We start from the raw sequence: 69,829 nt of genomic DNA, 5'->3' as shown, positions 1-69,829 counted from the left end.
TGAGCACAGATGGGACAAGACGGGCCCTAACTGTGATGGATGGGCCTGGTCCTTGGTCACAAAACCTGACGATTCAGGGTCAGGTGGAGGGTCAGTTTGGCAGGTCACAGAAAAGAAAGAGACTTGGAATCAGGCTACAAAGCCCCTGATGAGTCCCTGATGTGGCTGGACACTGCTCAGATACCAGCACTGGCCATATTAACAGAGGCTGGAGCCTGGAGGGAAAGAGGGGACAGGTCTGTAGGGTGGGAAGGAGCCTGAAGCTGTGGCAGAAGCAAGTATCAGGTGGTCAGTACCAAAGCTGGATTGTGGGCCGGGGGGCTGCCTGGGATACAGGACGGTGGTTGAGGAAGGTCATGTTTCTGGGGTGACACAGGCCTGGGACAGCTGCTGGTGTACTTGACCTGCAGGGGTGTGAGACAGAGAGTCAGAACCAGGGGCCGATGGGGGAAGACCCTGAAGCCCCAGCCTGGCTCTGGGTGTCCCTCACCCACCCAGCCTCTCTGTGCAGCAGCCTTGCGGTTACAACAGAAATGCAACCCCATTAGCTCCGGGACAGGGCAGGAGCCACATCCAGAGGATTAATGGTCAGAGGGGAGGGACTGCTCCACTTCCTAGCCTTGTCGAGGTAATTATCAATCTCGATTAGCACTTGACCTGTGGCCTGCACTGGGCGCCTGTCAACTCGTTACTGCTAATTGTGGGGACCGGTGGCACCTCCAGCCTCATTACCTGGGTCTCAGCTCCTGCCCCATGGAGGCCAGTGGGAGCAGGGAGTGGAGAGGGGAATGCCCACCAGGAACTGGAGCTCCAGTTGGGCCGTGCCTCCTGGCAGGACCTCCAGCTGCCGAGTCCCCGCAGCTGGGCCAGGCCCTTCTGCTCAGCATGCATATTAGTCCACTGGCCTGGAATCGCCAGGATTCTTGGAGCTCTGTCTCACCATGCACCCAAGGGATCTAAGAGTAGACCCCCGGGTAGGTCTACCATGTGGTAGGGTCCACAGGGTGAGCATGAATCTGACAAGGGTGGGATCCACTCCCAAAGCCCTGCCCTCATCCCCACTCCACACCTCCATGCCCCCCTTGTCTTGCTGCCTTGTGACTGTTCCCCTTTGCCCACACTCCACTTCCTGCAGGGGCCATCCCGAGTCCTGCAGAGATGGGGGCTCATGGACTCACTTCGTCAACAAACTCTCTCCTAGCTATGCGGAGAGGGGCCTGACCTGGATCTTCCGTGACATCCTGTCCATCTGTTCTCACTGGGACCAGTGCCTTGCTGGGGGTGCAGGGCTGCGAGTGCTTCTCCAGGGCAGGAGCTGGTCCTCTCTGGGTGGCCCCCCAGGCTCTGGAGCTCACCATGGTGGCGGACGGCTCTGCTCTTGAAAGGTGTGTCTGGGACTGCCTCTTCCACTGGGGGTGACCAGGGTCATCTCCATGGTCATCCTGGGTATGGCTGGGAGTGTGCAGACTGTGTGCCCCCGTTGTCCTCACCCCTTGCTGGCCTCTGCAGGTCCTGTGCCTGTGCTCCTTGGCTGCCTGGCCTCCCCTGTGAGCAGTCGGGCTCCGTGATTCGCCCGGGACAGTGCCCAGGAATCTTCCGCTGGGCACAGATTTAAACACAGCTCCTGAGACCTGACAGGTCCCTCTGAAGTGGCCCCGGTCTCGGCTGGAGTGTCACTCTGCCTGTGGCCTGGCGCAGTTATGACTGGTGGGCGGACCTTGCCTCGGCACAGGAACCGAGACTCCGTGCGCCCAGCTTCATTTCCGCTGAGTTATGGGTTTAATAGCAGAGGAGCTGAGCAGGCCGCCAGGGTTGCTCCTCACTGGCTCGGGGCCCCGGGGGCCGGGGCCGGGCCCTCACCGCCCAGGCGCCTGCCTGCTCCCTGTCAGCTGGCGGAAGCCAGGCGAGAGGAGATTTATCTTCCCTGACTTTACGAGGTACTAACAGAGAGAAGGCTGAGAGGCAGCGGCTAAATAATTGATGGCCCTCCCTCACTCGGGGATCAGCCAGGGCTAGGGTGTAAGGGGAGGGGGTGGCCGGGTGCTGGCCACAGAGAGCTGGGAAGCCAGCCGGAGGACTGGGGGACCCTAACCTGGGGCCCCAGGGATCACAGACACCTTGGGGCCAGTGTTCCCAGGAGCAGAGCTCAGAGATCCCAGGGCCAGCTCACCTCCAACTCCCCACTCACACCCCGTCCACCAACCTGGCAACCTCACAGCTCTGTCTGCTCCATCTGCTGCCCCCGCCCCTTTGGGCTGGATGTGGTCCCCATTGGGCCTCTGGGCTCTGCTCTCAGCCAATGAGCCATGGGAGATGAGTGGACATAGGGGATTGGGGGTGGGCTGTGGCACTCTGAGCACCCCTTTCCCTGGCAGCCTCAGCTCCCTCTGAGGAGCACCCCTCATCTGCCAGATGCATCTGTCCTCACCCCCTACGTGCTCTCTCTTCTCTGCTTCTTCTTACCCCTCATCCCATCTCCAGCAGCCGGGGGATCGCTCCCCTGCCCAATGACACAGGTGGGCCAGGACCAGGGTGGAGCCCTCCCAGAGCCATCAAGGTGGGAATGGGGCACTGTGCTTGGATCCGGAGGCGGGAGAGACACTTGCCAGGCCAAATGGGCTGCCAGGTCAGAGCCTAGACCACCGTGAGGCCTGGACATGCCCCCTCCCTGAGTGCTTCTTTATTGGTAATGGGGGTGTCCATGACCACATGTTTGGCCACCCCAAGGTGGCATTCCTCCAGGAAGGGAGGTGCTCACAACCCCCCCCCCATCTCCTGCTCATTTTACTCTCCCCAAACCAGCCAGGATCTTTACAGTGGAGGGATTTTATTTGCATTTTTATCAAATAAATGTTTGCTCTCCTCCCTTGTGGCTGGCCCAGGGTTGGAGGGTCACAAGTGGGTTATTTCCTATGGCACCGAGGGCAGGGGCTGGGGGAGGGGAGGTAGAGAGCCCCCCCCCCCGGAACTATTGCCAGGAATAGCCATGTGGCTCCACACCCTGCCCAACAGGACCTGCCTCAGTGTCCCCGCAGGCTCAGGCCTGTGCTCAGGGCCCTTGGACCCTGGCTGGCCTCTGGGACCTTGGCCCCTCTGAGGCTTTCCCAGTTGCTGGCATGGGTGTGATGGGGGGGGCAACCGAGTCACAAGCACGTGAAGTGACCGCCACCCTGTCAGCCACCACACTCCTCTCCTGTGGGCAGCCTTGGGGCCCAGTGGCAGAGACCTGGCTGTGTTGGCTCCTCGCAGAGCCCGGAGCGCGCAGTCGAGAAGGGCTTTACAGGGTGGGCGGAGCCTGAGCTGAGGCAGGTCATCCCCTGGAGTTTGTTTTCAATGAACACATGCTTGTGCGGTTTTTCCTCTGTCAAACCCCTTCCTGCAGCCAGGCACCCTCTTGGTCCAGAGTAATCTGCTGAGCCCTTGCTCAAATATAAGCAGCTTTGCCTCTTTCTAAACACAACTAATCCAATTTGGGTTTTGGGGGTTGGAGGTGGGTAACACCAGCCTGTGGACGATCCTCGGGGATCCGTGGCTGGGGCTGAGGCCGGGAACTGGGGCTGCGAGGGTAGGCTCTGGGCAAGGGCCATGGGTCCCCTCCCCATGGCACCGTGTGCCTGGCCTGGCCTGAGGCCACCGCCACCTTGTGCCGCTACCTGTCTGTCTATCCAGCCTGGATGAGAACCAGCGCGGTACACGGTGCAGCCCTGCAGTCTGGCCACCAGGACATCAGACCCAACGCACCCCGTTTCCTGAAGAACCGGTGAGAGCCAAGAGTGGGGTGGGACCTGTGCTGTGGGATCTCAGCCTCACTGGGGGGCCAGGGCAGATTCCCCTCAAACCTGAGACCCCCGGCAGAACCCTCCCCGCACCGCGCCGGCACTCCCAGAATCTTCCGGTCCCTAATTGCCCGGTCTGGCCTCAGCCCCCTGCCCACCCAGCCCAGCCTGCTGTGCCTGGAGGACACAGGGGTTCCCCTGGGCCCCTTGCTCCTGGACTGTGGTCCGACTGGGCCTTTGAGGGGCCCTTGCACTGCGTTTTGCTCGCCCGTGGCAGAAACCACAAAACTAACCAGAACACGCACAGCTCCCAGATGACGGATTCAGTTCAATTCCACAAATATTGACCGCTGTCTAATCCACTCGTCCTCCCCCACTGGCTTGTTCCTCTGAGGTCCCCAGGGCGGCAGCCGCAGCAACTTGTTTAATCCGGGCCCCCACAATGTCACTGGGTCACAGTGAGGGAGCTCAGGCTCTGCCAGGCCCCCAGCAGGTGCGGCCAGGGCTGGGGTCTGACCTCTGCGCCCAGGAAGGCCACAGATAGCCACGGACTGTGCCTGAGGGGTAAAGTGGGGGCTTAGGCCGGCTGAGGGTCTACCATGCCTGGTGGGGAGGGCAAGAGACTCGGCCTGGACCCCAGGGTGGGGAGCTGGGTGAGCCCAAGCCTGCCCTGAGTCAGGGCTTGTGTGAGGCACTTTAGCAGGGCCTGGTGGCCAGATGGGGGAGGGCGGTGGTGGGACAAAGCCACTCCTTACGAAAGTCCTTTCCCCAGCAGCATGACAGGCTCGGATGCCCTGGGCACACAGTGTGCACTCCAACCTCTTCCTGCCCTCCTTGGCCCAGCACCTGTCTGACCTGGGGTTTCCCTTTACTTTATCCAGTAACTTGACTCTGCCCCCTCACATGCTTTGCCCGAGACCTCTGTACCTTCCGTGTGGTTTTAAGGCCTAGGGAGGCTGGGAGGGGGTCAAGGAGGGGCCGAGAAGAAGAGGGGTCAGGGGCACTGTGCCTCTGTCATGCCTTGTGCTTGTGGGCCATCGCACAAGTTTTGAATTGGGAGTTTGAATTGGGTCCTTGGAGGGCCTGGAGTCTGGTTCCTGGTCAGCTAGACTGAGCAGGGACAGCCATGTCCTGTCTCAATGGCCCTCTGGCTCAGTGCTCTGCTAGCCTCCCTGAGTGGTAGCCTTGAAACCCCAAGCAGAGGAAAGCACGTCCACTCGCTTCTCGGTCTCCTGTTCTCTAGGCCCACCTGGCGATGCCTCCTACCTTCCCAACAGCGTCAGAGGCCGTCACTTAGGCCTCAGAGACAGTGAGCTGCTGGAGTGGCCCCTGACACGCAGGGCTTGGGCTTTGGGGTGGTCTTGCAGTGGGCCTTGGCTGTACTCCTGTGGGGAGGAGCCAAGGCCCCAGGACAGCCCCTGACGCCTCAGCAGTCCCGACCTGGCAGCTCAACTCTGCCGGCCGCTACAGCTCCACGGTGACCCTGAGCACCAGGAAATGGGTCAGAAACGGAACTGATGGATTCAAGGAGAACCAGGAGAATTGATTTTTCTCCCTGGGCACTTGAATGCTACTCTCAATCAGGTGATCAACTGCTGGGGAGGGGTGACCCTCTGGACAGAGGTGGGGAGTGAGGGGGTGGCCCTGGGGACAGAGGTGGGGTCATGCTCCAGCCCAGTCTCTGGGAGGAATCTTGTGTGAGGTCCCTTCTCTGATTGGGCAGGGACCAGAGGCTGACGCCCTCCCCTACCTGCTGTGCGAACAGGCCAATCCTGTCCCCTCTGCGTCTTGGTGGCCTTAGTGTGAGCCCAGGGGAGCCAGTGACTCATCTCACTCAACTGTTCATGCATTTGACAAGCCCTGTGGTGAACCCCCCGCAGGACGCACGGTGTAACGGAGACAGGCAGGACCACTGTGCCGAGCCTCCCCGGCACACACTCTGTCGGCGTGCTGGCCTTCACCCGTGGCCTCTGCTCGCAGTCCCCGCCCGGCCCTTCTGTCTGTCTTCTGTTGTGGAGTCCGGCGTGGGTTGAGTCAGGATAAGCAGGATGGGCACGTCCTTGTTCCAGTGCTGGAGCCTGAAATATGGCTAGGGACCCCGGGCACTTCAGGTGGCCCTGGGCCGTGGACGGACTCCTGAGCAGCTGGACTGTGGTCTCCGTGTGCCCTGCATTGGGCCTGGCAGCCGTGGCAGGCGGCGAGGGCAGGCACTGGCTGAGGAGCAGCAGGTAAGCCAGTGTCTAGCCTGGTCCCAGTGTCGCAGGCCTGCCCCAGCCTGACCCTGGGAGACTGTGAGGGGCCCAGGGGGCCCAAGGCAGTGGGTCAGCCCTTTCCAGGGGGGCCTAGAAGGGGCTGCCTCTCTTGGAGCCTGGGAGAGAGGCACTCCAGGCCCTGTGATTTGGGGGCTGCAGGATAGTGTTAAATTCCTCACTGGACATCTCCCAACACACAGTGCCCCTTCCTAAAAAAGGGCACAAATAAAACCATGGGGGTAGTGACGAAGCCGGGCTGGGTAATGGCTGGGATTTCCAGGCCCAGACTGGTCTCCCCTAGGAAGTTCTGTGTTGTCCCCCCTCTTTGAGGATCTGGTGGGGGATCCTGGCACTTGTCAGAATGTGTGTCTGAGCCTCAATTTCCCCCTGCATTTGGCAACCTGCCCAGCAGGATTGGTGTTAAGGGTGTGACGAGGCAGCAAAGCAGCACCCCAACCCCTGATTAAACACCCAGGCTGCGGACCTTGGCCCAGGGTGAGACAGGGCCCTGTGCACCCCCTGTCCGGTGGTCTCTCATGGTCCCTCCCAATCCGACTGTCCCTGCCCTTTCCTAGTGGCCACACGGACCACAGGAGAAATGCTGAGTTGGGAGACCAAAGGGCATGGTGAGGGCCAGCCTCCCTGGGAGACCTCAGGAGCTGCAAGGGATGGGGAACTGGGCAAAGCATCCCACTGCCCACTTGGGCCAGTGTCCAGGACGGGTGGGAGACCGAGTGCCCATGATGCTAACCAGGCTCGAGCTGAGGTCCCGCCATGCTGGCCACATCTTCACACCGGAGACCTCCATCCCTAGAGGCTCTGGCCTCTGAGCTCTGCATGTCCGAGCCACAGCAGGCAACGGGGAGGGAAGGGGTACATCCAGCCCCAGCCCTGACCACACCGCCCACTGGTGTGTTGGCCTCTGCCCAGGCTCTCCTCAAAGCCAGATAGGCCTGGGAGTCACGTGACAGTCAGAAAGTGAGAGCAAGCGGAGACCCCCAGGCTGTGGGGGCGGCAGCTGGCTGAGTCACACCGTCCAGCTTGGCTTCCTTCTATTCCTGAAGCACCGCACATCTCTGAGTGCTGTGGCAAGCACTGAGTCCCCCTACTCGCTTCCTCAGTCTACTCTTCGGGGGTCTGGGCTCCCCCAGATGATAAAGGCAGCTTGCCACGACAGCCAGAAACTCCACCTGTCCCAACCAGCCCTCAAGAGCTGGGTGGGCTTCTCCTCCCTTGCTGCTCTGTGAATATAGGCATGGGTGGTCCGGGGTGCTGTCCTAGAACCCCAAATCCTCCTTCTCAAAAGCTGGAACTTCCTGGTGGTGGCTGGTCCTGCCCGGAGCCCACTGTGTGAATGAGCCTGGCCTTCTGCCTAGGGGTGGGGGCAGCCCCCAAGGATGGCCACTTTGGAACTGGGACCCACAGCCGGGAGTGTGGAATCTGGGCCATGCCGGGTGGGGCCCAGGGCACTGGGAAGGGCCTGAAGTTGTAGGTAGTCATTGGTGGGAGGCCCGGAACACTGAGCAAACCTAGTGTAAACTTGGTTAACAAGCCTGTTTGCTCAGCATCAAATGCTCAGGGGCTGCTCAGGTGTGGACAGGAGGATGGTCTGGGGGCTCAGGCCTGGGCATGGGGTGCCCTCAGGGCAGCTTGCCGTGTCTGACTGATGTGGAGTACAAAAACTGACCTCTGCCCCCAGGCCACATGATGCTGGCTGCCGCTCATGACCAATGCTTCCATGAGATCAGGCCGGCCTCGGTCTCGCTGAATGCTCATCTCCGCTCGGCTTCCCTCCCCTGTGCAACCTCCCTCACTCTCCCCACGGAGCCTCCGTGAATGGCTGCACTAAGACAGGCAACCACCAGTAAGACCCCGGCTTCCCTTCCCATCTTGGTCCTGCCCCACCTTACCAACGCTTCTGGCATGGCTGCCCCACGCTCCCACCTAGTGCTTGGAGGGCAGGGCTACCCTTGGTGGAGGAGGAGACCCTTCTGGCTGGGCCTTGGCTTCTGGGGAGCTGGCTTCTTTGACAGCGTCTGGCTCCAAATGCCTCACAGCTGCTCTCACCTTCAAAGTCACATCAGGCTGGCAGCCGGAGGCACAGTGGGCCATGCGGACAGTGGCTGCAGCTCTCACATTGCCGCCGTGAGGGTACAGCCTGAAGCCCACTCTTGTTCCCCCCCCAACAAGCCTTTCTCCAGTCTCAGATCCTGACTCCTTGGGGAAGCCACTCTCGGCATCCCCAGAACTGCCGGTGAGACTGGGAGGGTGGGCTGTGGCCTTTCCTGCTGGCTGGGCAGCCCCAGCGCCACATGGAGACCTGCGGTGCTGCCCCAGGCAGTGCGGTCTGCATGCAGCTTGGACCCCATGCTGTGCACCTGACTGTGCCCATGGGTCTGGCTCCCAGCACCTGGGCCCCAGGGATCCACCTTGACCCCTGCCCTGTCTTGGCCCAGGGTCCTGACCCAGAGTCATCTTGGCCTGTGCTGCCAGAGACCAGGAAAGCCACTCATCGGGAGGTCCCCTCCAGATCACATGACTTCCAGGCCTTTGGTAATCTCAGGGATGAGTTTTAGGTGGGGAGGGGCCTTGCTCTCATCCTTGCTGCCTTCCTTCTGTCCTCCCAGTGCCATGGGGCAGAACCCAAGTCCTTGCCGGCCCCACACCCCACTGCGTGCCCTCCTGGGGGCTCACTCCAGGGAGGGTTCCAGAGCCCCCAGCCCCAGGGTGCCCCGTCTCCACAGCCACTGAGCAGGTGGGTAACTGCGCGGATACACTGGCCAGCTGCCAGCCCTCTGAAGTCACTCCCCACTCACCTGCTCACCGCTCAGCCCAGGGCCTGTCTGGGTGATGAGGGCAGACCTGGAGTCGCTGGGGTGCCGAGGAAGGTCTGGAGTAGCTGGCAGGCCCTCGGCCGCTTGCCTGACACGTGGGAGAGGGCACTTGGTAGCCGCTGCAGGTGGGACGCCCGCCTCTCCAGGTCAGTGAGGGGCCTGCACAAAGGGCCTGAGTGAGACGAAAAGCCAGAGCACGCTCGTGTGCGTGCATGTGAATTGCGAGCGTGAGCGTGTGCCCGTGCAAGGCTTCGTGTGTGCGAGAGCACGTCAGCATCCACAAGTGTGAGTGTGCATGTCCGGGAACATGAGAATGTGAGTGCACAAGCATACGAGTGTGCCTTGTGACGCATGTGTGCGTGCGTGCGGGTGTGCAAGTGTGTGACAAGTGTGCACGCATGTCCGTGCAAAGGCACAGCAAACGTGCCCTGGTGTGAATGCGCATGTTTCTGACGAGCACGTGAGTGTGCGTGGGTGAGTCAGTATGTATTAGCGAATGTCCGTGAGTGAGCACGCGTGTGTGAGTATGCGGGTGGTCCAGGTTTTACACTGACTTTGGCTTCCAGGGAATTAATTTTGACAGCTGGGGGGCCCAAAACAGTGGCCAAGCTCTGGGGCAGTCCTAAGGCGGGTGGGCCTGGTCCCATGCTCGGGAGACCAGGGCCTCAGAGTGGAGCCCTTGGCCAGATGGTGTTGACGGGGAGGTCATTACCAGCCTGGGAGCTGGGCCTGGTCCCTAGGGCTAGAGGACCCGGCCCTGGCCCTCCTCTTTTCCTCAGGACAACCAACAACTCCCAGGGAAATTGCCCACAGCGCAGGCCTGCCAGGGGCACCCTGACCACACCCTGCAGAGGTGGCTGCTTCATTCCCTTGTCCCCAGTGCGCAAATGCAGGCTTCGCCCCACACTGGGCCACTTGGGGTTCACTGCCCAGGGCCTGCACTGGCCAATGGCCCCCGTCAATAGAACAAACGGGCACCGTGCAGTGTTCTCTGTGAATCTGGGGTGAGAACAGCCCTGCCAGGTGGGGGGGGTTCACATGCGCAACGCAGGCTCTTGGCACGAGTGGGTGTTTGCAGGAGCTCGTTTAGTTAGCACGAAGAACATCTCAGACCCGAGCTGCCAAGCCTGCGGCTGAGCAGTGCCCAGGGGTGCCGGGAAGAAGGGTTCTGGCCAGGAAAGTGCTGCCGGGTGCCCCATGCCAGCCTGTGTCTGGGAGACATGGGTCAGGGTCCTGTGTGGGCTTGGCTTGGGCTAATTCCGAAGCCCCAGCTAGGACAGTGGACCTGGCTCAGGGCCGCTCCTTGTGGCCCAGACACACCATCGCTGACCCCATACCCCTCCTGGCAGCAGAGCTATAGACTCGGGGTCATCCCTGCCTCTCTGGGCCCCAGGGAAGCCACTCTCTCTGTCATTCGGATGTCCCCCCTGCCCATGCCCGCTCGCCCACCTTGCTCACGGCTCTTCCAGCTCGGGGCGGGGGCTGGAAGCCTGGTGCGGCTGGCTCCGTTGGCGTTTTTGGAAAACGGCCACTCTAGGCAGCGAGGGCCTAGCCCATGTTCCCGGCAGGGTTGTCTGGCTGGGGGGTCTGCGCCTCGCCCCTGCGCCCCCCCAGTTCTCGGCTCCCCCCGCGCAGCCTTTCTTGCCTGGCGGGCCCCTGGCCACCGCCGCCCGCCTCGGGGTGCGAGATTTCACAGTGGCGTTCTCCTTGCCAGCTTGTGTCTCACGTAGGGGATGTTTCCATTTTTACAGCAGAAAGCAGCGATTCCAAGCGCCTCAGCCACAGCCGGAGTGCGGCAGCCCCCAGGGAGCTGCTGCCACGTCAGGTGACTGGGGGGAGCTGCTCTGCCAGCCACGGCCCTAATTGCTGTCACTCAGGGAGCCAGTTCTAGCCTGGGGAGGCGCAGAGAGACGGGGACCACATGGGCGGGTAGGAGCCAGAGGAAGGGTCTCTGGGGTAGGCACAGCTGCTGGGGGACTCAGGCCCCGCGTCTTCGCCTGCTGGCAGCACCACTCTTGGAGACTCAGCGGTGGTGTGGGGTAGGAGCTTTGTCTGCGGGACACACGTCCTATGGGGTGTGCGACAGCCCCGGGTTGAGCAGGCGTCAGCCCAGGTGGCTTGGAATCCTGGCGTTGCTCCCGCCAGTCTCGTAGCCCCGGCTCAGATCCTGACCCTCGTAGCCGGTCCGGGGGCTGCCCTGAAGAGGGCCCGAGGTGGCTGGCTGCGGCTGGAGGTGGCTCTGTGTCATTGCCGTTACTTGACTCTGTTCTGTTGCTAAATGTTACCTACGCACTCTGGCAGCATCCCCAGGGGTGGGAGGGACACACTGTCCTCCGTCACCTCCCGCCCTTGCTTGGGGCTAGTCTCCCAGGAACCGTTGGAGCACAAGGACAGTTAGGAAGATCTTCTCAGAAATCTTTGCTGCCCAGGGCACAGCAGGTCCGTGGGCTTGAGGTCCAAAGGTCTCATGGTCGGTGTCAACTCCACTCTGCCCCTGAGGCTTTGAAGGGAAGGGGCAGAAAGGGGACAAACTGCAGGCTCTGCAATTTACACACAAAATGATAAGCATTCTTAGGAAACAGCAGGAGGATTTGGCTTTACGTCATCAAAGCTGTGCACCTTAAAAGAATAGGGTGCTGTTTGGCCCATCCCACTAGTGGCTGGGGCAGCAGGCCACAGCAGTCCTGAAGGAGCATTGCTGACGCTGAACCTCTGGGGGCAACCCAGCACTGCAGTCCTGCAGGGAATGGGGCAGGAGGCTAGGGCAAGGCCGCCAGTGGGTCCCGGCCCAGGGAGCGGCTGGGCGGGTTGCTGGGCTCTGCGTCCACCTGCTCCCTGGCCGACCACTGGGTGCCTCCTCAGGCTCCCAGCAAGGAGGAGAGGGTAAACTGAGCCATGGAGGGCCCAGGGTGGGCACGGGCTGTGGGCTGGCATGAGGAGGAGTGTCCATCTGGGCCTGCACCTTCTATCTGCAGGGCATGATGGAGATCAGCACTGACCGGCTTTGGCAGGTTCCAGGGGCCCAGATCCTAGGTGCATGGCTAGGAGGGGGGGTGCTGCCAGGGCGTTACCTGTGCTGTTGATTTGTAAGGCAAAAGGAATGTCTCAGTGCTCACAGCAGCACCTGTGAGTTCTTATGCATGGCAAGGTGGGTGCAGAGGGGTCCACAGACGTGGGACTGGGGCCCGAGGGGGTGGTGCTGGCCCCGGGTTCCCCAGTAGTCCGCAATGGCCGTGGAACCAAGCCTAGGGGTAGCTGGGTACAAATCCCACCTCCTATCTGGGGCCACACTGCCCTCCCAGTCCTGGTTTCCTCCTGGCATCTGCTCCTCTGGGGCCCAGCTCTGATACCCCACTGAGGTCATGTGTTTGCAATCTCTGGATTTCCTGTCATTAAACCCACCTGACAGCCACCCTTGTCTTCACACGGAAGGGATCCTGCCATGGATCGTGAACCTCACCACGGTTTCTGGCCTTTGTTGGGGGTTCTGAGAGTTAGGGGTCCTTCTGAGGCCCCCCTAGAAACTTCTGGCTCCTTGGTCAAGGCCTGCAACCCCCCAGCCTCGATTTCCACTAATAAAATGGCATCTGATCTCCATGCCGGGGAGAAGACTGTGCTCTTCCACCCTCTCCAGGCTTCTGGCTTCTGCCCGTTCTATGTCTCTGTCCCCAGCAGGTGAGTGGCTCGTCAGGGGCTCCGGGACCTGCTTCACTGGTGGGCAGGGCTTCTGTCCTCCAAGGTGGGTGCCCTGTCTTGGGAGTGCCCTCCTCCAGATCCAGCAAGTGCCTGTCCTTTCCTAAGTAATAGAATCCATAAATTGAGCGCTTCCCAGGGCCCGCCTACCTCTGCTTGACCCAGACATCCTGAGCTTGGACTTGGGTGTTGGTTGAGGAGGGCCCTGCCCAGCCTTCATCTCCCTGCAGCCTGGCAGTGGGCATGAGTGCCTTGCCAGTATGGGGGCTACTTTGGCCTCAGCCCCTTTAGGAATCTGTTCGCATGATGTTCCACAAATCTAATGACATGAGGACATGGGGCAGAACTCCTCCAGAGACTGGTCGTTGGGGCAGGTGCCAGTGTGGATGTCTACATACATGTGCACATGTGCTCACATGCGTGCATATGCACACACACACACATGTCCACGCATATACCAGCACACACTAGTGCACGGGTTTGTGCCCCCCCACACACACACAGGTGGGGCTCATGGCAGAGAGGCCCAATAAGGAACCAGAAGAGCTGGCCAGTGAGGGCCTAGGGAAGTCAGGCCTGCTGGTGGGCTGGAGCTGGCCCTTGGACCCTCCAGGACCCTGAGGGGGCTCTCTTTGGAGGCAGGGAGCCAATGGGGCCAGGATCTGGATCTGAGTTGGGGATTCAAATCCCAGCTCAGGGCCAGGGGTGCCAGATACGTCCTTCCACCTGGCACACGGGGCCCCACTACCCAGGGTGCAGGAGACACGGAGGAGGTGGGTCCGACCCGCGGGATGTTGTGGCCAGTGCTGTGGGCCACTGCCTTGAACCACGGTCACGGGTTGGCCAAGGACCCGTGAGCCTGGGAGCAGCAGTGTCTGTGGATGAGCCTTGCCTGTGTCTGGGGGTGCACCCAGGCCCAGACACAGGTCTGAGGCCCCTGAGAGCTGCTGACCACAGCAAGCCCTGGGCTGCAGACTCAAGGACTGCTCTGAGTCAGTCCCCAAAGCCCTTCAGATGCCGCACTGTGATTCCAGGCTCCTCTGCTTGTCTACCAAGCCACCCTGTGGGTAAGGAGGCCAGTCAGTGGGGCTTCACCTGTGCCCACCAGGCCCATAGACACGCCCCAGGTCCCAGAGGGCCACCCGACAGCCAGAGGAGCTCACTCTCCTGGTTGGCCTTCCTCATGTGCTGACTGTGGGGCAGGAGCCTCTTCCACTGCCCCTGAGACCCCTCTCTAGGACTGACCACCAAGAGGACAGCTCTGAGAGGTTCCTGGGGAGCAAGTGGGGTGCCACATGCAGGGAATAGCAACTTGGCGCTAACTGTCCCCTGGCCTGTGCCAGCCACTCACACCCCAAACCCGTGGCTCACACCCAGCTCTGGCCCAGAGACACCCTATCCCTGAACCGGGGTCCTGAGAGCCTCCCACATGCTTGGTCTCAGCCCACTGGGGCTTCGAGCCCCCCAGCCCAGTGCAGGATTTTCTGGCAAACCCGAGCTCCCATCCAACAGCCTGGGGCGAGGGCAGAGGTGGGCTGGGGCAGGGGGCGCACACCCACATCTGTTCCTGCCCTCTTCGCATGAAGACACGTGAAACCTTCACTACCCTCCCACCCTGCTCTGCAACCACCCCGAACCCCACCCTCGGCCGCTCCTGGCCCTGGCGCCCCTGAGCACCCTGGAGCCATGCGTCCCAAACCTCCCTCCAGTTGGCCCGCTGCTTCTCTGATGACATGACTTCCTGGTTGGTACCCGCCAGCTGTTCCTCGGCCATGCTTGCACCATCCTGCTTGTCACCGTCCCAGAGACGGATTTTCCTGCCTGTCAAGCCCAGGATGGGGAGACCCCCAGGGAAATTGAGGCTGTGTAGCTTCCCTGGTAACCACTCTACTCAGCCTCCCATGTCCTTGGCCTCAAAGATGCCTTCCAAGCTAGACAGATGTGCCAGGGCTCAGGGCTGTTGGGTCCTCCCAGTGTGAAGAGCAGTCCAGCTCAGGGTGAGGCCACAGTCACAGGGACCCTGGGCTCAGGGTCCCACCCACCACAGCGTCCCACCCCCTCGCAAGGACGCCTCTGCCTGGCAGAGCTCTCAGCACCCCTCCCCATACACCCCCACGTGCCCACTGCTATCTGTGCCATTCTGGGGAGCTGGTGGTCCCTGAGAGGCCCCAGCAGCGCAAGGCGGAGGGCTGCTCTCCCACCCTTTACATTCAGCACCCCCCCGGGTGAGGGAGGAGCTGGCCCAGAAGGATGGGGCCCGCTGTGCCCCTGCGCACCCCCGCCGCTGGCAGCCCACAGCTTATGACACCTCCTTCCACTGTCCCTGTTGTCATGAGCTGCCTGTTTTAAATCTAGATTTTATGATTATTCAGCTATGGTAAAGCCAACTGACCGGGAGACGATTGTCATTGAGAAGATAGTGGGTTACTCGCAGATCCTAAGAGGACGGGGCATGCCGCGCTCCTGGGAGCCACCGGGGACGGTGGGTCAGCAGGCAGATTGAGAGAGGGAAACTGTGGGCAGGAGCCTTTGTTGTGGTTTCTGAGGGAAGGCTGCAGAGGAAGCAGCCTAAGGACTGGCTAGTTTGAATGATTTCAGCGCTCTGGGGCATAGGGGCTGTCCCTGGTTGTCTGGTACGTGGCCCTGGGTGATTGGGACAGGTAGGCAGTGGCCCAGAGTGTGGGAGCCACGGAGGAGGTGGTTGGGAGTGGACTCTGGATGGGTTGGTTTGTCTGTGAAATGTGTGCTCATGGATGAGTTGTTTGCTCTCTAGGGATTGGCTAGTCCTGGCAGGGGCAGTCCCTCCAGGGGCAGCCAGGACCTGAAATGTCAAAGCACCAGAATGCAGATAACAAAAGGCGTGGTTAACAGTGTATGTACTGGGAAGACCCAGGGCGAGAGGGATGGCACCTAGCAAGCCCCCTTGCCTGCAGAGGAACCCCAGGGCCCACCCTCCATGCCTGCCCCACTGAGCCATCGAGGCCTGTCATCCACTAGAGTCCCTGGGACCCAGAGGCCTGCCCGGGTGGAGGTGGGCAGAGCCCCACGACGGCTGGCCCAGGTTGGGTTGCTCCTGGGAGCCCATCTTCACATGGTTCTTGTGGCCATCCATTACACTTTTTGTTTGGGGAAGATTTTAGAGTATGAGAAAGAGGAGCCGTCCCTTTCGTAGGGACCTCTCGACATGGGGCATTTTGTTTCCCGTTCTCTGTCCGTGTCCCCGGGAATGCCCTTTCTGCCCCATGAGCCTCTGTGGCCTCGAGCCCCTCAGGAGCTAAGTCCTGGCTTGTCCTGCTGCTTCCCTCTCGACACTACCTGCTTGGCACCCCTTTGCCAATTCTGCTGAGGCTGTGTGGACGGCACTCCGTCGCTTTTCCCCGTCCGAGGACGTCTGCCTTCCAGAAGGACGATGTGAAACACCGACATCATTCATGACTGGTCCGGGTCTTGCTTCAGTCGTCCAGTTTTATGTGCCCCGTTTTATCCTCTTTTCTTCTCCTTTTTTTTTTTTAACTAAAATGATCCATTTATTGAGTTAAAGATTGCATATTCAGGACATTCACTCGGTAGGTGATTCTGCATAGTAAATCGAGAATGAACCAGAGACCTATTTTTACATATTAAAAAAAAATTCGGTGGCATATAGACTTATAATGTTGGGGAGGGAAGATTTGGAGGGGAAATATTCTTTTTTTCCTTTAACGTGGTGAAATATATGTAGCATAAAATTTACCATTTTAATCATTTTTACGTGTTCAGTTCAATGGCATTAAGCACATTCATGCTGTTGTGCACCCATCCCCACCACCCACCTCTGGAACTCTTCATCTCCCTAAACAGAAGCTCTGTCCCCATTAAACACAACTCCCCAGTCCCCGCCCCAGCTCCTGGCAACCCACATTGGCTTTCTGTCTCTCTGAATCTGATGGCTTCAGGGACCTCACGGAAGTGGAATCCTACAGTATTTGTCCTTTTGTGACTGGCCTGCTTCACCCCTCTGCTTTATACCCTTTTGCTGCCTGGCATTCTGGCTTTCTGTGTTCCACAGCAATGGGTGGTAAGCTGGATAGATGTCCTGCTCTTGATTCTCAGGGCTTCAGTCCCGGTTTTCAAAAATACACTTGACCCTCTGGCTCTGCACTTCTCAGGTCTCGTGTTGAAACAATACTTGTCATTTCCTACCATGCGGACCTCTGGGCTCTGCGCCCCTCCAGCCCATCCCCTGAGCTATGAGAACATCAGCACTGTCTCCGTGAGTGGGTGCTCTTGCGGGCCCAAGAGCACCCAGGCTCTGATGGGACCCCCTAGGGCCCAGGGAAGTGTCAGGACAGCATGAGTGAGGACTTCATGACTCCCAGGGTGGCCTCAGGACCACAGGGATGAGCTGGAGCTCAGGACACAGAGGGCCTGGGAGGCCCCTCCTAGCCCCTGTTGCCAATTCCCTCCATGGCCAGCCTTCCTGACTGGCTGATCCCCAAGCTGGACCTGTGGTCCTTGTAGTGACAGGCTTGCTGCCCCGCCCCCCCACCTCCTTCCAGGGAGGAATGAGATCCGCCTCCTTCTTCCGTTCGAAAAATTCCAAGAAGGCATCCTGACTAGCCTGGCTTGAGTCATGTAACTCTCCCTCCAACCAGTCACTGTGATGTGGCTAGGAGGAGGAGGTCCTGGGATTGTCCCGGCACGGACCTTGGGCCCACCCTGATGCCTGGGGTATCAGCCATCCCAATAGCAGTGTACCCTGCAGAGCCGTCAGCCTCACGCTGAGTTGGGCTCTGAGATGAAAGTGGACAGCCTGCACCTGCAGCCTTACGGGGACTTGAACCTGGGCTTTGTGATTCCAGGTGGAGAAACTGAGGTCCAGGTCAGGAGCAGACTCACTGGGGTCACACAGAAATCTGTGTCAAGTCACAGTGTGACTGGGTGCCCCTCTACTATACCACACCATCTCTTCCAGGAAGCCTTCCTGGCTTGGCCTAGCTGGCAGCTGTCTCCAGTGTCCAGAATAGGACAAGTGCTTGCTACACAATTCCTGGGATCAGTCAGCATACCCCATGCCCAGGATGTCTGTGGAGTTTGTGATTATGGCATAATAGTGGTGGCTGGGCTCTCTCTGCCTTTTGCCCAGCCACATGCCAGCTCTCCTGGGTCCCTGCTGGTTTCCTGGCACATTGACCCTTTTCTGCCTCCCTCCCCTAGTCTCCAGGACAAGCATGATTTTTCATGCCTGGGACCTGCTCATGTGTGGGATGGGCCTGGCCTCAACTTTGTAATCAGCGACCAGGCCCGGCACCCTGAACCGCATGGACCCCGAGCCTGCAGGACGGGGCCAGGCCCTGTGCCTCCTGCTGCTGAGGGGCCCAGAGTCTCCTCATGATGGGCAACGCAGCCTCTCTTTTGTAAATTATGAACATTCATAAGTGTTGATGGAGGTCTGGCGAGATTTTGACTTGTGCAGTTGACAATTTGGGGATGGAGGGGGCATGTGGAAACGACAAGTCTTATAAATGGGAACCCACCGAAATACCCCATTAGGGAGATTTACTCCAATCCTTAAATATTGGAGATTAATTTTTTGAAAACATCTATAAAATAAGAGATTTATAACTAAAACAATACTGTACATTGTGACAGGATGGGATTAGAGTCAATTTATTTGTATATTAGTCAAAAATTCAATTTCATATATTGTGCAGAAAAATTAAAACCCTTTCTGCATTTGATTACAAATTATGCATTCTCCATATATGGAGATAAATAATTGATAGCATTACAAATACTTAATCTAGAAAATATTTATTAGGAACAGACAACTCATTTTTCACATGTTTCGTTGAGGACAATATTGCACACTTTAAAATATTAATGACGACTTCTTGCGAGAAAAAAATGTCTACATCCTAATTCTTTTGTTTAGCATCATGGTTTAGCCAAGGAAACGAAGCTGGGCAGTGGGACAAGAGTGTGAGGTCAGGCTGCCACTCCATGACCTTGGCCGTGGATGGGTGGGAGAGTCTCTGGCGTCCTGGCACCCAGAGCCTCGAGCCTGGGAAGGTGCATTTGGCGAGTGTTAACATATGGTTTTTCCGCTGCTGCCCACACTCTCCTTGCCTTGTAATTTAAAAATAAGTGTTTCTGACTTGCTCTCTGAGAAAGCACCATTTGAGGATGGACTTGGAGAGCCAAGGAATCAAGGCTTTGCGGACTCGTGGCCCAGAGAATCACAGCGTTGAATTATTCAGGCCCCCAGCTTGGGTCCCAGGCTCTGTTCCGGAAGGAAGGCCTCATAGATGGTGGGAAGCAGGTGGTTGCCTGGGGCCAGTGGCCTCACCCAGGACAGGTGACCTGCCCCCATCACACGCTTTCCCTGCCAGGGGAGCTCCCAGCCTGTACCTGAACTCTGCCTGGGGCCCATCTTACCCCGGGCTCCGCCCCATCTCATCTCAGAGCTGGCAGCACCCACCCATCACCCCATCCCAGGCCTGTGATGGAGGAGATGAGAAGAACCAGGAGGGGCATTCGGGATCTGTGCCCTTGCCCATGACCTCTGTCCTCTGCCCTCTGTCCTCACTGTGAGGTTTGGAGGCTGTGCCGGTGCAAGGTGGGAGCTGATGGTGGTGCCCCGCAGATCCTTGATGCCCCTGGGCCCCTGGGAGCACCAGGGATTGAAAAAATAAAGCCGTGTTTATTAAAAAATAAATTTGGTGCCTAACGGAAGTGCTGTTTCTATACATAGAAAAAAAAGGTTTAAAATAAAACCAAAACAGTTTCAAAAGCGCGGTGGCATTAATTATTCATCTCTTGCTAATGAAAACATGCCTTTCCATGCAGCACAGGAACGCCCCCCCCTGCCATGGGGGTCTCAGGGCTCCTTGATGAGCCTGGCCTGAGGGTAGGAAGTCGCGTGCCTCAGGCAGTGGGCCTCTGTGTGGCAGATCCCGTGGGGTCGGGGCGCTGGCTCTGAGCTTCAGTGTCCCCTTGTGTAAAATGGGGTGACCATGGTACCCCCTCGAGGCTGTTCAGTGCGTGTCAGACAAAGGCTGCACTAGGACGTGGGACCCAACAAGGGACAAAGGACACAGACTGGCCTGGAGGAGTGAACAGTGGATGCTGGTCACTACTGGGGGCCAGTCCACACGCATCCCTGGCTTCTGTGGTCAGGTCAGGGGACCCTGTAGTCAGGGTCTGATGTGGGGGAAGGAGGAAAGAGAGGGAGGGGGGGTTGGCTGGGTGGCAGAGGCCCCGCCTGGAGGAGGGAAACAGGGATGAAGGCAGGTAGGTTGTTCTGATGAGATGATTCAGCCCAGGGGCCAGCTGGGTGGACGTGCCAGCTAGTCAGCCTGGCTGGGCCAGTAGGCCGCAGCTCCTGAGGGAGAGACCAACCACACCAGGGACGCAGCTCAAAGCTCTTCCCAGTCTCACAGAGTGCTCACCACCCACCCTGGTAAGGCCCAGGGGACAGTGGCTGCATACCTGGCCCGCTGGCCTGCCCCAGTCAAGTCCCCTCTCTTGGGCTCACTTTCACGGGGCTCAAGTCTGCAGAGATTGGCTGGCCCACCATCTGGGACATCCGCCTGGGAGGGTGGTTCCGCCCTTGACTCCTTGCGGCAGCCTCAGACCCTGCTTGTCCCCCTGTTTCTGTGTCTGGTGAGGAGCCCATGTGGAGGCTGGGCAAGTCACGCTGGCGAAACAAATAATCCCGAATCTTAAAGCAACAGAGCAGGATTTCCTGTTTTCACTGAATGCCACAGCACGTGGCGGAGGGACCCAGTTCTAAGTCACTTGCTAACCCAGGCTGATGAGCGGCTACCAAACGGGGATGTCGCTGGTTTCTGGACAGAGGGAGAGGTAGAGTCCGTAGGCCTAACCAGCCTGGATGTGCCCTAGCCCCCTCCTGCCCACAGTCCATCGGCCAGAACCAGCCCCGTGCCACCAGGTGTGAATGGGTGGGCTTCTGCAGCCAAAGGTGCCGATGGGAAACACCTGGGGAGCAGTGACAGAAGCTTCCACCCCCCAGCCCACACTGCCCCGTGGGCCACACAGTGTACCCTGCCCACCATGTGCAGTGGGGGATTGGTGCCAGGAGGCCCTGGCCGTCCTGCGGTGGCCAACGAGCAGGAGCCTCAGACAAAGCTGGGTCCAGGGCCTTGAATGGAGCCCCCCCCCCCCATTCATGGGATCCTAGAGCTTTTGGCTCCCATAGTCACCTGGGGCAATCCCCAGGGAAGCCTGAGGCATTTGTTCTTTTTTTCTTTCATTCATTCATTCACTCATTCATTCATTGTTCATTCACAAACACCCCCGAGGCATCACCCCACCCCCACCTGGGGCCAGGCAACTTGGGCTCACACTTGGCTGGTAGATCTCGCCGGAACTCAGAGGACGTTGATCCCCGTCAGTCACCCCGCCCGGCCAAGGGGTCTGGGGGTCCAGAGGAGCATCTCAGAGCTGCTGCCCACTGCGGGTGGGGAGCAGGTGGTATCCAGGACTACTGCTCCCTGCAGAAATCAGCTGTGCCCTCAGGCAGCAGTGGAGGGGGACCCCAGCAGGGCCCTTTGAAGCTCTGCCAGCCCCTGGAGGAGCCAGGGGAGGGAGAAAGGGGCTGTTGGGAGAAGGCTGCACAGGCTTCATTTTGGTTGGCAAGGCTACCCCCTGTTCTGGCTGCCCCCCTGTGCTGGGGCAGGCAGTGGTTTTGTGCCTGTGACCCTGTCGCCTGTAAGAGAGGACCTGGCCGTAGGGTTCATATGCTGGATGCCTCCCAAGGGAAGACGGCCCTGGGCGGGGCCTGGCCCCAGGATGGCCTGGCTTGGCTTACAGAGGCATGTGGAGAGCTGGCCCGGACACCTTGGCCTGCTTTCAGCCTGTGAGCAAGTGAGGGTAGGCAGTCTGGCTCAGTCCCCCCCCCCACCAGCCTCCCCCTCGCCAACAGGTCTGACCTCGCTGGAAATATTGCTCAGCTCAGTATGGATTTCCTGTCTTCACCGAGGCTGCTGTGAGGCCCGTGCAGTTGCTGAGCGGACGCCGGCCTAGGGATGTTTTTCTGTTGTGGATGGGGAGGGCCAAGTGGGCCTGAGCTTCCCGGAACTCTGCCTTCTCCTTCTGCCTGTGTCTTAGGGGCTCCTCCCCTGACATGGGCACTGGACCTTGCCCTGTGGTGCGGGAATCTGTCCGGCCAGACCCCTCCCCAGCTAGGACTCTCTGCCCATTCCCTGGGGCACCATCCCAAGACCCTTTCTAGAGCAGGAGTGACTGGGACAAAATCTCTGAGGTCTGCACACATTTGACCTCATGTGGGGGACAGTATGATGGCAATGGGTCCAGAGAGTGGTCATCAGTCACTTGGCATCACACAGCCTGGCCCCGGGAGAAGTACACACTCTGGCCCTTGATCCCTTCCCCCTGATTGCGCTGGATGGGGAGTTGGGGCCAGGAGGCTGGCTTGGAGATCCCCGGATGGGGAAGAGGAAGATGCCAGGTAGAGACAAAGGTAGAGGTGCAAGTGCAGGAAGACAGATGCTCCGACCTCCCAGGCAGACACAGTAGCCCACGCACATGCCCACTCATGTAGACACACACAGAGACACACGCATCCACATGCACCCGTGCCCCCGCCCCCCGCTGCCAGCATGTTCATAGATGCACACTCGGAACTTGCCATCGGTCCTGTGGTGAGGAAAGCGGGAGCCCTGGGCAAGCAGGGCCAGCTGCTGCAGTGATAATTGGTCCTGGGTAGCTGTGCCTGGCTCACCCTCCCCAAAGCCAAAGGGCAGCCACAGCCCATCTCTGGAAGGGGGCTCTGAGGCCCTCCCCTCCCCCTACAGGGTTTCAGGGGCTGCTAGAAGCTCCCCCTGGCAGGAGCTGTGGGACATGGGACTATGTAGTGTGGTCCTGAGGCTGGGCATTCCCAGGTCCCTGCAAGCCTCCCAGGTTCCCAGATTCCCCAGTAGAGCAGCAGTGGGGTAGGGTGAAGATGGGGAAGGAGGGAATGAGAGATGTAGACCAAGAGCCATGTTCTGGGTAGGGAAGATAGGGAAGAAGACTTCAGGCCCGGCTTGGGGTCCTGTGAGGGTCTCAGGGACCAGCCCACTCCTGGGCAGGATCAGTTACTCACTGGACAGGCTTACCCAAGGTTCCAAGGCTGATTAGGCTGTCCACAGTGAGGGCCAACTAACAGGACACAAAACTTCCAAGGCCCTCAGTCCCAAGCTACATAGTGAGGATAACGGCTCTGCCATTAAAACCATTTATTTTGCTTTCCAAGAAACTAACAGCTGTTCGTAGTCAGCGTGTCTAGGCCACTCCCTGGGGTGGTGATTCTGCTGGATCCAGCTTCCCGTTGGCTTCCTGTATAAGATGTGGCCATGCCAGGCCGAGGGTCAGAATGGGCAGAGGGTGCCATTGAGGGCTGGGCCATGTTCTTCCTGGCCACTGCCATGACCCTGAGATGCTTCTGACCGCCAGGTCCACATCCCCTTGGCAGCTATCATAGGTAGTCATTAAGGCCTCTGGACCCTGGCCTGGGGGAGCGCTGTGGTGATGCAGATAGAGCAGCACTCTATGGGGCTGATCCTGCACAGGGTGAACTTGAGGGGTCGGGGAGAACCACTGAGGGGGAGGGCATGGGGTGCAGCTGGGCAGTCCGGGAGGCCCTGCTGAGAAGGTGGGCTGGAAGCACAGGCCCAGAGCAGGAGTAAAGATGTGCCTGGAGAGAGTGAACAGAGAGGGATTGGGGCTGGGGAACTGGCAAGTGCAAAGGCCCGGGGGTAGGCTCCTGTGACACCTATAAGATCCTCCCACTCTGCAGACCTGTGCCTGTCATGAAGGTCACAACTATGTGACCTCCCTCAACTGTGTGCACACACAGTAGGTTCTCATAAATACTTGCTGAATTTTAAAAATGACACTCGGGAACAGGGGCCTCTGAGACATAGGACTGTGCACACTCAGGGTCTTCTACTGTCTGCCTGGAGCCCAGGGCTGCTCTCTGGGTGAGCCCAGTGTGCAATGGCCCAGATGCCACACCACAAGGACAAGGAGCAGGATGCCTACTGCCTGGGGACACCTCTGCGGTTCCAGGTCCCTTCCACTTGCCTGTTACACCTGTCTCGGTCCTACTCCCACCCTGCAGGAGTACTGAGTCTGGGGAGGGAGCTCCTGAGCAGCCAGGAGACACACAGGGTGATTCTGGCAGGGACTGAGGAGCCCACAAGGCTTCTGGAGGGACAGTGGGTGGGTGTCAGCGGGCCCCAGTACTGCACGGCCCGAAGGTCTGGGAGAGGTGGGAACTCCGATCTGAGGCTCACCTGGGGACTCCCAGGTCCAAGTCCATGGTGGCTGAGAAGCCAGCTGCTCCCTCCAGGTCACTAAAGCCCCTCAAAGTCCAGGCCTGACCCTGGGGTCTTGAAAAGAAAGGTTCCAGGAGGGGACCTGAGTGCGGACTCTCGGGCAAGTGGACCAGGGTTCTTGGGGGTTCCTCGTGGCCCAGCTTTCAACCAGAGAGAAGCCAGAGGTGTGGGCAGGGAGCTGCCTGAGGGGAGGATGAGGGAACAAGTGTGGGTGGGGGAGCCACAGCTCTGGGGTCAGCTCTCAGCAATTCAGCCTGACCTTGTGACCCTCTGTGTGATGGCACATGGGCACCGCTGCCCCACAAAAGGCCAGAAAGAGCACGGCAGTGTCCTCTGTGAGTGTCCTTCCAGGCACCTGGGAAGCATTCCCAATGACTGAAGCTGGGCCTTGGACTGCATGACCACATCATTGGACGGCCCCCAGCACCCAGGCAGGACCTGGCAGTATCTGGGTGCCACAGTCCCACAGTCCCACAGGGGCCACAGCCCCCTGACAGGGTCTGAGGCTGGGTCAGGGGCTTCATCCCTGGTCTCTCCTTTACTTTGCAGGGGGCCAGAGTGGCCCCTGCAGCTGCCCTCCACGCCCATCTGTGGAGAGGCCCCTGAGTTCTCAGGAGGCTCCTGGCTAGCACTCACTCAGGTGTGGACACTCGTTGCTAGGCACCTACTTCAGATCAAGACAGCTGCTCCCGCCATGTTCCACTGCTTATTGAAGCAATTGCCCTTGGGGCCAGAATTTGCTGGAGTTTCAGCAGCAGCTTCTGATTTTAACGTGGAGAGAGTTGTGAACAACACACCATGCAACAATGAAGAGTGTGTGAACACACAGAACAGGGTTGGGACTTCGGGGGTCTTGGCTTCTGGAGCCTTCTGGGAACAGGTCCTTCCAGGCTACTTTCCCTGCCTGAACCGGGCCCAGGGACCCCACAGTCAAGGTGGACAGTGCCCTGGGATGGAGGTCAACACTACAGGTTGAGCGCAGTTTCCTGTTTGGGATCAGTCCACAGACACGAGCCCTAGAAGGTGGGGCCCTCCTTCAGTCGGTTGAGCATCTGCCTTCGGCTCTGGTCATGATCCCAGGGTTCTGGGATAGAGTCCCATTTCAGGCTCTCTGCTCACTGGGGAGTCTGCTTCTCCCTCTGCCTGCTGCTGCCCTGCTTGTGCTCTATCTCTCGCTATCGAATAAATAAAATCTTAAAAAAAAAAAAAAGGTGGGACTCTCTGTGTCCCAGCACTGAACACCAGTGAGTGTTGAGGTGACAGCACACCCGGTGCAGGTATGAATGGTGCTTCCCAGGGCTGGCTGGTCAAGAGAAATCCACCCTGGGGCAGCCTGTGGCAGGAGTTCAAGTCCTAGGAGCTGGAGTCTCCCCATGGGGACCTGTGAGGAGACCCCTAGCATCCTGGCAAGATTCCTTGGGCTGACAAAATGCCTGCTGCCGATGGCTGCTGTGGGCTGTGTGGAGATAGACGGAGGCCTTAGACGAAGAGAACACAGGCTGGAGGAGGGGAGCCACAGACCCAGCAACCCCAGAAGAGAACGAATCCACTGAATGGCAGCCTGAGAGCTGATGGGCTAGGTGATGTGTTGGCATGGTGCTGGGGTCTCCTCTGTGCACTGTGCAAATATGTGCATGAGAGTCTGCATGCGTGTGCATTGGTTTGTGCACCTGTGGTTGGCCCTCCCTGGGTACAGCCCACAGTGCCCAGTTTTCTCTGGGAGTGTGCATGGCTGGGCTGCGGAAAGAAGCTGGCCCAGGGCCTTTAGGTGATTCTCTGAAGGCATTGTTGTGAGTCTCATCATTACTCCATTTCACAGACCAGGAAACTGAGGCCTGAGGAGGAGAAGTGACCGCCTCCCAGCAGCAGGAGGCCAACAGGAGGCCAGCCTGATGGCCCCGCTCCATCTCCTCCCTGGCCCCCTCCATGCTCCTCTTGGTGTCTTTATCTGTAGTTTCCCTGGTTACAAAATCACAGTGTTTATTCTTGGTTCTTCCTACTTAAATCTCTCTATTTGGAGGGCAGCATGTTGGGGTCCATGTCCCAAATGTGCCCAGTCATAGGAGTCACCCAGGGTACTTGCTTAGCTTCAGATCCCCAGACTCACTAACCCATCCTCTCATGAAGGGATTAGACCTGCTTTTGTAATGAGGACCAGGGGATTCTGTGTCAGGCAGGTAGGGGAAGATGGTTGGTGGAGGGAGAAGACTTAAGTCCCATGTAGGCCCCACACCAGCTCTCAAGGAGGAGGAGGGATGGCAGTTTATCCTGGGTCTTCTTGCATCGTGCTGCCCAGGCTGGGTGCCCCACCAGATGCTAGCTGTGCACATTGTCTTGGCCCAGTGCCCATGTGGCCTGAGCTGGGTGTGGAACCTCCCCGAGTCCCTTGGAGGTGTCTGGGCCCTGGACCAAGCTGTGGCCCGAGGAGGGGAGTTCCGGGCAGCCTCCGTGGACGCAGGCGGTCGCCCACACACCTGGGGTCTACAGCCCTCCCTGCTCCTGCTGCACGTCCCCCAGGGGCCTGGAGCTATTTCTGCCGCACCGGCCTCTCCACTCCGCCAGGCTCCAGTGAGCAAAGATTGTGCCGACGTTGACAGAACAGGCCTGCATGGCACTCTGTCAGGGAGAAGGCCCAATTAAAAGGGGGAAGTGTGGGGGTGTGGAGAAGGCCAGGCCGAGTGCAGGGAGGCCCTTGGGCCCAGCCTGCCCCGGGGTGGCCATACACAGCCCCTGGGCACCGATGGCAGCAGGTGGACTATATAGCGCTGTGGTGATGGAGCTGGGTACCAGGGAGGGAGTCTTTCTCCCCAGGTGCCCACTTGGTGCCACACCTGCCAGCCCCCTAAGCCAGTGTGCTGAATGTACTCTGGGTATAGGACCTGGGTACATAGACTCCAGCCTGTTGCAGACAGAAGGTAGAGGGTGGGCACAGAGTCCTTGGGCAGGACACAGGAGGACAGGCAGGGCCTGCTCTGGGCAGCAGGGGCTGGGGGCCAGGGACCCCTCCCATCCACTCAGCTGTTGCTGGGAAAATGCCACGTGGTTGCAAACATTTGTCAGTGCCCTGTGCCTCCTCGTTGCACTCTCTGATGTTCCAGATCAGCCCTGCTTCTGGGCCACGGCCACATACAGCCAGCACGCCAGCCGGCCTCAGTGACAGAGCCGTAATTGGGGAATTTCCTGGCGAAATGAGCAGCTGGCTGCAGTATGCCGCCGGCACTGTGTCCTCCTCAGCATCAAGGGCTGGTCCACAACTCAGTGTTGTGATTTTTGGGGGACATGTCAAGAAGGGGAAGGAGGATGTGTGGCTGAGATCCTGGGGCTCAGTGGGGTCCCCGGCCAGCCCCTCACTCTCCTCCCTCCGTCCCCCGCCACAGGCCCCACAGGCTGGAGGGGTCCATGAAGGAGCTCCTCATGGTCTGTGGCTGCACAGCTCAAACCAGGCCCAACTCAGCCTGCACACGGCCCAGGGAGGGGTCCTCGACTCTGACCCCAGCCACGCGTCCGTGGCCTGTCCCATGGGGACGCCCACCTGGATGCGGCACCTTTCCACACGTCACTCTTAGGCCACCCCAGCCAGGGGCTGAGCTCAGCCCCTGGTGAGGGTACTCAGTTCCCTGGCTTTGCCCGGCCCACCCTGCCAGCCCCCGTGTCCCCACGGGGACAGGAGGAGGGGGTGTGTTGCTGTTGTAAGGACTGAGGAGGACGCACACTCAGGGCCACAGCAGAGGAGGTCCTGGCTGGGGCAGGAGGGATGTGAGGCCCCCGAACCGAGATGGTGTGAGGGAGAGGTCAGCCAGGACGCCCCACCTCAGCCCCTTCCCCACAAGGGCATAGGGAAGGAAAAGCTGCCTCACGCTGTAGGCTGCAGCCCCCCACTCTGGCCCCAGTGGCTTTGCCTACTTAAGGCTGTGGGATGGGCAGGTGGGGTGCACTGTTCCCCAGTTTGGGCTGCCTGCCTGCTCACAACACCCTATGCCCTTGGGCCCTGAGCAGGCAGGGACCAGGGTGGCAGGCCCAGGGCCCCCTGAGTCCGGGGGTGTTCTGCCCTCAGAGCCTGGCTCTCGGGTCCCTACCCCCACTCCCATACGAGCGCGTCCGCTTACTAGCGCTGCTTTGCCAATTTTGCAAGTCAGATCCTGCATTATTGAGCTGCTGGGGTCTCCAGCTTGATATGCAGCCAGCCAAGCTAGAGGCCAGCTGGGAGCAAGGAGGGCTTTGTGTCAGGCATCGGCAGTCACCCATCAAAGGGGCCTGGGGACCCCAGAGGCAGGTGAGGCAAACCCTACAGTTTCATCCTTCTACTGGGGTCCAGAGTCCACCCCCTCCATTCTCGGCCTCACCCTGGCCCTGCTTAGGACGCTTCACTGGGTTTCCTGGGGAGACCCCGCCCCCAACCTTCATAGGCTGTTAGTAAGGGAGCCAGGTGGGGCCCATGGCCACCTGGCTCAGGTCGCTGTCCTGTCCCATCCCCCACTGAGGCCTCTTGCTCTCCTGTGTCAGTGCCCCACACAGACTGTTCCTTCTGCCACGATGGCCTTCCTGGTGCCTGCTTGGCCAGGTGGGGGTAGGGAGGAGTGAGTCCCTCCTTCCACAGGCCCCTCAGGGACTGAGCAGCTGTGACACACGTAGGGGAGGTTGCTAGCTACCACCACAGGCTGGCTCTCCATAGGCCAAGAAAAATTGTGTTTAGTTTCTCCGGCAGGGCTGGGCCCCCCTGTTCTGGAGGTCAGCTGCTTCTTAGCTCCCCACTGGCTTTCAGCAGCTCTTTGGATGGGGGATGAGGGGCTGCTGGTGCAGGGTGTGGACGAGAGCTCTCTCCCATCCAAGCTGCATTGGCCCCCACTGCCCTCCCCAACTTTTCCTCCTTTGTCCTTCCCAGTCTCCTCCTCCTAGTGATGACAGTGGGTCCCAGCCCCCGAGGGCCACAGGACAGAGACCCTGGCTGAGACAGACAACTGATTGCGGCCATGTCTCAGCCGGCAGGAGGAGGAGGGGACTCAGGGCTGGGGGATACCAAGGTCCTCCCTTAGCGGTGCCCTGTGTCCTTGATGCCTGGCTGTGGCTCAGGCTGGTCCTGTGGTCCCAGGAAGGTGGCTGCTCTTCTAGGTGTCACACTGGTTCTCATCCTCTCTCCAGACCAAGGAAGCCTTTCCAGGAGCACTCAGCACGTGCCCGACACTTGCCTGTCACAGGTAGGAGACAGGGTCACCCTGGGTTACATTTGGAGGGTTCGAGTCAATCCCTAATACAACTGGGGCTTTGTCAGCAGTGGGAGGAGTGCTGGGTGAGGGCTCAGACTCCAGAGCTGAGTGGGTGCAGTCAGGCCTGGCTTCCAGGAGGAAGTGGCCTCAGAGCCTGGTCTTAGAGCATCTGTAGGACTCATTGGGTGGAGAATACTGGGTGCCAGACACTGTGCTTACCGTCTGGAATGCCCACGTCAGCCAGTGAGGACACTGAGGCTCTCCCGAGATGCTACCGTGGAGACATGGAGACGGTGGATGCCGGGCGCCCCCTCACTTCGCCCCCACCGCCGTTCTCACCCCAGCACATGTCCTATTTCTAGAATGCGGCACCGGGTGCTTCTATTTGCTGTGTTAATTGGGGTTGGTTTTTACAGAATGAGCCTAAAGGGGTGGGAAATCTGCACGCCTTTGTGCTCCAGTTAACCTGCAGGTTTGGGGGGCGTTTTGCCCCTTGGGGGTGTCAGGGCAGAAGTCATCCACACCCTCCAGGCCTAGGCCCTTGAACGCACCAGATGCAGCAGGTGGTTGGGGGGCGGGGGGCAAGGAAGGAATGGGGGCAATAGCACCACTGGCCTGGCATGGGTGATCACTCCGGGTCGGTTTGGTCTGGGACGTGGCCTTGTGACCAATGTGTCCCTCTGCGGTTCTGGAGGGGTCTGTGGTTGGAGTGGGAGAGCATGTCCTGGATGATATTGACCCTGGGGACAGGAAAACCATGGCTCCCCAACCAGGATCTGATGGACAGAGCAGGACCTTTTGAGAAGAGCAGGGAAAGTGTTATCGATGGACTGAGTGGTGGGTGGAAAGATAGACGGGAGGATGGGATGCATGGACAGGACAGCTGGCACCCAGGGAGAGTCAGATCCTGACTGGGGCCTAGCCAGTCACAGGAGAGGGGTCCTGGGGTGGAGGGGGTGGGACAGAGAGCCAGAAAGTGCTGCTAAGTGAGAGCTTCGAGGTGGGCGGGTGTGGCTGCGGCCGCTCCTGGTGGCCAAGGGACCCCCGCTCTGTCCTCAGGGGCCCTGGTGGTCCTGAGATTGAGACATTCCTCCCCCCACTCGACATTGCAACTGCCTCCCAGAAGCCCCTGAAACCCTGGAGGCTGCAGCAGCCCCCACCCCACCCCCCTAGTCTGCTCTCTCTCTGTTCCATCATTTTTCAAAAATAATTGTGTGGCGTCAGGCTGTCACTGAGCTGCTCCCTGTCAGGCTGCCCCCCTGCCCCCCACACTGTTGCTGGCTCTACCTCCCTGAGACCCTCCCAGGCCGCGATGTGTGTGTCAAGGTGTTTTCTCTGCAAGGTCTTCATCATTCCTTAATTGTTCACATTAATTTTTCTCCCTCCTTGGTGAGCGTCCCTCGAAGCCTTGGCCCCCACCTCTCCTTTGCTGGCATCAAAATGCGGCGGCCGTGCTCCTTGGGAGGGGGCTGCCTCCCCACACCCACCCCCCTGCCCCGCTGCCGCTCCTCTGACTGCCCCGAGATGGATGTTCCTTTATTGCCTATAAATCTCTGCACAGCCCTTTGTGAAGACAGATCGGAGGCCTCCAGTTCCCTGGTGTTTGTCGGCGGCGGGTTTAATTAGCCCTCCCCGCAGAGGAGCGGGCTGGGCTTGGGCCAGAGAAGGAGCCTTTCACTGTCCCTGTGCTTTGTCTAGGGGGACAAGGCTGGGGCTCGTGCAGGGACAACAGAAGGCTCCTCCCTCATGCATCCATCTGTGTGGATTCAACACGCCAGACCATGTAACTGGCTTCCCCACACCCGGTCCCAGGCTGACCCTTCCTGCCCAGGTGGCCCGGGGGGTGGATGGTAGAGGCCCCAGCAATACCCCTGCTGGTTCCTAGGAAGGAGTCCCATTAGTTCTACCCAACACAGAGCAAGTACCTAATACATGCATGGTGAGCTGGTAGGTTTCTGGATGAATGGGCCCCACCCTTCCCCAACCTGGGCCAGAGCACAAAGAGCCCCTCTACTGAGCCCAGCCCAGCCATGTGCTGGAGGACAGCTCACCTCAGCAAGGAGGCCGGGTCACCCCTCCAGCTGGCTTTGAGTCCTGCTGCCCTCCTGTGGTCGACACATCTGCACCCAGCCTCCCTGCCCCCCCAGCTGGCTGCACGAAAGGAGGAAGTGCTGTGTGTGCAATGCTCAGGACGGCAGGCAGACTGGGTGCTCAGCTGATGTCAGGGTGAGGGGTCCCTGAGGCCAGCTCCAGCAGTCCCATTTGGGTGAGCAGTTCTCAGAGTGCCTGGCCTGGCCCGACCCCCGGCTGGATGGCATCAGCGGACTGCCTTGGCTTGCCTGGGCCTGAGAGTCCAAGTGTGTGTTCTGCACAGAGGTCAGAGGGACAAGAAGACAAGCCTGCTGTGTGTGGGTCGGCTGGAGGGTGGGACTGCCTTGGGATGGTGTAGCAGGCCTCAACCAGCCCCTCTGCGAGGGACCTCAGCTGTATTGGCAGTCTTGGAGACTCTCCGGCGCTGGGTCTGAGCTGAGCTCTCTCACAGCTGCTTTGTGCACCGCAGGGACCCTGGCCATGAGGATTTACTCACTCCTCCTGACAGGCAGGAAAACTGAGAGCTAGTGAGGTGTGGTGACCTGCCCCGGGCTGGAACCCGATTCTGGACTCCCTAAGCCCTGGTTGTGCAAGGTCTGGGTGATATGGATCTATTCCATGACCACCTGGCTGGGTGAGGATTAGCCTGGGAAAATCATGGAGGACTTCCTGGAGGAGGGGGTTGAATCGGAGCTAAGGGTTGAAGCAAAGGGAAGGGTACTGGGACGAGGATCTTGGGGCATTCTGGCACTGGAAGCTGGGGTGGGCGTAAGTGGCAGGAGATGAGGCAGGACCCCTGGATTCCCTCAGGGTTCCAGCTTGGCCACATGGTGGGGTGGGGTGGGGGGCGGCAACCACCCTGGGGCTGCCCATGTCTTGCGTGGTGAGCCTTGCCAAGCTCCACAGTGACCAGGCCTGTCGTCCAGGGCTCCCGGGCGGCCTGAGCCCAGTGCACAGTGGGAGAAGAGAGAGAGGGGTGCAGAACAAGGTGGACCAAGAGCAAGGCTGCCAGAGAGGCTGGGTGGGAGGGGGACAAGTTGTGTCATCGTGGTCACATGTCCACCACAGCTCAGAGTGTATCTGCCTCCAGGGCTTAGTGATGCCCTCAGGCTGAGGGGCACCCCTGGGCTGACACCCCCAGGCTGACTGGCACAAGGCAGAGAGACTGACGCTCAGTTCGCGTGCTGTCCTGGCACAGGGGTGAGGAAGCTGAGGTGGCGAGGAAGCCATGTGCCGGCCACAGTGCTCTGGGCAGAGCCGCGTTAGCACTGGGTGAGTCTGGACAAGCGTGCTGGCCTCAGGTAGGTCCAGTGCTGCCCAGGCACGTCACTTCACGCCTGGGGCCTCAGTGTCCTCATCTGCGCACTGGGGGCGTCAGCAGCCTCTTCCTGTAAGGACATGAATGAGACGATGTGTGTGAGGTGCCCGCCTTGGTGAGAGCTGGGGCAAGGCCGTGACCAGGGCAGGCTCTTTGGCTGTAAGGAGGGGCCTCCACCCTGCTGCCCCAGGCCCCAGCTCATCCAACAAATAAACACTTCTCTGTAAACATGTTTCCGGCATGTTCTCGGTCTCACTGGACAGCAGTCTACCATCAGCTGCTGGACATTCTGCTGCTTCTATTATTTCAGAACTAATTTAAGCATTAAAAAATAATTCTTCTGATTACCGTGCAAAGCCCCTGCAGCCAGATAAATGGGGGCAGGTGTTTCTATCCTAGGACCTGAGCCAACCCTGCACCCCTGGGTGGATGGCAACACAGGACGGCCCCAGGCACCCCTTAGCTCCCAGAGGGCCTGTGGTCATGCCTCACTACCCTCCGAGGGCCCTAGAGTCAGGGCTGACAGAGAAGTGACCCTTGGGGGCAGCCCAGCCCTGAGCCCAGCACCCTGAGAGGGCTGCTCACCCGCCCCTTTGACCCCCGGCGAGCCTCGGCAGCCGGGATCACCCTCCCCCAATTGCTCTCCGTGGTGCTGACCTGTGAGCTGTGAAGGATGCTCTGTCCACAGGTTGCCCTGTGGCTGGCCTGGCATCTTTGAACGGGGGCCAGGAGCATTTGCTGTAAGCCAGCAGCCAGTGTTGGGGGAGGCTGATACTCAACACCGCTTCTCATGGTTTTAATTAGCTTCCTGTGCAGATCTCAGGGTTCAAGAGACTGAGGCTGGACATCAGCCACCCGCCCACTGGGGGCCAGGGGCCCCACCTCAGGGACTTAGCAGGGGGCCGCTAAGGGGTTGGGGGTTGGGTGGGGGCAGGCAGGAGATGAGCCCGCAGGCCCAGGCTCAGCACTCCCACCCCTCCCTGCCCCTCACCAGCACCGGCCGGTGATCTCATCACTTCCTGGGCTGTAAATATCACCCAAACGCTCACGACTCCCAAATTGTCCTCCAGCCCAGGCCCCTCTCCTGAGCTCAGCCCGCACAGCCCACGCGACACCCCCGCCCAGATGTCTCCTGGGCCTCGACAACGGTGGCCGCTTCTCCTGCACCCCCACCTCGGGGATGGGCGCCCCATGCCGGCTGCTCAGGGCAGACGCCGGAAGCCCTGCCCACCATCTCTGCCTTCTGCCAGATCCAAATTGAAATGCAGCTATGTCTCTCCTGATCCCCCCACCCCACCCTACTTGGGCCTGGCCCCCTCCCCACTGCACAAGCCTCTACTGTGCACACAGCAGCCAGAGGGACCTTCTCTGGAAATCAGATCCTGCCTTTGCCCCTTTTAGGACAAAGCCTCCAAGGTCTATGGGATGTGACCCCCAAACCCCTCCAGTTCCACCTGGGCTCACACATTCACCTGCTTCACCCTTGGCAAACCTGGTTGGCCCCTTGTCCCCACTCCTTGCCATGGCCTAGGTTTCTCCCTCCTGGGGGAAAGGAGGGTGCAGGGTCCCAAGGGAGGGCCTGTGGGGTCTGGCAGCACCACGAGGAACATGTGCTGTAGAGGCAGGTCCCATCAAGGGCACCTGGGGAGTCAGCCAAGGCACAGCTCAGCATGGGCCCTGTGGTCTCCTGAGCTGCCAGTGGGCTTCCAGCTCCCATGTGAGGGCCAGCCGGTAGTGACAGACACAGTTAGACTTCAGAGTGCCCCAAGGTGTCTCTCAGTGAGGAGCAGACTCAACATAGTGAATGTCCCATCCTTGGAGGCATGCAAGCTGAGGAGCTCAGGTGGGCATCTGCTCTTTGCAAAGCTCTTTGCAAATGGGCATCTGCCATTTCCTGGCTGCCGGGAAGGTGGTGGGAGCTCAGGGGCCACCATGCTGTGCAAAAGCCCCTCAGGCTCGGCTTGGAGCCCTGTCTCTTCCCCAGACCCAGCAGTTCAGCTCCATCTTCTTGGCCACGGCAGGGTCTGCTCAGTTGAAAACTGGATTAAAAAACCTCTCGTCCTATGCTCCCTCTGGCCACCGATGCGCAAGGACAAGGAGCCAGGGAGCACTGACGGTGGCCTTCAGGCATGTGGCCGAGGCCGTCCAGCACCTCCACACCAGACACCACAGAGCTGCCTCTGCGAAGGCTACTGAGGGGGAGCAATAGGGTCTTCCAGGTCCAGAGGGGCTGGGACAGGAGCTTTGGGCAAGCACTGTCCCTACTCCCATGGGCCAGCCTGAGCTGCCCCCTCTGAGCCTGGGGAGTCTCAAAGCAGTCGGCTCTTTGAGCTGAGATGTGCTGGCACCCTTTGTGCAAAGGGACAAACCGCAAGGGCTCATACCAGCGGGGATGGGGTGCGCAGGTAGCGCCAGGGCGCCCAGGATCAAGAAGAGGCCCTTGACTCTGCCTTGAGCCCCAGGGCGGGGAGGGTCTGAGCCCACTCCATGGGCACTGAGGAGCTGGGTAGGGGAGCTGGGAGCCTGGCTGTTGAGCGAGTCCTCCCTCCTCCTTCCCTTGGGCTTCTGGAGCCCTGGCCGCCCCCACCGCCATCTGGTTCCACCAGCAACGCTCCCCCTACTCCCTCCCCCAACTCACTGTGCTTCCTCCCTCACCCTGCTCCCCCAAAGCCCCTGCCCCAGGGGGATGGGGGAGCTTCAGCCACAGGCCACGTGGCCTCTTTCCCTTTTGTGTCTGAGTCCTCACGGGCCCAGGCCTTGAGAAAACGTGCATGTGCATATTTTTGCCTATACTGTGTGTGCTGTGTTTGCAAGCACACGTGTGCATGCATGTGTGCGCATACGTGTGGTCCTTGCCCTGCTGCGTACGTGCCGCTTGTGCACACGTGTGATCAGGGTCATGCAGACCCACGCAGGCCTGTGTTTGGGGTGTGGCATGGTGTCAGTGCACACATGCCTGGGCACCTGCCTATGCAGGCATGGCTGCGGGCCTGGCACGAGACTGTGTGCCGTGGTGTGACGGTACACATAACCCCTGCCGGATCTCGGAAGGGAGGGGCCTGGCCTCACCCACTCAGCTCCCCGCAGGGCCACCCTGTCTACCCGCACGGGGCCACCCTGGGACCATCCCAACCCACATGGAGCCGGGGGTAGCTGGGCGGCGCCAGCTACGGTGGAAGGCTGGGAGCCCCAGGGACCCTGGGTGGCAGCAGAGCAGATGTCTCCGCAAAGGCAGCCTCAACCTGCTCTTGTGGGCCTGGTGCATGGTCTGTGCCGGCCACACACCTCTCCCTGGACAGACACCGCTATCAACCCCACTCACATGGAAGGTGGCTAAGGTGCCCGACGGACTAACGCACGTTAGTCTTCATGTGGCTGGGGTGGGGGGGCAGGGGCATGACACATCCCTGGTGACCACCACGGGTGCCACTGGGCTGAAACGGCAGGCTGCAGCAGCAGGCAGCTCCCTTCCCATTCAGGGCTTCCATGTGCCTGTGACTGGGGCGGGGCTGCGCCTCCAGGGCCCACATGCCTCTCATTGCCCACAGCACCCCAGCCTGAGAGGCCACAGCTTAAGAAAAGATCTCTTTATTCCACGTCGTCCGATATTTTTACACAAGTAAAATAAAATGCATATCTCTATATACCGCGATCCGGGTGGGAGGTGGCGTTCTGGAACAAACGCTGCTGCCGCACCCTGTAAACATGGTGGGGTGGAGATGGGGTGGGCGGGCGGACGTGTCCATCAGGGAGGGCCTGCCGCCTGATGCTGGCTGGCGGCACGGAGGGGACCCCGTATGTACACACACACCTGACTGCTGAGAAAGGCGTCACGCTCGGTGGCTGGTCAGCAGGGCCCAAGCACCGTCCACAGCACCAGCGCAAGGCCCAGGGGGGCCAGGCTGCAGGTGAGGCTGGGCAGGGCGCCCGAGCCCTCCACATCACCGGCCCCGCCGCCCCCACCGCTCGCCTGGCCCAGACGGCACTGGCTGCGGGTGCGGTTCTTGCGGGAACAGCCTGGCTTCCGGCGAGGGCCTGTGGTGGGGGGCCCTGGCGGCTCGGAGCCCTCCGGCCGCATCCCGCTCAGCGGTGGCTCAGCAGAGCCGGGCAGGGTCCCGAAGGGGGAGTCGTTGATGTGCCGAGGGCCAGAGCCGTTGCCTGGTGGGCTGTCGCCAGATGGCACACGTCCCTTGAGCGCATTGCCGGCCGAGGCTGGGCTCCCAGGCTCCAACACTGAGGACTTGTCTGCGCCGTCCGGCTGGCAGCACTTGGGCAGCCCCAGAGGCTCGTCGTCAGTAGGCCAACCGGTCCGGATGGGACGGGAGGGCCTGGCAGCCACGGCGCAGCCCTCCAGGTCAGTGGCGGCCAAGCGCTTGAGGTCGCGGCCGGCCAGGTGCGGCGGCAGGCTGCAGGGCAGCTCAGACGAGGAGCCGCGGAACTGCTGCAGCCAGGCCCAGAGCGGGCGGGCCCGGCAGTCACACACCCAGGGGTTGTCATTGAGCCGCAGGTACTGCAGGGCACGCAGGGGCGCCAGGGCCTCTGCAGGCAGAGCCGAGAGGTTGTTGGCAAACAGGTAGAGCGTCATGAGGCGGCCGAGGTCACGGAAGGCATGCGGGTGCACGCGGGCCACGCGGTTCTGATGCAGAAGGAGGCGATCGAGGCTGTGCAGGCCTCGAAAGGCGCGCTCAGGCACGCTGGGGATGCGGTTGCCGTGCAGGAAGAGGTGCGTGAGGTTGCCCAGGTCACGGAAGGCGTCATCAGGCAGTGCCTGCAGCCCGTTGTCCTGCAGGTAGAGGTACTGCAGGGCGGTCAGGCCACGGAACAGGCCAGGGCCCAGCTCCTGCAGGCCGCAGCGGTCCAGGTGCAGCGTGTGCAGGCGGCTCAGGCCGTGGAACGTGGCGGGGTCCACAGCACGCAGCTGTGCATTGTCGCTGAGGTCCAGCTGCTCGAGAAGGGCCAGGCCGGTGAAGGCAGCAGCATCGATGCGGGCCAACGCATTCGAATGTAGCCACAGGATGGTGAGGTTGCGGCAGGCCCGGAAGCCGGCAGCGGGCACGTGCACAATGCGGTTGCCGTGCAGGAAGACGCGCTGGCTGGCGGCCGGGATGTCAGTGGGCACGGCCTGGAGGCCCTGCTGCGGACAGCTCGTCGTCACCTTGGGCTCGTTGTAGCAGACACAGGCACCTGGGCATGGTGCTGCCACCCGCCACGCCTGCAGCCACAGCACCCAGGCCAGCAGCTGGCTCCCTGTGGGCAGAGGAGAAAAGGTGGTTATAACAAGCAGAGGGCCCTGTGAGGCTGGGGATCATGCTGGAGCCAGGCTGGCCCCTGGGATCAGTCCTCAGGAGGGCCCTGAGCTGGCCGCGGACATGCTGTCACCCCCGAAAACTCAGGTGCTGTGATCCCTGCTCCACCTGCCACACGGAAACTACTTAGCTAAAACCTGCCGCGGGAGTTCCCATGCTCCAACAGAGCAGCCTCACCTGCAGACGCCCTGTGCCGCCCCGCCCCGCGCTCAAACGCACGAGCTGACGTGCTCGCTCCAGCCTCTCGAGGTTAGCTGGGTCACTACCAAGGCCCATTTGAAGCCCTGCTGAGATGGACACTCATGCCTGCAGACACCTGCTCAGTACCCCAGCGAGCGCCCCGGACCTGCCCACCATCCCCGTCAGTCTCAGCACCACCCTGGCCTGCCTCCTGCCCCACCAGCCCGTAGGCCCGGCCGGGAGAGAGGCCCTTGGTAAGCACTGAGGATCAGGCCGGCTGAGCTCACACAGAGCCGAGGCTCACTCCCGGGCCTGCCAGGCAGCCGACTGCTGGGTTTCCGGCGGTTTCTGCGGCAGCTCCTCCTGAGAGCTCCCCTGGCTGCAGCCTGGGAGGGGCTGAGGCTCAGACCCTGTGCCCTGTGCGGGTCCCCTGCCCGGGCTCCTGGAGCCCCTGAGGCCCCACGGCACACAAAACTGACAGGCACCGGAGGCTGCAGAACAACTCCGCTCTTATAGGATCAGGAGCCTGGGTGCCTGAGGGCAGGCAGGTGTAGCCCTGCCCGCCCTGTGTGCCCTCTCCAGACAGGCTGCTCCCTCCACCACACATCCTGACTTGGCATGGAACTCCTCCTGCAGGCTCCTCCCTTCGGCCTCATTCTCTGCTTGATCTCCTCCCTGGGTGAGGAGCTTACTCCTTCCCAGCCAATCGATGCCTGCACAGTTCCTCGTACCCACCCCCCACCCCCACCATCTCGAGGCCAGACACACACAGGGCCTCACCGAAGACCTGTACTCCAGGGACACTGTATCCACGCCAGTCTCACCATCAGGGCCACACACCCCAATACGAAACTCACTGCCTATCATCCCACCATTAGAGCCCCCTCTTTGAATGCCAAAGGTTCTTTCCTCCTTCAGGAGTGAGTCTATTAAAATGTGAATCCCCCTGGGAGGGTTATGGCTTATCAGCTAACACTTGAGTTATCAGCTAACACCTTCCTTGACAGCTAACACCTGCATTGACAGCTAACACCTTTCTTGGCAGTTAGCTAAGAGCAGGATTCTGCAGACAGGGGGCCGGCTAAGTGCTGGGGCTGGAGCCAGGTGGGAGGAAGGAGAGGCCCATGGGCCAGCTTCCCCCACCCAGAACTGTGACCTTGGGGCCCCACCACTCGTGCTGGGGCCCTCGCCACACTGGCTCCTCTCTATCTGGGCCAGTGTAGATGCATGCCCCAAGCCCAGAGCCCTAGCAAGGCCAGCATGTCCAGTGGTCATGAGGAGTGTGCCCTCCTGGACTCTGGTCCCCAGGATAGGAACCCACATCCTGGGGCTCATCTGTCCCTTGCATTCTGTCAGTGTATGGGGCTGGGCCATTTGTTAGCCCCGGGGTGGGGGTCCACAGAGGGAGGCCTGGTCCAGAATTCCCCGAACCCAGGACACTGCCCCCTCCCCCCCGGCTGGCCATGCATAGGAGGCTGTGAGGGGGCCCCTCAGCCTGCTGTTCTATTTAAACTGCTGACATCTTCTCCAGGCTCTCTCCTTACGGGGCTTCTCGGAAAGTCGGGCCTGATTACGCCAGCGCTCACCAGCGTCTCACCTATCACCGGAAGTAAAACAGTACTTCCTGCCCCTGAGGACTCACGGAAGAGAAAGACGTGGAACAGGGTGGGATGGGGGCCCCGGGTACTCACCAGGCTGGGCTCTGGACCTCACCACCACAGATGGGCCACGTCACCAACCAGGCAACGTCACAGCTGTGCCAATGTCATCAACCGCTCCCTGACACAAACTGGGCCACGCCACCAACCAGGCTATGTCAGCAGCCACCCATCGTGACCACACCTGCCAAGTCGGAGCTGTCCAGTGGCTGCCAGGCCCGAAGCCGTGGTCTGTGAGCTCGGCTGGTGTCAGGTTCATCTGACTTCACGAGAACTAGCTGCTCCTCCAGCCTCCAGCCCTCCCCAGCCTGGGCCCCCAGGAGGCCGTAAGCCACATGCTTGGGGTACACCCACTCTAAGAATGGCCCAAGCGAGGCTCCAGGGCTGAGCTACGCCATGGGGGTAAGTGGCAGAGCAGCTGTGTGGCTCAGCCCTGCTGGGAACCCGGCATCAGGCGCAGACACGGCTCCATTCCCGCTGAGCCAACTGCTTTTCAGAAACCGACTTCTGAGGGTCGGTCCCTCCACACCGGCCTGCTGTCAGTGCAGCGGCCAGTGGTGGGCTCTCTCCTTGCTGCAGCCACGGTAATTGGCTCCAGCCTGGCCCCCCTTGGGGCCTGCCTGCTGGTCTCCATGGCAACCCCTCTGCTGAGCAAGCAGAGGGGGCATCTTTTTATGAGATAATCAAACCCAACTTTGCGGCCTGTGTTCATATTCACAGCAGGGGCCCTAGGGACACAGGAGGCCCTGCCAGGTTTCGGGATGGTGATCCCTGACCCCACCCCAGGAGCTGGACCCAGTTACTCATCTGACCCCTCTGCACCCGAAAAAGTGCCCCTCCCATCTGGTCCCCCCCATCCTGTCCCCCAACCTGTCCTCCTAGCCCATCCCCTCAGCTGCACCTCCCACTTGTGCCTAGCCTCACTGGGTTCCTGTTCTCAGCGAGCATTCGATACCAGCTCGCCTCCAAACACATGGCAAGAAAACAGCCCTGCCACAGCGCTGGCTCACATGCAGACACCACAAGGCACACTCCCACACCAGGCCGCCCGGCCACCTGAGCTGCACACAGGCCCAAACCTGTCCCTCGCCTGCCCTCCCTGGGGCTGACTCTTGCCTCTTCTTAGGCCTCAGCTCAGAATGGCCCTGTCAAGGGCCTTCTCCAGAGCACTAACCATGGAGAGACGCACAGGGTCATGGGAGGGGCTACCCCCTTAGCTCAGGTCTGTCTCAGGAGTGGTAATGGCACAAAGGCCACCGTTGGGGAAGGACTGGCCACTCCTGCCTGGGAGGCTGTGCAGGGAGGCAGTGACGGGATGCCGCTCAGGGCCTCTCCCGCTAGGGCTGCCCGACGAAGCAGGACTGACAGCTCACGAGGCCCTGGAGCCCAAATCGCATCGGGCCTGCGTGTGGTCCCAAAGGGCAGCTGCATTGCTTACCCTGCCCCATCCTCTGGGCGGCAAAGGGCCCAGGTTCTCCTTCCCGGTCACTGCAGAGTGGGGGGGGGGGGGAAGGGGAGGGAGGAGGAAAGGGGAGGAGAAGGGGGGGAGCCAGGAGGGGTGGGAGGCTTCTGGGGACTCGCCAGCAGCCCCAGGAGCCAGTGGGTGGTCGGGCAGGCGGCTGCTGAGGGCAGCAGCTCGGGGGCAGGCAGTGCCAGAGGCTGCAGGCGCAGGGGAGGTCTTTGGTGTGTTTCCTGGCCTCTACTCCTCTCGGGGGTCCCCTAGCCTGGGCTGGGCTGAGGTATGCAGGTGTGCAGCTTCCCTGAGGTCCTACGGGATGCTTCCACCACCGCCTGCCACCCCGACCCCATGAGGTCATAGATACAGCGCAGGGCTGGCAGGCTTGGCTGCCCGGAGCACTGGCTCAGTGCCCTTGGGCTTCCCTGCTGCAATGGGGTAGCAGAAACACCCTATTCAAGGGGCAGTACGAGAGTCTACCAGTTGGCATAGAAGGCATGAGTCAGAGCTGCATGAGGATGCATTTTCTTTATAATATCACATGTCCATTTTATAGATTAGGAAACTGAGGTAGAGAGCAGTTAAGCCCTGGACTGCTCCCACTTGGAGATGGTCCAGGAGGAAGTGTGGGAAAGAGAAGGGGCCACAGTGCTGCCCAGAAGGGGCCATGTCCAGCCAAGCCTGTCCAGCCAAGCCAGGAATGGAGCCCAGGCTGCGAGGGCATAGGCAGGCACCGGGGGTACCTAGCTCCCTCCTGTGCCATCTGTGGCTGGGAGGGGACATCTCCAGGGAGGCTCTGAGTTGCTGCCTGCGCCCCCCTCACCCCCAGGAGACTGGAGTGAGTAGGCTGGGGTTGGGGCCTGGGCAGCTGTAGCACAACCAGGACATTGGTCAGCTCAGGACCCTCTTGATCACCGAGAACGTCCCCAGAAGGGTCACGTCACAGACCGCAGTTACACCGCAGAACAAGAGGCCACAGCTCAGCACACCAAGGCCAGAAATAGCTCCAGGCAGGGGTGGGGGGCCGGTGGCATCCACACATCAGAGGGTCAGGGCACCCCAGCAGTGCTGTACTCACTCTTTCCTGTCCTGTGCCTGCTCCCCGTCCCTGCCAGCCCTCCACCAGTGATTGGCTCACCCCCACCGTCCATCTGTCCCCTCCTCAGTCTTCTCTACTTCCTCACATTCACCTCCCACCCTCTGTCTGTCCTGCAACCCATGGACACGCGCAGGAGGCAGTGTGCCTGCCCTTGACTTTTCCTAGGCCCCTTCCTTGGCGCCAGGGAGAGGAGGCTGGCAGCAGCTCCCAGGGGCCAGACCACCCCCGAGAGGGCCTGCATCCCCTGGGGGTGTGGCTGCCAGCCCCTGCTGCCGGTCATGCCCCTCAAGGCCCCGCTCGTTATTGATCTTCTTGGGGCAGTAGCTGCAGGGGCAGGCCAGGTCGATAACAGGCAAGGTCACCCGCCAGGGAAGGAGGGCACTGGACCCAGGGCTGATCAGTTGCAGCAGGCCAAGCTGCAAGCAGTGAGGGAAACTGAGGCCCAGCATAGGCAGAGTGAGTAGGGGCAGCCTCCTGGATGCACTCAGTGCACGGGAGGACTCGGGGCCAACAGAGGTCTACTGAATCCTCCTGGGGGCCTGTTTTATTTTCCTGTTTTAGAGGGGAGGAAAATGAGGTTGGGTAGGGGAAGTCACCTGTTCACAGTACCAGGACTCGTAGGATTCCCAGCCCCATGGTGTCTAATCACTAAAGGCCTTGCTTGGCACTAGAGAGTTAAAGCTCCCCCGTCCCCACCTTACCCAACCCCGAAACCCAAGCTATGTTCCCCCTTAAAATTTCCAGCTAACGCAGCACCTGGGAGGGCCCTGGGTCCCTTTCAAAGCCAAGAAACCAAGGCTGCTGGGGGAGGGGGGCCTGGGCCTCTTGAGGGCTGGAGGTCTTCGATGCACAGCTTACACTAAGGGTGTGTTCCTTTTTTTTTTTTTTTTTTTAAGATTTTTTTATTTCATTTATTTGACAGAGATAGAGACAGCCAGCGAGAGAAGGAACACAAGCAGGGGGAGTGAGAGAGGAAGAAGCAGGCTCGTAACGGAGGAGCCTGATGTGGGGCTCGATCCCATAACGCCGGGATCACGCCCTGAGCAGAAGGCAGATGCTTAACCGCTGTGCCACCCAGGCGCCCCAAGAGTGTGTTCCTAAGGGGGTACCCCATGATAGGGGCCGCACCTGTCAGCATGAGACCAGTCCCTGGCTTGGAACACTTACAATCAAGGAGCAGGCTGACCATAGGTGGTCACCCTGCTACATGGCATGTGCCATGTGGGGGATTTAAGGGACCATGGAATCCTGACCTGGCCCCAGACATCAGGGGGACACCAGGGGAGGAACACCCGAGCCCATTGCCAGGGTGGGTGTCCAGGCAGACCGTCTGATGGGCGGGATCCTTGGCCCTGTAATCATGCCTTGGGAATCCATCCTTGGCCAAGGCTGGGCTGCTGGACCAGATGGCTCTGGAACCTCACCCTGTCCAGCCGGTGTTTCTACCTGATGCATCTCCGTTGGCCCCCACCACAGGGAGCCCCACAGTGGGGGCTGATGATGTCAGCATCTGGAGGCTCTGTTCACCTGAAAACCCACCCAGGGTTCAGGACACCCCCCCTCACTCCAGGGATTCAGCCAGCATCCCCTCCCTCACAGGAGGTGGGCATCCCCTACCTGCCCCTCATCAAAACCACCAACAAACACCCACTGCCTAGTTACCTGGGGAATCTGTCTCCACAACCACTCATCAGTTGGTCCCTTAACTAATTCAATCTGGCGGCCAGTGTGGGCTCAAGTCCCCAGAGGATGTTAATGAGGAATCAGCTGGTGGCCAAAATGACCCTGCCCCACCCCAGGGGGGCAGCTCAGGAATGGGGCACCCCCAGTGTCGGGACCTGGGACCTGCACTGCCACATACCTGCCACCATGACCCCTGCCTTCCCTGACCCCTTCTCACTGTCAGCTCCTATCCAGGACTGGGTACCAGCCCCCACCCCAAAACATCCCACCTCCTCCCAGAACCCTGCATCTGATCCTGCCAGATGCTGACCACCTCTCTGAGGCCCAGAGCATCAGCCTCCAACAGGGCAGACACAGTGCAGGAGTGCACTCTTCGGTGCACTTATAAGAATGCACACCTGGGGGGGCGCCTGGGTGGCACAGCGGTTAAGCGTCTGCCTTCGGCTCAGGGCGTGATCCCGGTGTTATGGGATCGAGCCCCACATCAGGCTCCTCTGCTGTGAGCCTGCATCTTCCTCTCCCACTCCCCCTGCTTGTGTTCCCTCTCTCGCTGGCTGTCTCTATCTCTGTCGAATAAATAAATAAAATCTTTAAAAAAAAAAAAAAAGAATGCACACCTGGGGCACACGCTACAGGAACACACGCTCAGGGCGCATGCTACAGAAACACGCGCTCGGGGCGCACGCTGCAGGAACACTCACTCGGGGCGCACGCTGCAGGAACACACGCTCGGGGCTCACGCTACAGGAACACACAATAGGAGTACACTTCTGGGCCTTTGGCTGCCAGAGCCTGGGTGGGTCGGGGCACTGTGGGTGAGTCGGCCAAATAGCAGAGGCTTGCTGTGATGAGGTCAGACAGACACGGGGAGCTCTTGCCAGGAAGCAGGGCTGCAGAGGGTCTGCTCTCTTCTGCGGTGGGACAAGACAGGAGGGCATGTCCTCACATGCTCTGGAGCCCTTGGCACTTGTCACCAACCTCGGCACCAGCCATCACCAACAAGGCAGGCCAGTGGCCTCTGTACGAGTGGGATTTATTCTTCTATGCAAAGACAAGTGCAGGTCTCGGGAGGCCCACATTCCCTCGCCCTCTGGGATCAGCCAGTCCCGCCCTTTCGGCTGTCTGCCTCAGATCCTGAGGGAGCAGCTGGATTGCAGCCTACCTGAACTGTCCCAGGACTGACCAGGGCAGTCAGGCCTTGGGAAGGGGTGTTAAGGATGAAGGGTGCTCAGGGGCTTTGTAACTAAGCTGGGGTGGTGGGAGAGTAGCACCTGCTGAGACCATGGAGAAACCCAGTGGAGGGTGGTGAGAACCCCTGGACAGAGACAAGTGGGAAGGGCCATGGGGTCTGGCCCTTTCCAGGGGACGAGAGTTTCCAGAGATAGTGATGAGATCCTCCCATTTGGGTCACCACTGGCCAGGGCACCATGTCCAGGTGACCAGAGTGAAACCCTTGTCTGAGCCAATGGGTCCTCATGCCTCCTATTCTATCAGCATCTGGCAAACCAGCCCACCAGCCGCCACCTGTTTTTGTAAATAATAGGTTATCAGCATATGGCCACACCTGGGCGTTTATCGTGCTGCTTTAGCACTACCACGGCTGAGTGGAGTAGTACCCCCACACGGTGTGGCCCACAGAGCTGAAACCGTTCAGGATCTGGCCCTTTAGAGAAACAGTTTGCCGACCTGGCTTGTGATTAGAGCACACAGAGCACCTGCTGCGCATGGGTATTGCCACCCTCAACCTCACCCTCACCCTCACCGTGGCCCTGCAGAGGTCACTTAAACCCCCACCTAAAGAAAAGGAAACCAAGGGTCAGAGAAGGCCACTGTCCTGCTGAGACCACACTGCTGGGATGGACAGAGCCTGATGGCCTCTCATGGGGCTGGAGGGAAGGTGACCCCCAAATCGAGGGTAGGTCAAAAGAAACACAATGATTTTGCTAAAGAGGTTGTTGAGGGGCTGGTGGCCAAACATGCATTAAAGAGGACACTTAAAACACTGACGAACAAAGCTGGCTGTAAGGAGGCTGTCTTCAGGCACTGGGGTGGTGGGCGGAGGCCCTCATCCACATGGCACCAGCCTGTGCTTCAGGAAGACAATCTAAGGAGGGGGGTGGTCTTGGGGTCTCTGGGCCACAACTCCCTCCATGCCAATCCAACAGCACCAGAACCCTGTGCCCTCCTCTTGGGGCTCTGTGGCCAGGTCACACTGGGGGCAACCCTCTGGCCCACTACTACCAGCCTGTCCACTTGGGCTGGGAGGAGGGGACATGGCAGGTCAGGTTTGATGCCCTTCCCAGGATGACAAGGTCCAGGCCTCAGCTGACAGATCTTCCCATTTGAGAACAAAGAAAAAGTAAAGGTGGGATGACTCTGTCAGAAAAGGAGAGAGACACTGAGTGTAGGGGCCTCCTTGCAAGTAGGCTTCCCTGGACCATCCCATGGACCTCTGGCCAGAATCTTGAATGGAAAGAGTGCTGTAGAGGCCCATGATCCTTGTCACCAATACCACCACCATCATCATCACACCAGTCATGTGTAAGGCCCTCAGATCACAGGCAGCTCAGAACCAGCCTGGGACCAACCTGGGCCAGTCTGGAGTGTAGCTAGCCTCGCACAAGGGTGGGGAGCTCCAGAAGTGGGTGAGCAGCAGGCCAGTGTGGGGTGGACATCAGAAACCTCTGAGCAGGGTTGTGACCCAAGGATGCCCACTCCGGCATCAGTACCTTGAGGTTGCATGGGGCTGCTTGGCCAAGCATGTCTCCCATCAAGGCCAGTCAGCCCACACATGGCCTGTGCCAGGGGACAGGGAGGAAGAGGGGAGAGATAGGGCCTTTGGCCTCCCTGGGACTGCTCAAGGCACAGACTTCTGAGGTCTCATGACATCCCACAGCACAGCAAGGGGATGACCATCAAACCCACTCTTCAGAAAAGGGCATGAGGTCTAGTGAGGTGAGGTGACCGTGCATACCAGCTGAGGCCAGGGGACAGGATCTAAGAACCCCTGCCATTGCCCCAGGTGACCAGAGCAGGCCCTGAGCCCTAGAGACCCATACAGCAGAGGGGCAACTGTTCCCGCCACAGCAGGCCAGCTGTTGAGCACCCCCCCACCATGCTCTGGGCCCCTTGACTTCCTACTGCCCCTTATCCTCAGCCCAAACTTGTTGTTCCCTGGGCTAGTGGGCCCTGGGGTCTGGTCGTCCCAGGCTCAGATGTGGGCTCTTTAGCCCTTCGTGGAGTGGCTGGGGAAGCTGCTGGCCAGCTCTGGGTCTGTCTCAACACCCATGACATGAGGATGACAGTGGGCTAGCACCAGCCTTTCCAGGGCCCTGAGATGCCTCCAGCTCCATGGCTGGTGTTCTGCCTCCCGAGAGGACCTTCGGTCAGCCCCATCTCAGGTGAGGAACCCAGGGGGGTTAGGCCTATAGCTCAGAGGTGGCATCCCAGTGCCATACTGAACACTGGCACACTCAGTGGGTCCCTTCCCTGCCCACCCACCACCTGTGTTAGAGACAAATGCTCATCCCCCCTCCTCAAGAGCCAAGATGATGACGATGAAGTATGTGTTAAGAAGGGCGAGGACCAGGAAGATGGGGCTACTCCCCCGGAGAAACACCCAGAGGAAGTGTCTCCACCATGGGCTTCTGGGGGTGCTCAGGGTGGCTCCTGCCTGATCACCCAAAACCTGCCAGTTGATAAGCCCCACTCTCAACACTGCTTCCCTAGAACACATGACCAGAAAAACCAGGCATCTGGAAAAGACTCTAATGCAGACAAGAGAGAAAACAACTCTAAAGGAAGCAGAGACAGTGCAGGGAATAGATAAAAATTAGGGGAAAAAATCTAATCAGTGTCCTCTCAGGGATAGAAGGAGATTTCAAACAAGAACAGGGTGCTATGAACAAGGAGCCATCAGAAAACAAGAAGAGTACCTGGAAGTTAAAAATAGAATTACTAAAATTACAAAAAAAAAAATCAATAGAAGGGTTGGAAAACAAGGTCAAGGAAGTCTTCCAGAAAGAAAAACAAAGAGAAAGAAAGAAAAAAACTTGATGAGATTCAGAAGACAAATATAGGTCAAATATCTGAGAAAACAGAGAAAATAGAGGAGAAAAAAGTTATCAAAGAAATAATACCAGAAAATTTCCAGAGCTGAAGACCCAGCCCTCCACTGGGCAAGTGCCCACATTCACAATGTGATTTCAGTCCCCTGGGGGTTCAAAAGAGGCCTGAAGCTCCCAAGGGGAAAGCATTGTGGCATCAGACCTCTCTACAGCACACTGGATGCCAAGAAGATAACAAAATTGCAATGGCTTCAAAATTCTGAGGGACATTATTTTCAACATGGGATTCTGGATCAGGCCAATCTAGCTTGAATAGGTTTGCTAACATATGAGGACTCACAGAATGATTCTTCACTGTAAATTCCTTAGAGAGTTAGTTGGGGCTGTGCGTCAGCTAGAACTACGATATAAACCCAGAATGAGGAAAATGTGGGGCCTAGGAAACATTGGGTGATGATGGAAGTCCTGGGCAGCTATGAGGGGACTACAGCATGCCTGATCCATGTGGGGACAGCAAGACAAAGGTCTGGGGTCAGACCTCCCTGGAGTTAAATGAGACACCCAGTAGAACACCCGAGGTGGAGAGAAAGCACATGAGGGTGGTAGATGGGACAAGGGAGAAAAGACAAAGTCAACTATAAACTCCAGGGAAACCAAAGGCCATACGAGAGCAGAAAGGTCACCAAAATAACCCTTGCTCCTCCAACCTGTGGTGGGGTGGTGAAAGGCATTTATGTGACCTGGGTTGGGAAACACTGGTTATGAATTTAACTGATGGTAGTGAGATAACCACACCGGGAAGTATGCTAGGGGGCTGGGGTAGGAGCCACGGAAATATGAAGGCAACCACTTGGAAAAACAGGGAACAGAGCAACAGTGGCTGCTTTCAAGGAGGAATGGGGTCTGGGGCAGAGCAAACCAATTCTCAGACTAGCCCTAGATTGGGAGTAGGTTTTAACTTTGAGCAAGATATGGTTGACCATTTTATCTTTTCAAAATGACTGTATACTTGGCACTGAAATCTCAGAAATAGAGATAAATAAAAAAGAGAAAATAAAGTGTATCTGCCTGAAGGTGGAGGTGAATGTGGTTTAGACGCGGGCATCTCTGAGGTGCAGGAGGAGAAAGCAGGCCTGCGGTTGCTCGAGCAGCATCTCCGTGGCCCTGAACGAAGCTCTTTGGCACCATGCTCAGCCAAGGGTCACCGAGGTTGCTCCGCCTCTCTAGGGACACTCCGGGCTCTCGGCTCCAGAGGCCTCTACAATTCAGACACTTGACAGGACAGCTTCTGGCCTGAAAATTCAGCTGTGTGCTCAGACCTTCCACACCTGGACAAAGCCCCACCGCAGCTCCTTCTCATCTCTGCCCAGTTCACAGACCTGAGACCCCCACTTCAGAATGAAGACCCCCAAGAACAGGGGGCCCAGCAGGTAAACCTGGCAGGGGGCTGTGTGCACATGGAGCCTCCAGTGTGGGGGTCTGTGGCCCCTGGGGAGGGCGTGCTCTGACCTTGACTGAGCACAAGCAGGCTTTCCTCGGCTTCAGTGAGAGCCCCAGTTGCGTTTCTGCCACCGAACCCGCGGCGCACAGGCAGGGGCGACGTGAATAAGTAATTGCTCTTTTATTAACGAGTGATAAATTATTCCTATATGATTGTGTGTGATAACTCTTCCTTATTTGAAATCAATTTGGGATGGAGATTGTTGGCGGCTTCTCACCAGTGAGGGTGGGAGGACCAGGCGCCACTGCCTCCTGGAAAAGCAGGTCAGTGTATTTCGGCTACTTCCTGAGGCTGATGTGCCAGAAGCTGGCATGTGGAAGGGGGTTGGCTGCCTTGGGGGGGGTGGGGGCTAGGGAAGGCGGCCTTATTCCTCAGCACCTGTCCCTAGGACCCGGGAGGGGTCAGTGCAGGTGCTCCAGCCTCTCCCTACCTCCAACACCTGCCGGGAGCTCCCAAAGAGGCCCAGCCTACCCCCTAGACCCAGGGCACATATGTACCCTGGGCCAAAGAGGGGTCAGGCCGGGGGAAGAGCCCCTGAAAGCTCAAGCCCTGCCCCCATCCTCATTCCCTCCTCTCCCAGCTCAACACATGAGGGTCTCTAGTGTAAGCCTAGACCCAGGTCAGACAGACTTGCCACCCCCCCCCCCCCGCGGTGCCCCTAGCTGGCTGCCAACTCCCAGGGGCTCAGCGTGCTTATCTGCGGATCTGTGGGCAGAGCCGCACACAGCAGGCACTCAGTAACTGCTGAACAAAAGTGAGAAAGACTGCACTCCCCAAGTTCCCCCTCACATTGACCCTGCAGCCTTGGTGGCCCCACAGGGCCCGGGGAGCCCCATGAAGAGGAGGAAGCAGATGACCAGGGAACAGGGTGCCTTTGGCCCACACACCAGAGTAGCACCCCTTGCAGGAAGCGCCTACTTAAAACTCTGCAACCCACTGGTCAGGCAGTCGCTGCCTCCCTCCCAGGCCAGGCTGCAGGAAACCAGGCTGTGCCCACCTATCCCCACTCCTGCTCCTCCCCAGCTGCCTCCCTGCCCCCCTGGCACGGCAGTTACAGGCCCGAGAGGCTGGGGCACCTCCTAGCTGAGCCATTTTGCCCAGCTCAACTCAGGAGCCACCAGTGACCTTGCCTCTCAGGTCTCCGTTGGTCATCTGTGAAATCCCCAGGGGTAGGAGCATTTGGTGGACCCACTCCACCCACTTTGGACCCTGACACCCGCCACCTCCATCCACTGCCAGGGCGCCCATTTCACCACACACCTCGCTGGTCAACTTAGCAGGTCTCCGCGTTGCTAGCTTCCTTCGGTTGCCCCCCATGGGCTGTGGGCTCCACGGGGACAGGACCACAGCTGGTGACCAGCACACACCCTAAATGTGTGTCACACATGAGTGTAAGAAATGTCCATCACTACAGACATGCAAGTTGCAGACTTTGCAAGGCTGTGGGGACAGCATTCCCCGAGGACCTGCAGGTCAAGGAGAGCCCACGGGGTACGCACATCCCCACGGGGGCGGGGCAACAGCACCCCGAAGCCAAAGGCAATTTCTCTTGCGTTATAGAAATGTTTCTGTCTCCCCCAGATTCCTATGTTGAAGCCCTAACCCCCAATGTGATGGTATTTGGAAGAGGGACCTTGAGAGATGGGGACCTAGATGAGATCCTGCGGGTGGGGCCCCCCTGATGGAATTAGGGCCCTTCTAAGAAGAGATACTGCAGGGCTTGTTTTCACGCGGGGACGTGCGAGAAGGTGGCATCTGCAAGCCAGGAAGAGAGCTCTTACCAGAACCGGACCGTGCCGGCACCCTGATCAGACTACCCGCCTCCAGAATGGTGAAAAAATAAATTTCTGTTGTTGAAGCCACCCAGTCTGCGGTATTTTGTTATGACAGCCTGAGCTGACTAATACAACTTCTTTCTTACATCTTTGATATATCTTTCCAGATTTTTTTACAACACACACACCAACCGGTAAAATCAGAAATGGTTTCAGCTTGGTTTGTTTGGTCTCATGTGCCAACACTGGATGAGGCAGCCCTGCCCTGAGAAGGGTGAGTGAGGCAGTACTCTTGCAGGGGGACCCCCCTTCTAAGACCCGCCCATGCCATGGGGTCCCTGCCCACCACAGCCAGCCCTGCAGGATGGTTCGAGAAAGACAGGGCTTTGGTGTTGACTCAGCCTCTCTGGGGCCTCAGGCAGATCTTCCAACCTCTTGGGACCTGTTCCATCACCTGGAAAATGGGGATAACCAAACCTACTTCCAGGGTATGGGGAGACCACACAGCCCACGCAGGGCTGGTGCACAGTGGGTACACTGGAAATGCCTGGCTCACCGTGGAATCATCTCAGGGGTGCCTCATGTCACCCCCAGCAGGGACCCACTGTCCCCACCTGACAGAAGGGAGGTCAAGTCACAGCTAGAAAGAGCATGCTCATGCCTGACCGAGCCTCCCTCCAGCTCCGACCCTGGCACGTGCATTGGACCCTATGGCTCCCATGAGCCTTTGCTCAGGCTGCTCCCCTTTCTAGAATGCCTGCCCTATTCCCAACACTTCCCCTCAGAAGGGCTCTTCTCAGAGTCCCACCATGCCAGCCCTTGGAGGCTAGACCCTTCCCAACCTGTTCCCCTCCCACACTACAACCTTGCCTGTGGCGTCCATCCTCACTCCTGCCCCCAACGCTGGACTCAGCTCCGATGGGGCCACTGAAGGGAGCAGGTGAACGAGCAGAGCCCTGGAGTCTGGCCAGGGTCACAACTCGTGGGCCCCTACGAAGGGGTACTTGGCAGGGGGAAAGCATCAGCGAGGCCTGAGGGTTCTTGTGTGAGTGACTGGGCCTTGGGGCAATGTGGGGATGGTGAACTTACCAGTGCTGGTGTTGGCCACCTGGCAGGGCCTGAGGGTGAAGATCTGGAGCCCCTCACTCCTAATTCGCACCACCTGCCCTAGAAACATAGTGCACGCCCCCCCGCCCCCCCACCCTCCGCCGGTCCCCTTGTCTCTGACAAGGAGGGTCATGCCTATATCAAGCTTCCTATGATCTGGAGCGGGGAGAGAGTCAGCCATGGCATTGGGGAGGGCTCTGTAGGGGCACTGACGTGCACACACACACACACACACACACACACACACACACACTGCCACCACCCGCCTCAGGCCACCCTGGGGACTGGGCCGTGGCTCCAGCAGCAGGTAAAGAATGGAGTCCATTAGGGCCACCATCTGTCTTAGCGGTGACGGGTCCTCTCGGTGACATCCAGGAGGTATGTAGATGGAATATCTTTATGGGGAGAGTTTTTCTTTTGCCAATTTTTGAACAGGAAGCCAGACACTTGTCACACCTGTCCCCGTGTCAGCCTCTGCCTGACATAAATTGGGGCTGAGGCAGGGAGATGAAAGACAGCCTGGACACGGCCGGTGTGCAGGGGCCACGTGTCATATGGCCGGGAACACACAGAGCAGAGGGGCTGGCCTCCCGCTGGGGCTGAGCCGGGAGGAGGGCATGCCACTGCCCACTCCACCCTGTCCTTCCAGCCTGAGATCCCGCAATTCCCCCCCTCGGCTCCCCTCTTGACCCCCATAAGCTCCTCACCTAACTCCCCTCTCCTCCTCCCCCTGCAAAACGGCCTAGGCCCAGCTCAGCAGCCCGGGCCACCCGGCCTGGAGTTTGCTGTCCCAGAATTTCCCGGCTTCTGCTCCCACCAGGAGCCACCCACATAGACGAATAGCTCTAGTGCCTCTTTAAGACCTAGGGCCAGGGTGACCTCAGGGCGGGGGCCCAGGCTTCAGAGTCCTCACCACACCCCCACTAGCACTTCTGTCTCCTGGGAACCTCATAGGCTTTGGGGTATCTCCCTGCGCCCTACGGGCCCTGGGGGCAGAATGTGTCACAAGAGTCTAGGGGTCCCTGCTGCCTAACACAGGGCTGGCCTGAAACTAAAGGCTAGAAAATACTTCACCAAGAGAATGGAGGGAGAGACAACTGATCCTCAGGGACCTGCCCAGATCCCTCTCCCAGCCCCGACCCCCAGGGTACATCTTGGGGCCTGGCTAATCCCATTGAGGGTGGGGAGGGTCCTGCCCAGGGGATGCTGGGGGACCAGCTGCCAGGCCATACTCCAGAACCACACCCAGGGCCTCCCTCAGCTCCTCCATCAGTCCCTGTCGTGTGGGGAAGTCCACCCATGCCGTGGGGTGAGGAGTGTTCACTGCCATAGAGATAGCGGCGGTCCTGCATCTTCCTCAGATGGCCCTGGGGGTCTTGGCCTCAGCCCCCAAAGAAACCTAAGAGCCCAGTTGCCCCCAGGCTCATAGGCCACTGCCTCACACAGCTTCATCCCTTAGGAGGCCCCATGGAGCCTGGGTGGGGGCTCGGCAGTGGTGTACCTAGCTAGCACTATGCTCTCTAAGGAAAAGGAGGGGGCTGAATGTGTCCTGGGAGAGCAGGGAGGCCTCAAGCAGGGCGGCCGAGGGAAGTGGACAGTACAGAGCTGTGGGAGGAATGTGGCAGGGCTCTGGGGAGGGTGGGGGCAGGGCAGAGCACCAGGGCCCACTCGCAGTTCCTGCCTGGGGTGTGCTGTGGATGCGGGTGAAGGCCTGTGGGAGCAGGTGGGAGAGCTGGGTGTGAGCCTGCTGTGTGACCTTGGGGCCCACAGCCCTTCCAAGACTGCTATGATGTGATACCCAGCCCATTCTGGTGGCTGGCTAGGACTAGCCTTTCTCTGTAATTCTGATTCCAGCCACGTCTTTGGGGATGGGAGATGCTTTTGGGCTGGAAGCCACACTCAGGGGGCAGATGGCCCAACCTCCTGCTGCCTGCACCCCACCCTGCCCAAAGACCATGGGGCACCCCTTCCACTGTAACACAAAGCTGCTGCAAAGTGAATTGTGGGCGCAGAAATCTCCACACTGGGAAGGCAGAGGGACCTTGAATTTCCTTCTGAGTCAGTATGGGGTGACCAGGCCCAGTGCCCAACTGCCCCAGACCCCTGCTGGGACTTGGAGACTCCTCACCTTATGTGGGTCCCAGACACCCCTCCAGACTCCCCTGCCACTGGCCCTGCCTGGACTTCTGCATATCCCATCCTCAGCCCACTGCAGCCTCCCAGCCCCACTCCTCACTTGGCTCCCCTTGGCATGAACTGATATGTCACAGACGCCCCTTGGGAAAGGTAGCAAAGACCCTCATGGCAGGAGGACTGATAGGGGAGTGGCAGGCCCAGACAGGGCCTCCTCCTCTGTGCTCCCGTGGCTCAACAGAGTCTTCTGCTCCAGGCAGCACAGTGGCCCACACACGCTTCTCTACCCTGCTGCCCGAGTTCTACCACAGACCCCCTCAGGGCAGGGCAGCTGCGAAGGACTTGGGAACCCAAGGGGGCCCCTGGAAGGTGGGGGCCCCATGACCCACTGAGGGTCTTGGAAAGCCCATCACCAACCTCTGTATCCATAGGAAGTTCCAGCCTAGGGAAGGGGGTCCCACCTGAATGGGACAATCAAGCTCCCATAAGGGGCTGGGCCTTGTGGGCAGCATTCAATGTTGACTCCCCCTTCAGAGTCTCCTGTGTGACAGAAAGACTCAGAAGGTGAGTGACATACCCAGGTGCTCAGCTGGCTCTGGGCTAAAGCCGAGAGGGTCCCAATGCCAGACACTGCCTGCCCAGCCTTTGCCTGGAGGGCAGCCCCCACAGGATGGCATCTCTGTCTTTCTCTAGACCCATGCCTTTGCTCATGTGAGTTCCGGAGGGGGGCTGCCTTCTTGCAGCCACCTTGGGCAACTGGCCTGCTCCTGACAACCAGCAGCCATCCCCAGGGCCAGGACTGCCAGCTCCTGCATCTCTTGGGAACTCATTCCCCATGTCCCAGTGCCAGGCTTGGGCTGGACTCGGGGACGTGGTGATGGGGAGGCAGGCACAGGTGTGCATATTGGGTGCTGAGACCAGGGAGCTGGAGGCCTTCCCCAGTGAGGATGGAAGAGAAGATTCCCAAATGAGACTCCCTGGCCCAGGCCCTGAAAACAATGGGGGCTCATCCAGGGGTAGACGTGGGAGAGTTTAAACAGGAGGAGCCTGGCTGGCAGGCAACATGTTTTAGGAAAGCATCTCAGCGCCTGAAAGGAGGACGAGATGGCAGGCAGGCAGCTGTGGGCATCTGTGGCTATGGACCTGGGAGGGGACCGGCCCATAGCAGGCCCTCACTGAGGGATAAAAGGTGATGGGTTTCCCTGGGGCCCAGCTTGACATTGGACGTGCCTTTGGGGGTGGGAGGCAGCCAGGACCCTGGGCCTTGGGTGTAGATATTGGGGGTGGAGGGGCAGGTGGTACAGGGGTGATCAGCATCAGACAGACTGGATCTGCGGGGCCTGTTACTCCATTGGAGCAGAGCTACACATGCAGGGGAAATACATGTGGGGCAGCCTAGGGGCCTGAGACCCCTGTTCAACTGCATAGGCCTGGCATATAGCAGGGAGGCAAAAAATGCTTGCTAAGCAATTGCTGGGACCTGCGGGCCACAGCAGAACTCAGCAATGGGCCAACCTGGGCCTCAGAGCTGGCCTTGCTGGGGTGGGTGTGGAGGCAAGCAAGTCTGGGGGCTCTGGATTCCCAGCTGGTCTTGAGCCCCCGCACCTCCTTGCCTTCCATAGTCTACTCACTGTCCCTTGCTCTTTATGGAGCACCTACTGTGTGCCTGGGGCTGTGACATGATACTGGGAGCCAGCCGCCTAGCCCCCATCTCTCTCCCCCAGAGCCCAGTACCCTACATACCTCAGACTCGAGCGTTTTCCCACCCACAAAGGCACTGAACCAGAAGCACCACCTCTGGTCAACAGCCGTGGATTACGGATGAAGCCTCCGGTGACCAGGAAAGGGCGGGTGCGGCCCAAGGTCACACAGTGAGCCGGCAATACACGGGCTAATCCAATGCCTGCCCAGACTTCGGGATGGGGAGACTTCTGGCAGGTCTCTGAGCCCGCCCCATCTGGGCCCTGGCAGGAGGTGAATAAAGGCAACATCTCAACAAGGTCACAATAGCTGGGACAGATGGAGGACACGGCGCTGGGCCCAGGCAAGCGAGGAGCAATCTGAGAAGGCTCCCTGGAGGAGGTGAGGGGCCCAGAGCCCTGCCTTGGCCCGAGCCCCTCAGCACTCCACCCCCTTCCTCGATGGGCCCTTCACCAGCTTCAGCCCCAGCCTGACATTTCCCGTGACATTTGCTGCAAAGAAATAGAGTCATAAACCCAAAGGTTAAATTTGCACATTGCCTCACACTGCCAGGAGAAGTGTGGTCCCTCCACCCACCAGGTGCTGTGGCTGCAGGGTTTGTGTAGGATGGCCCACCCATCCCTGGAGCCCTGACTGGGGGCCTGAAGGTCTCCCTCCCAGGCCATCTGAGGAATCTCAGTCACTGTTGCCCAAAACAGTTTCTGGGCACACCGGTCCCTGAAGTGTGTCACACAGGGGTGACCATCAGAGGCCCTGCCCAATCTGCTTGTAAACCTGAGGCCCCGAGACACCCTGTGGTAAAGGAGATCTGTCAGTGCCACTTAACCCAGCCAGTCCCATATTTGCTTGACCACGAAACCCTTGTTCAGTCCCTATCAACATTCTGTAGAACTTTGATAACGTGGCATGTGACCCGTGGTGGCCAGTTAGGAACGCCTAGGTGCTGACCAGAGAGCAGAGGAGTGCCCCCACGGTGCTGGGTGGGCTGTCTGGACAAAGCTGGGTCAGCTCCTGGCACCCCGGGCCCTCCATTTGGTCTCCCTGCATCACCGCCGGACCAGCTCCCTGTGCCTGGGCCCCGACAGGGCTCACAGCCTGCCCGGCCCACCTGAGCCAACCCAAGCCCCTGGCCTCCACCCACACAGCCCCTTCCATGGCCCCTCCAGGAGGTCTGCCCATAGCCCTGCCTTTCAGCGGCGCTTCCTGGGCCTGGCTGCCCTGTTCTGGGGGAGGGGGTGCTCAAGGCTGTAGGATGGTGCCGCATGGCCCATCCTCCACCCTCTCTCAGCAGGGCAAGGCAGCGGGCCCACGTGGAGACAGGACTGTCAGGATGCTGCAGGGTGAGGGCAGATGCTGTGTGAAGGGGGCAGAAGAGAGGCAGCCGGAAGCCCAGCTGCATAAAGGCCATCCCGAGTCAGAATCCTGATCAAAGCCCAGAAGCAGAATCCACCACTACCAGTGAGAAACTGGACCCCAGGTGAAGGAGCGGCCCAGGGAGCCCACCCCATAAAATGTCGGGAGGGGGTGGGGATCAGGGTCTGCCACCTTTGCTTTGGGGAAGGGAGTCTGTGGCCAGGCCCTCGGGGTGGCGGGGGGACTGTCAGGGCCCGCAGTGAGGACGCTGGGGGCATGTGCTGAGTGTACCTCCCTGGGGGCCGGCTGCAGGACCACGGACAGCACGAGAAGCCAAGGCAAGTTCAGATAAATAAATTACGGCGAATCCTCAGGAAGGGATTCCACATACACCAGTAAACCCATGATGCACAAGAATAGTTCCCGACGTGCAAAATGTTTAAAATACAGCGACAAAAGAAGAAACTGCAGCACACACAGCACCCGGCTGGGCCCACACGCCCCAGTGACGGTTCAGGGAGCTGCAGCGGGTGTGGACGACGGGCCCACCCTCTGGCTGCGCTTCCATTTTTAGCTCTGTGACCACCTATCCTTTAAAGCATTTGGTCCTATAAACTCAGGAGGGCAAGGATCACATCCCTTTATTTGCCTGACTCCAAAGAGGGTCTGACAGGCTAGGAACAAATGAATGAGTAACGAACGGGTGTCTGAGTAAACGGATAAGGAGCAAATGCAGTGTCCAGGATGGGGCAGCTGGGCCACAGGGTGGGGGGACACTGAGGAGTGCCGAGGTGCCTGAGGGGTTACTTGAGAGGGTAGGTGGGGGCGCTGGGGGCTAGTGCCACAGCACAGCTGAAGGGACGGGGTAGAGGGGTTTGGGCAGCCAGGCCGGCTCCTACGGACCTTGAGGCCCAGTCCCTGGGTGGCCACCAAGGGACAGGCAGCCCTGCCTGGGGGGTCAGGGGTCAGGTCCACCAGGCTGGGGGTGGGGCGGCATGAACTTGTTAACCAGGCACAGCCAAGAGCCCTCAGGAGCCCCACAACAGGGCCCAGGGGCAGGAGTGTCACACTTATACACACTCCCCTCACACACTCAAACATTCGTTCACATACCCATTCACTCATTCCATGCAATTCACTTATTCACCGTGGAACTCCTTCCTGGTGCTCCTGTTCTCCTAACCCCTTTCCGGCTGACTGAGGCTCTGTGGAGACTCTCTGGCCAGAGGCCCAGGAGAGCAGGAAATGCAGCCCCGGGGGATGGGTTCCTTCTGCTTGCACCAGCCGGGACCCTCCTGGTGCTGCACCAGCTGCCACAGGCATCCGTGCCATGAAGCCGTGAATTCAGGCCGGGGGCAGGGAGCAAGGAGGGGCTGGAGCCAAGAGGCAGCACTGGCCACGGTGAGCACAAGTCCCCCGGCCTGGGAGCAGCAGAGGTTGGAGTCCAGAGAGCGTGGGGGAACCAGGGCCACACACGGCCAGCCCCTCAAGGTCTGTCACTCGCAATGAGTAACAGCAAACTCACATGGCTCTTGGGCCAGCCCTCGGGCTCCTCAGACAGCAAGACTTCCTCTTCTGCCTTCCAGAGCCCCAGCACATCCTGTGGTGGGGGGGTCTTCTACAGACACCCCCACAAGCCCTCTTGCTTCCTGAGACACACTGGGCCCTCTCCCCTACTTTTCATCCGCGACCACAGGGAGAGGGCCAGTCCCCGCTGCAGGACACCCGGCTCGCTGTTAATCCTCGCTCAGAGAAACTGAGGCTTGAGTGTTCTGCAGGCCACCTCCCACCTTCTGCAGGGCTCTCACTTCCTGCCCCCCAACTGTCCATCACCCCTTTCCAACTCCCCTGTGACCTTTATGTGCCTTTTTTTCCCCAATCTGCAAATAGGTAGAAAAGAGGTCCAGTTGTCAGTGCAAGGGTTCCAGGAGGACTTCCATTTGTGGGAACCACTGCCTGGGGTGGTGTGTGTGGAGGGGTGATGTTTTGGGTGTTTTGAAGGCAAAAGCACTGGCATCAGAACCCTGTGGGGACCTTGGCCTAGAAGTGCCCCCAACAATCCATGCGGGATGCCTGATTACTGGCCCATGTCATGGGTGAGAAGGCTGAGGCACACAGAGATGAACTGTCATACCCAAGGTCATACCACCTATGGGTGGCTGCGCCAGGACCCAAATCCAGGATATTCTGCTATCCCACCCCCAGCAGCCAGGGTTTATGAGCAGCCCTCTGCCAGGTGGTAGGGTGCTGACAACCGCCTGGCTCAGTCTGTCCCATGGGGCTTGCTTCTCCCTCACCTTGTCTGGCTTAGAAAAGAGGAGTGGCCAGGCCAGCCCCTCAGCCTGTCCTGCCATGGGGCCCAACTTCCAGCCCACCCCTCTGTTTCACCCCCGCACACTCTATAAGGATGACCCACTTGTCTCCATTCTATAGACAAGGACATCGATGGGGACCAGGCAGTATGGCCCTGTCTCTCCAAGCCCCGGCCCAAGGTCCTCCTCACTATAGTGAGGGTGGGTCACTAACACCCTTACCTCCGTGCCCCACACAACACCTGAGGCAGCTGACATACCACAGAACACCTTACCAATAAGTCTCCTACCATGGAGAGACTGAGGCCCGAGGGCAGGGCCTTCCTGAGGTCACCCTGGGTCAACCTCAGGGCGGGCACATACCTGGTCCCCATTGGGCTTAGTGGCAGTGACTACAGAGCATGGAGGAAGGGTCTGGTCTGTCACTGTGTTGATCTCGAGGTTTGAAATGGGTCTTCCCCGCCCAGGTGAGTCCCAGCCCCCATCGGCCACCATTGCTGCTGCACAGGGGGAAGGGGAAGAGTGGCTGGGAGCCCTCTGGCCTCACACCTTAGCCTGGGCTCACTGAATTAGCTCCTCAGCACACAGCACACACCCGTGCCTCTGCTCAAGATTTGGGTAAGACCTGTTCACAGCCTGTCTGGGCATACAGGGGCAGGCAAAGAGACACTGGAGGCAAAGACACACATGCCGATGTGACCACAGGCACACACGGCCACAAGTGCAGAGACACACACACGTGCAGAAGCATACTGAGTCTCTCTCTCTCTCTCTCTCACACACACACACACACACACACACACACACACACACACACAAAGCCCCAAGGGGCTGCGAAGGGGAGACTCCCAGGACACGGGGGTAGGCAGACAGAGGTGGGGCCATGCTCCTGCACCCGGTTTCTCGCCCCTCCATCTGTGAGCTCTGGCTGCCCAGAGCCTCCCCCTCAACACATGTGCATGTAGGCAAGGGAGCGGGTCCCACTAAGAAGCCTCAGCATGTGCCAAGTGTGGAGACCACAGCAGGCAAGCTATGTGCATGCATGTGTGGTGGTAGGCGTGCAGGCGGGGGCGAGGACATGGATGTGCATCCACAGCATGTGTGCGCGTGCACACTGGGGCAGCCTGGCATGCGTGTGCACACGCGGTGTACAAGTGTGCAGCCCTTGTAGACACGTGCACGTGCAAGGAAACGTGTGTGCCGCCTGCGGCACGGTGGACATCAGCAGGGCAGTCTGGGTGGGCACCAAGGGGCACCCTCCAGGCAGGGCATGCCCAACTTCCCTCACAGGAGGTCACTCCCCACACCCCTCCCTCAGGACCTCGCACCAGGTAGCAGAAGGAGTCCCATGAGGGTTGCCAGGGAGGGGATGCTGCGAGCCCCACCACTTCTGGAGCCTCTTAGCTGAGCCCCCAGGGGCCCCTAGGCTCGGGTGGGGGGTTGCTAAGGCTGCCTCTTCTCCTCACCAGCCCCCCGGGGGGCAGCTCTGGGCCAGCCCCGCCCCCCACGCCCTCTACTGTCGACAACGCCCCCATTCATCCCGCTGCGGCCTGACCCCAGAGAAACCAGAGGTCCTGAGCGGAGTCCTCCGGCCAAGGGTGGAAGCGACCGGATACCCCCACCCCTGCTTGGTACCCACGTTTCTGCAACCCTGCTCATTAACCCCTTCGAGGCCGGGGCGCTCCGAGGCTGGACCCCGCCCTTCCAGCCGGCAGACCCCACCCCGGCCCCGGCCCGGCGTCCGGGGCCACACGGCCCTGCCGCCCCCGGCCCCGCCGCCGCGGCCAACTTTCTTGGGAAGCGGCAACTTTTCCTGCTGTCTCGGGCTCCGCCCTCCGGGGACCGGGGCGCCCGCGGCCCCAGCCCGGCGCGGCACTGCGGTGGCCCTCACGGCCGCCCGGTGACCCTTCTGCCTGCCTCGGCAGCCCCGGCCTGGCCCTGCAGCTCCGGGAGGGGCCGCCCCCACCGTCCCCACCCCGCCGGCCCGGCTCGGGTGCGGAACGGCACTCACCTCCGGCGGACGCCCTCTTCATCTTAGGGGTCGGGCGGGGCGCGACGGGGACCGAAAGTCGCTTCGGGGCCGGCGCCCGTCTCCCCGCGGCCGGGTCCGCATCCAGGCGCTGCCGCTCTGGCCCGGCCCCGGCCCGGCCGCGGGACGAGGCTGAGCGCGCTCCGCTCCCCCGGTCGGCTGGGCTGGCGGGGCCGCTGGCGCGGAGGGCGAGGGCGGCGGCGGCGCAGACTGGCGAGGCGCTCGCGGCGCGGGCCGGGAGCGGATGAATGTTTTATGGGATCATGTGGTTTGACGCGCGAGGAATCCGCCCGGTCCCCCCGCCGGCCGGGCCGGGGCGGGGCGGGGGCGGGGCTGGGCGGGGCCTCGCGGCGGGCGGGGCGCTCACCTGGGCGCTGGCCGGGCGGGGTGCGTTGGTGGGGGGGGGGCGTGCGGGGCTGGGGAAGGAGGAGAGAGTGTGGGCGGCGCGGGGTCCCGGGGCGCGCAGGCCGGGCCGCAGGAGGCGTTCAGCCCGCCCGGTGCTCCGGCGCCGCGCGGCCCCAGACAAAGGCGGCGCATTTTTGAAGAGGCGGCGGCCCCTGCAGGCGGCCACAGGAATGGCGGCGCCGGCGGTAGCTGGCTGGGGGCGCTGGCCCGAGGGCGTGGGCCCGAGGGCGTGGCGGCCGGGACTGGCCGGAGCGTGGGGATCCCCGATGAGTCCAGCCACCGGTAAGGACTTTGTCCGGAGGCCTGGGGAGAGGGACGTCTCTACCTGGAGCACTCGCTACCTCGCCTCACTAAATCCTGGAGCCCCCACCGCAGAACAACCCTTTGCTGGAGTAGGATTGCTCCATTTTTCAGTTAGAAAACTGAGGCTCAAAGCTCAACAGACTTCTGAAGGCCCCAACCCGTCTTTGTGGCCCTCTCTGCACCAACCCAGGGAGGGGACGCAGTCACAGTTCTGCCCCAACCCACAGTTGCACCCCACCTGTTCCCTCCTTTGGAATGGGGAAGCCCAGGAGATTCCCTTCCTGCCCACCTGCTCAGCACCCCCACCCTCCACAAGCTAGCCCACTCTCAAAGGATGGGAGAAACCACTGACCCTGCCCCTTCCTCACACACACCTGGGCCTACTTCACTCTGTCTATCCCCTCAGGGGATCTCTCTGGCCTCACAGATAAGCTCCTGGGTGCATCCTGGAGACTTCATTCAGCCAGCTGCCAGGCCAGGATCCCTACAGCCGCCCTGCACATGGAGGAGTGCTGGGAGCTGATCAGCCTGGCCTGGGCCTTTCTGAGCCCACCCTGCAGGTATAAGGGCCAGGTGGATAAGAGACTGGCTGGCAAAGTTGGTTCCAATCGGTAGGACCCTCTGGACCCTTCCCTGTGATTACACCATCCTGCCCAAGGGCTTGGTGGTCCCCCTGGGAGCCCTAGCCAGTGTCACCTGGTGACATGAATCTGAGAGACCTGGTTACTAGAAAGCCTAGTGCACTCTGCCTCCCCACCAGACCAAGCCTCCGTCAGGAGGTGGCATTAGGAGAGGTTGGCAGAGTACCGGGTTTGTGGCCTGCCAGCCTCACCAAGGGAAAGCAGGTAACTCTCTGAGCCCAGTGCTCTCATCTGAGCACAAAGTTGCAGGCAGCCTCATGGGGTGGAGACCAATGGTGGTGCCCATGCTGGGCTTGCCCTCTGGCCTGGTGTAGAGGCTGCACTGTCCAGATCTCTCAGGCTGCACTGTGGCCCTGACCACATCTTTGACTGCTCTGTCCCTGTTGCTCTCATCCCTGCCTTGGTTTATGAGGTCATTGTGGAGTACATTTAATTTGCAGACACACAGGAGGTGAAGTGGAGCCCAGACCACTCCAGTACCTGTGCCCTTGCTCCTGCCCCCAGCCATGCACCCACACTCGCCTCTCCAGTGGGTGCTGGTTGCTGAGGGCCACCAGTGAATCCTTGCCACAGCCACACAGGAGGTGTGTCCCCCATCAGACAAGTGGGGAACCTGAGGCCAAACTCACAGAGCCAGCCAGGGGCTGAGGCTTGTACCCGTGCTATCACCCTTCCTCCAGGGTCCTTGCATGCAGCAGCTCCCAGATCAGGAAAAGTTCTCTCCACAAGGCCACTTCAGATCAAATGACAAGTCTTGTGCCACTGGCCATCGGTCTGAGGTCTGAGCTAGTGTGGACCAGGATCTCATGCTCCTTGGTGGCTATAATGATCCAGGACCCCAGGCTGGCCCACCACTGCCAAAGATTGTGACCCCATTTTCCTGTAGGTTCAAAGTTCCCTCCTGAGGGCAGTTGGGGACAGTCATTCTGGGGCACAAGTGCATATAAGAGGGAATGGGGAGCCAGTGTTGCTGTGTGGAGGAGTCTGGCACCAGGATCCTCTCCAGCTGCCAAGCCCGGATGTCTCTGGCTGCTCTGAGCTGCCACCTGGGCCTCCCACCTGCCCACAGGTCTGTGTGGTGAGAGCCCACCCCTGTGGGCCACAGGACAGGTGTCCTGGGCTCTCAGTCAGTACCTTGGCCACCACCCTCCTTGTGGGCTACCCAGTCTGTTGGATGACTCCTGGGTGTTGGCTGCAGGTGTTGACTGGGGTGGGCAGGTGTGGGCCAGTGCTGAGGGGGCTGAGAGCAGGTAGAGAAGTTGCTGAGCAGGGCTGGGTGGCGGTCATTCGGCCTCCAGCAGGATAAGGCTCACTCCTCAGACATGGGAAGGGTTTGGTGAGGCACATTTATGAGGACGTGGGCAGGTGCAGGGCAGTATGAGGGACAGTACCTCCCAGGAGGGCAGGGGCGGAGCCATTATCACCCAGGGCCCAAAGGTCGTGCGAGAGAGGGCATGTGACAGTTGATGAGGAGTCAGTGGGGAGGGCTGACAGGGGCTGCAGCCAGCCCTGAGGGTCAACCCCTGTGGGGGAAGCCAGAGACCCCGTGGGGAGAGCTTGGCTATACACTGCCTCTTTAATGTCGTCTACACCAATCAGTTCCTGGAAGGACCAGAAGGGATGCAGAGATGACAGGCCACTTGGGCCCCACTGATCTGAGTTCCCTAGGCTTTCTGGACACATGGTCCTGGGGACCAAGAGTAGGCATGGTCTGAAGACTATAGACAGCTCTGCTCGCGAGGCTACACAGACCTGTCACATCTGTCTGGGCTGGTCTTCTGCCTGCATTGCCCCCCTCAGATTTACCACATATAGGGTATGGCCTTCTGCTAGCTCACCCAGCCCACCACACCCCTCCAGTGAGGCCTGGTACTGTTGTGGGGCTGCCTCACCACCACCCTCATCCTGGGGACCAGCCTTCACAATCAGTGTGTCAGGCATGGGAAGGCTCTCCCAGGTGTGCGACCTTGGCCCAGCCCCTTGGCCTCTTTGGGCTCAGTGCAGCCTGTAGACAGGGCAGATGCTAATGCTTCCTGGGCTAGGTCAGCCTGTCACCGTCTTTCCTTTGTCCACCTCTCCTATCCCTTGAGAGGGCTGATTGCGGCCCTAATGGACAGTGTGGGATTTTCACCCAAACCTCTACGTTTACTCATAGAATCCAGCTTGGACAAGGGGACCCTTCTGCTGGGGCTGGTCCTGTGTTGACAGGGACACAATTCAACCTGCTTCGAAGGCTGCTACTTCCACAGGCTCCCAGAAGCTTGTTTCTATCCTGGGGATACAGGCCTGGGGTGGCTTTGCTTGGGCAGCCCAGAGGGGGACCCACAGGCATTCAGTACCCCCCCCATGCCTTCCCAGGGAAGGGGGTGGAAGCAAGGGACATGGTCTCTATTGCACACATTCTGGGCCACCCCAGGGCAGTGCAAGGAGAGACCTGGAAGGAAGCTCAAAGTTCCTGCAGCAAACCTGCGCTTGCCACCCAGGCACTGCTCCAATGTGACCCTTCCCAGCACTCTTTGAGTGGGCGGCTGGGAATGTGGTCCCAGTGCCAGGGAGCTGGGGGGCACCAGCCTGCCATCTGCTGGCACCACAGAGGGTGGCTGCCTGCCTGAGGCCTGAGACGACTCTGTGCCAGGCCTGCTAAGTGCCTCATTCCAGTCTGTCCTGTGGTGGAGATACCACCACCACTACCCATTTTATAGACAGGAAAACAGAGGTCAGGGGAATTTAGGTAGGCTTACCTCCTGGAAGCCCCTTCCAGGTCCACCTTTGCCCAAAGCCACTGCTTCCCCCACAAGCCCCTCATCACCCCCAACCTCAGGGCTTCAGGAGGTATCTTGGTCTTCTGTTATCAGCCCTGCACCCCTGAGGAGTCCCTCTGCCCAACTTATGGTGCATTTTCCACCATAATTAATCTTCTTCATCTCTTTTTCATTAAAGTCACACACAGCAGCAATCGGAACCATTATAGGGAAGGGGCCAACAGCCTGACCCCTGGCAGCATCCCGAGGTATCCCACTGGTCTGCTCGCTTCCAAATACCTCCAACCTCTGCACTGAACAGGGGCCTCGTCCTACTGGACAGGGCACCAGATTCTGTCATGCTAAGTGTGCCCCTCAGGCCATGTGCACCTTCCACCTCCGAGAGGCTGCTGGTGGTCGTGGATGAAGCATGTACATTGCACAGTGGTGGCTCTCACCACACCTACCTTGCCCTTCCCCCCAACCCTCTTGCTGCTGACCTGGAGCCCCTGTGGCCAGACTCCAGGATGGGAGCCTGAGCCTGGAGAGGGGAGGAGACTCAGGCAGAGTGGGGCATGCGTTGGTGGGACCTGGCCCCCAAGGCTAGATTTGCCCATTCTCCTGGCTTCCAAGGGGAGGCATGAGACCCCAGGGTTCCCTGGTGGTCACTGAAGGGTGAGCTCAGGGCCTTCTCCTAGCAGGTGCAGCGGGTTGGTGGTTTCTCGGCTAGGGATGAGCAAGAGACTTCTGGTTGATCCCTGAGGGCCCGAAGTCTGGTGGAAGGGCAGAGCTCTGGAAGGTGGGGTCCCCAGGCTGTGTTTGATTCATGCCCCTCCTCCACCCCTGCAGGGAATATGGATCCTTCCAGAGCCACCCACCCAGCAGTGACAGCTAAATTGGGATGCTCTGTTCACACTAGGAGCCCAGCAGACGGTCAAAACTGGGTTTGGGGGGGAGCACCTGGTGAGGGGACCTGGGAGCACCCAGTGAGCTGGGGAAGGCAGGACTAGGCATGGCACCAGCTTCCAGCTGGAGTGGAAAGAAGTGGAGGGGAGGGCAGGCATCAGAGAACCATTCTGGGGCCACAGTGAGGGGCCTTCAGCTGGGCTCAGACTCAGTGCCCGGTCTTGCTCTACCTAGGGCTCCCTGGGCCCCTGAGCCCCTCCTCTGGGCTGCCATAATCCACAGGCATGCAGATGTGCTCCATTTCCCAGATGGAGAGTTTGAGGGCAAAGAAGGGCCAGCACCCCCCACCCTTAGAGTTCAGAGCTCCCACCCAGAGGGCCCTAAGGAGGACCCCTTCACCTTGTTCCCTTCAGTGCTCTCTTGCTCAGTGATTTAGTCACTCAACAGACACACTGGGAGGCCAATTCCAGATACCTTCGTAGCTCAGTTAGAGTCCCATTCCCTTCACCCTCACAGGATACAGGTAGGGAAACTGAGCCCCAGGGAGGACGCCTTTGTCCTGGATCACTCAACTTGTAAGCCCAAAACAAAGGGTGTGTCTATGCCACTTGGTCACCCACAGAGTCTGATGCATCGATGGAGCAGGCGATTGGGACAGAGTGCAATTGGGACAGAGGCAATTGGCACTCATGGCCCCCCACATTCTGCCAGGGTGACTCAGCTCTCTGGACTTTGGCCCCCATCAAGTGGCTCTGTACTCCAAGAGCCACAGGACAGAGAGCTGTGCAGGGTGAGGATGGCAGAATTTTCACCCCCTGCCCTAACTTATTCTTCACTGAGTTTTGCCCTGACCTCCACCCAGGGTCACAGGCAAGGAAAAGGACAGGGGCCAGACGGGGCCTTGAGGCGAGACAAAGTTGTCTATGGCTGGTCTTGGAGACTGGGGCCTGGGCTGGGACTCACTGGGCACACGGCCCAAGTTTTCTTGTCTGTTCAATGGGCCCTGTGGCCAGGGTCTTGCACAGGGGTTGAAGGGCATGTTTTTGGTGCCTGGTGCAAGGAGGGGCTCTGAGGCAGTGGCAGCAGGTAGGTCTCTGAGACTGGGGTCTTTTTAGCCAGGATTCCTGCTGACAGTCAAGGCTGGCCAAGGTTTGTTGTCAGCCACAGAGGCGCTTCTCCCAGCCTGCATCAGAATATCTGGGGTCTGCCCACCCCAGGCTAGCTCCTGCTGAGTGCCCTTGCCTCACCAGCCCATCCAAATGGCTGGTTTCTCCCAGGTGAGGCTCTCCCAGGTCAGCCACTGTGAAAACTGAGCCCGGGCCCCAGGGGTGCAGGTGAAGAACAGGCAAGGGAGATCTGGGCGTAGAACCATGGGCTACCCATGTCCTGGATGCAAGCTTCCTAGTCACCACTCTTGATCAGCCTGGGGGTCAGGTTCCTGGAAGGCTCCAATCAATGCCCAGGCTCCAGGCTCCAGGCTTTGGGCTGAGCATGCACAAGTTCAGCCTGAGGGTCTACTGGCTGCTGCCTCCCACCTGCCTGCAGGCCTTTTCTGGAATGAGTGTTCAGCAGAGTGACCATAACCACCTTCCAAGGGCCTGGATCCTTTTCCCCGACATCTATGCCCAGTGCTGCCCACCTGCTCTGGCCACAGGGCCAGGCTGGCTCGGCTCAGGTGCATGTGAAAGAACGATCCACATTTGGGCCCAAAGAACCCCACAGCTACCTCCCTTTCCATAGGCAAGTGAGGACACCCAGATTGTAGGTCCTGGGCCTCTGCCACTCCCTTGAGATACTCTCCTTCCAAGGCCAGGGGCCGAACCACAGCCCAGCACCCTGGACAGCACTGCGCCTGCGCACTCCACCCGCGGGGGGGGGGGCGCGGTCGGCCTGGAGAGCAGGGGCGGGGGCGGGGCGGCGCGCACAGGTCAACTAGAAGGACCCAACGCTGGGCCCTGGGTGCTGCGTTTTCTCTGGCCTTGCTGAAGTCCTAACTGCTTGTTCTTTGAATAAATCAAGAGGCCCTGCCAAAGCAATTCTGAAGTTCACATGAAAGAATATGTGAGCAAAGAAACCCAGGAAAAATTTTAAAAATAAGCTAACCGAGGTAGACCAGCCATGTGGGATCCTAAAATATGTTCTAGAACCACAATAATTAACACAGCCCATGGACAGTCAGATGACAGGAAAGAAAATCCAGCAAGAGACTCTGGTGCAAATACGAGAAGGGAGCAGGTGAAATCCAGGAGAAAAAAAATGGATTATTCAATAAATAATTCAAAATATATAATAAATATACAGTCTTGGGACAGCTAAACAGACATTTTGGGGAAATGTTTGGATACTTACCTCACTCCTTGACACTAAAATAAGTTCCAAATGGATCAAAGCTTTAAAAAGGAAAAACAAAACTGTAAAACTACTAGAAGGATAAAAAAAAAGTCTGTAATTTTGTATCATTCTAAGAATTACACAAAACCTAGAAGCCATAAAATAAAAAATGAATATATTCACTCTCATGAAAATAAAAGGCAGATGCATGGCGGGGGGGGGGCACAGAATAAAAAGATAAAGGAGAAACCAGGAATAGAGGCAACTCATTTCACAAAGGGCCACTGTTTGCTATAACAATTTTTCACAAATCGGTAAGAAAACCAATGACCCAAGAAAAAAATGGACCAAGACCTGAAATGAACCCATAAAGACAGGCTCAACTTTACTTGAGATGAGAAAGATGCGAATTTAAATTACAGTGAGATGCAGTTCCCCTGCCCCCTGACAGGGCAGCAGAGTTCATCGAGGTGGGGTACTCGCTTTGGTGAGGGAGGGGGCACCTGCAGCTGCTGGTAGGAGCGGGGAGACAACTGTATGTATGGCTGGGGGGTGAGGGGAGGGGACATCCCTAGGTATGGGTCTGGGGAGTGAGGGTGGGGACACCTATATGTATGGCTGGAGGTAGTGAG

The 69,829-nt window shown here is 59.6% G+C and overlaps 1 protein-coding gene across 1 annotated transcript; it reads right to left on the bottom strand.

Annotated features, from left to right (window-relative positions):
- Window positions 1-36,070: 36,070 nt before the first annotated feature.
- RTN4R (reticulon 4 receptor) lies at window positions 36,071-62,118 on the bottom strand. The gene is made up of 2 exons (XM_045815191.2): window positions 61,853-62,118; window positions 36,071-37,757 (listed from the first exon to the last, which is right to left on the bottom strand). Exons 1-2 carry the CDS (start codon window positions 61,872-61,874, stop codon window positions 36,358-36,360), a joined length of 1,422 nt encoding a protein of 473 aa, XP_045671147.1. The 5' UTR covers window positions 61,875-62,118; the 3' UTR covers window positions 36,071-36,357.
- Window positions 62,119-69,829: the final 7,711 nt, after the last annotated feature.

The sequence above is a fragment of the Ursus americanus genome, chromosome 30, assembly GCF_024610735.1.
Source record: "Ursus americanus isolate L20-20 chromosome 30, mUrsAme1.1.p, whole genome shotgun sequence".
Taxonomy (NCBI): domain Eukaryota; kingdom Metazoa; phylum Chordata; class Mammalia; order Carnivora; family Ursidae; genus Ursus; species Ursus americanus.
Note: the sequence above shows the minus strand (reverse complement) of the source record. Positions and strands in the feature narration are given on the sequence as shown.

Coding starts and splice junctions, on each gene's coding strand:
- RTN4R (XM_045815191.2), bottom strand. CDS start 61,874: ATGAAGAGGGCGTCCGCCGGAG. Junction 37,758..61,852: donor GAAGAGGGCGTCCGCCGGAG/GTGAGTGCCGTT, acceptor CTCTGCCCACAG/GGAGCCAGCTGCTGGCCTGG.